We start from the raw sequence: 72,089 nt of genomic DNA, 5'->3' as shown, positions 1-72,089 counted from the left end.
GCTTACCGTATAAATATTTCTTGTTAAACTGTAATATTATAAAGTGCCTTTTTGTCTTTCAAGATTGTAATGTTGAAGTTTAGTTTCCAGTATGAAACATCAGTCATTTTGTTTTATTACCAGGTTCTGCAGCAGCAATTTTCATTTCCTACTCTGATGGTGCTACAGATTCCTTATTACGTGCTGACTTTCTCAAGACTGAAAATGTAACCGAGATGTTTTCAGATGTTGTATCGGGAAGAATAGCCAAAACACCAATCACAAATCTCTCAGAGCCTGTTAATTTCACCTTAAAACATAAAACGGTATATACACTGGTTTAATATTGCTTGCAGTGTGTGCTTGTTCTTTTATTTATTAGTTATTTTAGGTATTGCTATACATTTAATTTGTTACAGTTAGTACTATAATGTTCATTGTACTAATCATGATGGTAAACACTATAACTTGAAATATTGAATAATTATAGATTATTTGCTTCTTCACTGCACCCTCCTTAGAATAGATCATCACATAAATGATCAAGGTTTACATTTTACTAGCCAAGTCTTTCTGCACAGTCCTCCACACAGTTACTGCAAATACTTGTCAAATGGATTAATGAAAACAGTTCATTTTAATTGTATTGTAAGTTGTACCAAACTAAAACTTATATTTAATGTAATGTAAATTATTAAATTGACATTTTCTTTCACTGCACTACTTTTCTTTGTTAGTCAAAAGCAGCCAGTGGGCTGATGACCTGTGTCTACTGGAAAGTCACAGGAGATGAACAGTTTTGGTCTGTTGAAGGCTGCACAGCAACATTCTCCAACGCAACGTACACTGTGTGCAGCTGTACCCATCTCTCTACCTTTGCCCTGATAATGCAAACGGAGAGAGTGGTGCAGGTATTTCATTATTATTGATTTATTCTTCATTACACATTTAAAAACATGATTATTACTGAAGTTTCCCTTATGTTTCAGAATGATGACTTGCTGGACCAAATCAACAAAGTGCTTGTGATAATAGGTCTGTTTTTCTTCGCCTTGGCCATTATAACCTTTGTTTTCTGCCGCTGGAATCCAAAAATCAACAACACCGCTCGCCTCAACCTCTGTATCTGCCTCTTCCTGGCTCACCTTATCTTTTTGGTTGCGGTGTCTCACACAGAGAACAAGGTAACCACAGGTCTATTCATGCCTTATAGTTTTTGTGTTTATATTCTTATTTAAATAAACATTTTAAATGTTTTACATTAATCTGTCCAATGAACTCCATATTATGCACATCTTCCTAAAATATGAAACCTAACAGACTTATCTTAAAATTTTGAGTGAGAAAATATTGTACTGGTGTATTAATCATATTTGAATATCTTTGATGTCTGAGAAAAAAAACCTGGCCATCCCTCTTTTCTTATGTTTTATATAAATATTTAATTTGAATATAAACAGAAAATTGATTAACCCTGAAATGTACTTGGGCTATTTGCATGTTATCCTATATACGACTGTTACTGTAACATGGTTGTATTGGTACGCCTCCAAAAGTAACGTATCCGGGTATATGCCAGAAATTCCTCCACTGTAATAAATAGACCTAAATGGAATACACACATGACATGTTAAATGTAATGCAAAGAGCGGGCCTCACAACATGTTGGTTGATAATACCATCCTCCAGTGAAGAGTCGAAGAAATCAGGAGAGATATATATGTTTCCAATCAAAGGTTTTTATTACATGCTGCTGCAAGGAAGAGGTTCAAGAGGCGATCTCAAGAACAGTCTTAAAGAAGATACAAACTACAGGCACTTCTAAACAGATCAGACAGGAGAGAAAGATAACAGGCCCACATGTCTGTCCCGTGATGAGTGGAAGTTCGGTTTCTGTCTGACAACTCGTTAGAAAAACCCATATATGGTTAAACCGGGGAAAATTAAAGCATACGTAATGTTTAATATAAGGGAGGTTTGTACGATGTATCAAGCCCAAATTGCTGGAGAAAACTGTCTCTTATCAGACTCTGTCCCTCTGGGTATCAGGGTTGCACTATGGCACAGTACCATAGCATAGCAAGACTGCGAGACAGTGACCTTGTTTACACAGACAAACAGGGAGAGAAATGCAGTTCATCATCCAGGAACTGGAATACAGCTGTAATTTGCTTTGTTACAAACTGAACTGAAATACGTTTATCCTACACAGCTTGCAAACAAGCAATACCCTACTTGACATCATTAGAGATATGTTATATGTACTATTAGCAAAGAATAGATTACAGTTCTTTGCCAGGCTAATAGTAAATGCTCCAGCACTACTCCCTTAATCAGGTGACCATTAAACCTTGGAAGCATGTTGACATAATCTTGATTGAGAAGATTTGCCTTTAGGACAATTAGGATGTTCTATTCCATCCATTAGTTTCTAAAAGTGTTCAGGCCTCACCATCTCCACTAAGCCTGTGGTGTATATGTACACATTCCTTGCTGTGCAACTGTGAGGGGCAGAGGCTTGGACTACCCTGAAGAAACAATCACAAACTGGAGATGCTTTAACAGTGCTGCCTTGGACACATACTTAGCATCCAATGGTGCCATAAGGTCTCAAACCAGATCAGGTTTACAATAATCAGAGCCATGACGAAGATAGTAAGGCTTTGCAGAGTCTGTTGTATGCTAGAAAATCTCAAACCTAGGACTAGACCAAGTGTCAGAGAACTAAAACATTGGGATAATGTAATCATTGAGGACCTCAGTGCTTCTGCCATTGTATCAAGCTGGAAAAGCTTATCTGACCAGATCAAAGCAGTATAGAGGGAGAAGATGAGGAAGAAGAATGATAGATTGGCATCTGGGAGTAGAGCCTGGCAACATAAACATTGTTTGGAATCAGTACATTTTCAGGGTCTGGATAAATATCTTAACCATATCTCTGCTTTTTGAAAATGAAGGTGCAAGTCCCTTTTAATCAGCTAAACTATGATTTGAAGGGAAGGGAAGGAGCATTATGTATTAAGTAGTGTCTGCCTATTTCCAGGTGATTTGTTCAATCATAGCTGGGGTCCTGCACTATCTCTTCCTGTCCAGCTTTGTGTGGATGTTGTTGGAATCGATTCAATTGTTTTTGCTGGTGAGAAGTCTGACCAAAGTGAGGATCATCCATAGAGAAGGGCTCCGGCCTCTATACCTGCTGCTGATTGGGTACAGCATCCCTGTTGTTGTGGTGGGGGTGTCAGCAGGTCTGTTTCCCAGGGGATATGGAGATGACAAAATGTAAGTATGCACCTTTTGTTCACTCCTGAAGTGGCTCTGAAGTAATAATTTCCAATTCCAAATTAATACAAAATTATCGAAAATGATAATGAGTTTAATGTGGGTTTATTATCAGTAATAAGGTAATCACTCAAAAAAATAATCACACAGAAAAAAAAAACACGAAGATTGCCTAAACAATGGCCAGTAGCACTACTTAAAAAGAATTGTTGCTCTTCTTTCTTTCTGGCTTGCAAATGTCGTTCTGCCCAGTTCCCTCGAACACAGTGGCATTCTCAAGGTGCTCTTTCAACTCTCCTTCAAGGGAAGCAACAAAATCCACCAGCCACGGAACATCCCGGATTATCAGAGACATCATTCTCACCGTGGCCACGCAAAGCCAGCTCAAAGTGCCACAACATTTCACACAGTCTATTATTCTAGACAGTATGTGTCGATTTTCTGTCACCTCTTCATTGCGCCTTCTAATGCCAATGCTGTAGCCTTCATCTAGTTGTTCAGCAATGCTAAGCTTCCCAAAAAACCATAGCCTCATAGCATTGTGTAGATGACTGCAGCTACTTTCATGACGTTTGCATTTTTCTAAAAGATTTTTAATTCTGCTACCCCCGTCGTTGTCCGCAACGTTTCGGTGCCAGGACACTGAAAAAGCAAACACGGAAAACAATACAAGGCGTGACTTACTTCCCATCCAGCTAGCCAGCTGTTTCCCAAAGCAAGTAGAGTTAAAACCCAGAGTGTAAGCTCGTCCGCGAACACTTGATTGCTACTTTATCTGTACATTTTGCCGATCTGGTCCAAGCTCCTTTATCCTTCTCTTCTCTTCATTTGAACGCCTTATGAAAGGTTGTTGTTGTACAGATAAAACAGAATTTCCTTTCATTTTGGAGAAATGTTGCACCCACTTTACTTGTTGTTAGCTAATTGTCTTGCAGTTCCGGTCATGTCGACTAACACAGTGCTGAGCTGGAGAGAGAGGCTGCATTCACGACACGCATACGTTGCTGAATCTGCGCATACTTTTCGCATACTCTGCGACGAAACTGTCCAAGTTACCCGTCTGCATGAACCGGCCCGATTTTCCACCGGTTTTGGAACCGAACGCTAACGTCACTGGTGTGGGCGTTCCCAAGCACGGAGTAGAAGAGAAACACAGCAATAATAATCAGCACCGAGGCGACTGCGACTTTAAACCCTGTTTAACATCACAATCAAACTCATTGTAAAAAGCAAAACAAAAAACGCGAGATCACATGTAGACGAGCAGAAACGAAAATACAATTATACGAATATGCTAAGATAACTCAGCCTTTTATTTGTATTGATTTTTATTGATGCATTAAGGGATTTACACCGATTTGCTATTTCAGACACTTTTACTGTATTGAATAAAATACAAGTTAGAGTTAACATGCATTCGTCACCGCGCACACAGTTCACTTTTTCATTTATTTTGTGGCGTATTTTTAGTTTTATTCTTGATTAAAAAAAACAATCACTATAGGCTATCCTATTGATTATGGACGCGGCTGTTTTGGGGTATTTGCGGCGCAGTCGTGGCAGATCAATAACCTGTCGGACGATCCATGGTGATGTTAATGGTTTGATGGGAAATTGTGCTTATTAATGAAGTCTGGGATGATGGTCCCAAATCACTGTTGCATTGTCCCTGTTGCCAGACACGCAGCAATGCTACTTGTGTTGAAAGTCGCCCTGGATAAGAACGTCTGCTAACAAATACATAATAATAATAATAATAATAATAATAATAATAATAATAATAATAATAATCCATTGTCAGCACTGCTGGCGTGTGATCGCTCGCAAAGCGCATCACACAACTCTTACTGTGTATTTGATCTTCTCTTACTGTACAATATGTATGTTTTGTGTAATTCGCCCTGTGCTAAGAAAATGAATTTATTCATAAATTATTAATCATGCGCAAACCAACCGCTGGATTCAGCGTCACACCGGACCAGATAATGACCAGTTCTTAAAAAAAAAAAAACATTTCTGTCCAATCTATATCGTCGCATTAACTCTCATCATCATAATATCGCTCAGTCGTCTCTCATTGCTGCCATTTGACAATAACTAACTAGTTGTTGACCTGGTGAGACTACATTGTTACTGAAGTGTCTCTCTCTGACAGACCGCTGTTCGCTGCTGATTTCGCTAATTTTAAATCAAACCTCTCCTCACTGATCACGTCTCTGCTGGCATTTTGAACATGGCGGCTGAACTCCAGCAAATCACTTTTGGTGGAGACGCCTTTACCCGCCCCGGCTCCTGACGTCACTGGTTCTTAGGTTCCAGACCAGCAAGTTTTTGGTGCAAGAAAAAGCGGCTCCGTGCGGCACCGAGACAGGTCTTCTGCGGTGGAAAAGCGAAAAATGGTTCCAAATTAGGCACCGGCTCCTTGTCGGTGGAAAAGCGCTACCATTTGACCTGCGCCCCGCAACACGGAAGTGAATGAAATACAATGTTTATTTTCTTATTTTTTAATAAATGCTAACATGACTATCAGGCAAATAGTACGACTAAAGACTTTTATTTCATAATTATTTTGCAATATATATGTAACTTATGTTTAACATGTTTAAGTAGCCTTCTTCTCTGGATAACTTGGGGGGGGAACGCCCTGTATTGATCAGCCGCCACAGCACAGTACCAAGCTGTATCTGCGTACGTCAAGATTCTTATTCTATTAAATTAGCGTCTTCTCAGTCCAGCGTTTCAGGTTTCGTTCCCAAAGGCAGTGCTCATACTGTACAATGTATATTGAAAGCCATAGAGGTCAATCATGCAATCGCATGCCGTTTAGGGCTTCTAATGTTGTGCGTATAAGGACATAAGAAAGTTTACAAATGAGAGGAGGCCATTCGACCCATTGTGCTTGTTTGGTGTCCATTAATAACTAAGTGATCCAAGGATCCTATCCAGTCTATTTTTAAATGTTCCCAAATTTTCAGCTTCAACCACATCACTGGGGAGTTTGTTCCAGATTGTGACAACTCTCTGTGTGAGGAAGTGTCTCCTGTTTTCTGTCTTGAATGCCTTGATGCCCAATTTCCATTTGTGTCCCCAGGTCTGTGTGTCCCTGCAGCTCCTCTGGTTTGCTGTGGTCAACGCCTTTCATGATTTTAAACACTTGAATCAAGTCCCCATGTAATCTTCTCTGTTCCAGGGTGAAAAGGTTCAGTTCCCTCAGTCTCTCCGAGTAGGACATTCCCAGACCTGGAATAAATCTGGTTGCTCTCCTCTGAACTGCCTCAGAGCAACAATATCTTTCTTGAAGTGTGACCAGAACTGTATACAGTATTCCAGATGAAGTCCAACGAGCGCATTGTACAGTCTTAACATTACTTCCCTTGTTTTATATTCTACACTTTTGACAATATACCCTAACATTCTGATTGCCTTTTTATTGCTTCCCCACATTGTTTGGATGGAGAAAGTGAGGAGTCCACATAGACTCCTAGATCTTTCTCATGCGTTACTTCATCTAGTTCTATTCCTCCCACAGTGTAAATATAGTGGCCATGTTTGTTACCTGCATGTATTACCTTGCACTTGTCCACATTGAATTTCATCTGCCAGATGTCGGCCCACAACTGAATATTATCTAAGTCCCTTTGAACAACCTGTGCTGTCGAGATTGTACCTGCTGAGCCACCTATTTTAGTATCATCTGCAAATTTGACAAGTTTGCTAACTATCCCAGAGTCCAGATCATTATTATAGATTAGAAAAAGCAAAGGCCCCAGTACTGACCCCTGTGGAACTCCACTAACAACCTCACTCCAGTTAGAAGCAACTCCTGTAATCGACATCCTCTGTTTCCTATACAACAATCAGTTCATAATCCATCTACTTACATTACCCTGAATGCCTATGGCTTCCAATTTGAGGTGCAGTCTTTGGTGTTGAACCTTATCAAAAGCATTTTGAAAATCTAAGTATATCATATGCTTTCACATGATCTACAGCTGCAGTTGCCTGTTCAAAACATTCTAATTAATTAGTTAGGCATGGGGCCGGATTAAATCAAAACTTGGACCCACCCACTAATTGAAAACTACAGACTTGTTCATCATAGTGGTTACATTCATGATTAGAAGAAGGTGGCATCTTACTAAAAATGCAGCCGCAACTGAGTATAGTTCTTTAGTTTTGTATTAGCGGGTGAGTCAAAGTTTTGATTTAATCCCAGCCATGATCTGCCTCGTCTAAACCCATGTTGACTATCTCCAAGAAAGTATTCTGTCTATTTTGGCAATCCATTCACAGTGATTGAGTTTTAGTTGATAATTACTGTTCATTGTTTTTTATTATAGCGTTTCAGTGTATTATTATTTTCACATGAGTTCCAGTGTATTGCATATTATTTGTATTTGTGTTTCATTGTTTTGTGTATGTTTATACATTGTTTTTATCTCTTTACTGAACCTGTATGTGTAGCACACGGTAGCGTAAAGGGTTAATGAAAAACACTTTTTGGTTCATTTCTCTTTATTTCATTATTCATATATTTACATTGTAAAGCAATTCCAGGTGTTGAAATATTATTATCAGTATTTTCAAAATCTGGTACTTGGGAAGGGTTCTGGAGTTGAAGTGGTTAAAAACCTCTGCCTATCTTTTTCAGATGCTGGCTGAAAAATGATAAAGGCTTCAAATGGACGTTTTTGGGCCCCGTGTGTTGCATTCTTGCAGTATGTTGCTCTCTTTATCCTTTACAGAATATGCAAAATATATATATATTTTTTTCATTTAAGCAAAATAGTTAACCAATGAACAATCTTTATTGAACAAAGGAAAAACATATAGATAAAGATATAGAGCTCGGGAAAAAAATAAGAGACCACATCTCTACATGTATGGCAGCCTTTCCATTCCATTCTTATTGTTATTTGCAATTTAGCAGAAATGTTGATAGTAATTTATAGAATAAAACAAAATGTTCATTTTACTCAAACAGATACCTAGAAATAGTAAAACCAGAGAAACTGATAATTTTGCAGTGGTCTCTTAATTTTTTCCAGAACTGTATGTTTCAAATGAAGGGTGGGGGCAAGTACTAGTTGTAAACTGTAGTTTACAGTTGTAAAATTATCTATGCAGGTCAACGTACTTCTCTTTGGTGCAATTTTGTGGAATGTCCGATCTACTCTGGTTAACATGAAGAGTGATGTCTCCCAAGTGAAAGACACCAGGTAAGAGCTATATGAAAATCCTAAATCTACTGAGCTGATAAGGGTTGGGATTAAATCAAAACTTTGACCCACCTGCTAATCTAAAACTATTGAACTGTACTCAGTTGCGGCTTCATTTTTAATAAGATGCCACTTTCTTCTAATCATAAATGTAACCGCTATGATGTATGGGTTTGTAGTTTGCTATTAGTGGGTGGGTCAAAGTTTTGTTTTAATCCGGCCCAAGATTTCTCTTCAAAGTTGTTTTATTTGCAAGACCTGAAATCAAATCCTAAAATCTTGTATGTTAATATTTCCCTCACTATCATCACTCAACTCACTCTCAGAGATAGAGAAATATGAGTAATCTGCACATCAAACAAATGCCTCTCCACTATATTCACTATCTGTAATCATTACATTATGTAATTTCTAACAACATTTTGAAAAACTTTGCAAACTGTTGTCTCTTATGATGGTTCGTAATCTGTTTTTACGTAGTAATCATGCTGGTGGAAACTGAGATCACTCTCTGTATGGTGGAGTACTATCTATTTTAGCTAACTGATATTTCATGATTCAAAATATATTGATATGGATGTTTACTTTAGCTCCACATTGTGCTGAACAGCATGTGATATGTATAAATTATCCCACAATATTGTTAATAACAACCCTTTAAATAGAATGTCATCACACATTTGACACATTATAGCCATTATAGTAATATACAATGATGAAATATAGTATTCTGATTAGTATATGTGTATCTGAATGTTTGTTTGTATCTGTTGGTTTTTGAATGGCTTCTTTAATATACATTTATGTAGTTTCATTTGTTTTTACTGCCATTTAATTAGTGATAGAATTACCCAACTGTAACATTTATATCTAAAATGAAGCTAAGCATCAAACTAAGCCCTACTAAGAATGTAACCTGATAATTACATTTTCATTTTGTGAATACTACCCAGTATTTTATTAAAATAATTAGTTTTATCAATAACATTGTTCAGTGCATGTGTTTCAGTATATGGACCTGTGTTTCTTGTAATGTTTTTTTTTCACAAAAGAGCCTTTTGTTCTCTTTCAGGATAATTCTTTTCAAAGCTATTGTCCAGTTTGTCATATTGGGCTGTGGCTGGTTACTGGGCTTCTTCCCAGGTACCCCTCTGTTGTCATACCTGTTTATCGTGCTCAACTCACAGCAGGGGACTTTTATCTTCATTGTTCACTGTCTGCTCAACAAAGAGGTAAAGATCTTCCTGTATGACCTACAAACAATCTGTTGCGAGAGAGCAGAGATGAAAGACATAATCTTGTGTTATTAAACCCCATAATACACATCTTAACAAATCTCCAATATTAGATTATTTTGAGCATGGTGTCATGGAGCGATCAAATCCCCCATGTCAATGGAGTTCCTTTGGCTCATCGACTTTGTGGCTTGTTTGTATCTGTATGGATGAAGTTTCAGTTTTGTGCCTGAGAGGCTGGTTTGAATCTGAATTTGTTTTAATTATTTATATAGTGTGGTCTATTTAAGAAAACCCCCCACAACAAACTATTAATGGTATATAGATAATTAATACATAAAATTAGACACCAGAAGTCTCCAGGAAAAAGTTAAACTGTAGAATTTTGTTGTTAAGATTTTGTTAATGATTTTCACATTGTGCTAGTCTGTACTAAAAGTACGGTTCGATCTGTAAACCTCAAGGAGGTTATAATACACACACTTCAGCTAAACTAAACTAAGAGTTGGTTTTCCCTTTCCCTTATTAAATTACTCTTGTAAACTGTTTGACCTTGATTCATTAGAATAGATCAGACACACACACAAGTTCAAGAGATACAAACAACTGTTTATTATAAAGAAAAATGTACACTTGACTAGGGTAAATTACTGAAATAGTAGATAAATATGAAGTTAGAAAAATGGCATGATATAAGGGACTAAGGGATATAAGGGATTATACCAGTGACAATATCAGAGGAAGGTTGCTCTTAATTGTCAATATTGTTACTCCAATCCTAAATTCATATGTTTGTACTGGGTAGGTATTTATCGGTTTGTTTTATCATTGTATAATTTATCGGTTTGTTTGTTTTTAAAACAATAAATATTGAATGATATTTATCAAAATTCAAACACTGGTTGGCCATCCAAGTCAGACTTGATAAGAATGCAGTCAGGGACTCAAGGGAGGAGTTTGTCCGCAAAACAGGGAACTATGGTCTGGTGAATCCAAGTTCCTTTGATCTTTCGAGTACCAAGTTGAAAGAGGGTTGCGCAAATTAAATGATTTAATCACTTAGATATTCCACTGAAATTACTAATCTTCCCGGTGTACACAGTCTCTGGAGAAATGCAAAGACACTTCTTTGGACAAGATGAATGTTCTGTTGTGGAAGCGAGGACAAACAGTCTATAGTGCAGATTGAGTAACTTCTATGGGACTGAATTAATCAAATTCAGTTTGGTGGCTGAAAATGTTTATTGCAATGGTATTGCCTTATTTGATAGATTGCATCATTTTAATTAAGATAAGGATGGATCTATTGTCAGCTAAAAAGAGTGATCTTATTATTTCAGAACATGGCCGCACAGTTGCTGTGTGAATCTGTAAATAACTTATTGATTATTTACTTTACCTGCTGTAATGCCCCCAAAACTAACTGAACTGTATATAGTGCAAGTGTTATTTCTCTTTGTAACCTGGCAGATGAAATTAATTTCGCTCTCAATAGGTATAATGTAGGTAATGTAATTACTTATGTTGTTTCATTATTACACATCTGCATGTACAATTACACAACAGCATACATGGTTACATATTAACTACATTGTAGTTAATGGGTGTGTTTGGGGAAAATAAAACATCCAATTTCAAAAGCAAATGAATATGTTACAATAATAATAAGTTTAGTAGATCATAGTGTTTAGAAGTGCTTCACATATAACTTGTAATTCAGTGTTACCAATTTAAATCACTTAACCCAGTCACAGCACTGTTCAAATCCCAGGTGGTGCAGGTACTTCACTTAGATTGCTCCAGTAAAATGCCCAGCTGTATAAATGGGTACAAAATGTAAGTCACCCCGGATAAGAGTGTCTGCTAAATGACAAATAATGTAATAATGTAATGTAACCCTTTGTGCAGTGACAACTTACTGATACTCTGTTCTGTAATACCCTGGAAGTGAGGACCTATGTTATTTCCTTCACATTTAAGCTGTGATTAGAGCAATTAAAACTGTATATTTGTATATCCATCAGTCTTTCTGTGATATATGTAATTATATTCATTTTAATACTTTTTTGAATCTACTTCATGGACAGTGTTCAATTTATTTTCTAATTTGAATTACATTCACCTGTTTCATCAATACCACATCTGGATATTTGTTATTTTCATGAAAATAGAGCTATGTGAAACATTTAGTTATTTATTTCTACGTGGAGGAAACTACATCTACTCTGGAGAAAGAGTGGCAGTGTGTGTAAGAAGAAAAATTAACTATCTGTATTCATTTGTCCACCTTTGTTTCTGTCAAATTAGCAATACAAAAATAATAATAATAGTTTGTTTTGCTTGTGTTGTTTTGTTTCTGCAAGGATACATATAACTATGATGTATCCTTCTTGGGGAACAACTAAGTGCATACACACACAGGCAGAACAAAAAATCTAATTCCCATAGGCACAGTGGGTTGTTTTCACACATATATAATCAGCACATGGTTTCAAAAGGTGACAAAACATTCAGTCAATTGTTCTATGAAATCTACAAAAGAATTGCATCTAATTGTATTTGTCTGTTTTATAGGTGAGAGGAGAGTACATGAAATTGTTACCCTGCTGTTGTGGAAAAAGAAAGCCAGTCATTTCCAGAAAGCCCTCAATACCTACACTGAAGAGCTCTTCGGTAATATATTGCCTAAGGAAGATCAACAATAATGGATAATGCAACTCTGGTTATCTGAAAGAAAATAATTACCAAATGGGACATTGGGACATCTGTAATGGCTACACAATGGGAAGTGGTGAAAAAAACTCATAACAAAGCGATATTGCCTCTCTCAGGCAAGCCCACCACCTTGCCTGCTTTATCTATACAGTGCACAGACATACTTCCTCTTTTGCTGAAGCCTGAAGGCATGTGACGGACCGTGCAACTTTGGTAGTTATTTTCTCTTTCAGATAACCAATGTTGCGTATGCAACCTAACGTTATTTTTCTTATTGAAAATAACTGCCAAATGGGACTATGGGATTCAATGCAATCAAGCCATTGTGATGGCGAACTACTGACAGGGCTCACTGAACCATATCCAAGGCCTTTAGCCTATATGAATGCTTGGCCATCACTGGCACAAAAAATATTTAGCAGCAGGCACCCTCCAGGGGCCCCGGGTCTTCACCAGGAGCAAGGGCCACTGTAGACTAAGCTCTACCTGAGACAAGGAGTACAGAGCCAAAGGGACTGAAAACAGTCATCAGTAAAAAAAAGTCCAGGAGCAGGGCCCGTCACAGGGACCAAACTCAACTGGAGTACAGGGAAATTCAGGAGCTGGGAGACCAAAGGGCTACTTAGTATCAACTAAAATGAAACATACAACAAGGAGTAGGGGCCACTCAAGGCCCAAACTGGAGCTCAAAGTCATAAGGAGCAAGGAATGTGAGACACAACTGAATACAAATACATATAACCAGGAGCAGGGGTTGCCACATGAGTCCAACTCAACTGGTGATTATAACGTAAGCTTACAACCAGGAACAGGAACCATCCTGGGTCCAAGCTCACTGGAGATCATTAGGTCAGGTGGAGGGACCTCTGAAGAGTATCAAAACTCAACTGAAGTAAGACATATGACCAGGAGCAGGGCCTGCCTGGGACCTAAAATCAACTGCAAACTGCACAGTATTGAATAGTCGGATAGCACCAGGAGCAGGGACACAACAGGGCCCAGCTCAATTGGCAATGAGGGAGGCTAATAGGCCCTGAATTGACTGCACAGAAAGACACTACCAGGTTCAAGACCCAAGCTCACCTGGAGATCAACACATTCAGGAGCAAAATGTCACCAAGGGGCCCTGGGACTCAACTGAAAAACAATAACACCAGGAGCTATAGCTGCCATAGGCTGAGCTCAACTGGGAACAAACACAATCAGGAGCAGGGAGCCAGAAGGGGCCCTGAGACTGTATTGAAAAGAAAATGTATAACCAGGAGCAGGGGCCACCAAGGGGCCAAGATCAATTGAAGAACAATAAATAACATGACTAGGAGCAGGAACCACCTTGAGTCCAAGCTTAATGAAAGAAATGGGCTCCAGGTGACTCTCCATCAATGTGGATATGACAAGAGTAAATGAGCTTGGATGGAGATCTGCCAGCATCCAACAGCTCCTGTAAAAATGCTGCCAAGGGCAAGTTATAGCGTAGTTCACAATGAACAGACCCTCATGATGTGAAGAGTGCTATGCTTGCTTTTCAAACTGGTGCCAGATATGCTGCACCACCTGCAGGTCAAGGTGCCACTTGGGGGCTTGGGGATGCCATGTATGCACAGACAGGCCAACTGGCAGATACTTCCCATTGTGTATTGTTTCATAGTCCCGTTTGGGATGTATTTTTGACTTTTTTTTTTACAATTTTAACAGCTTTGGTTTCATTAAACAAAATTATTATTTCTCAGCAGCTTGATTCTCATAAACAACTTTATACCAGTAGACCCCTTACAACATTTTTTTGCTGTACATAATGATACATGCATGGTAAAATGTACATCATGGTAAAAAAAGACATCATGGTAAAAATGGTGAAACAGAGAGGTTTGGTAAAGCAAAGCCAAGGTATAATAAGTAAAGACAAAACACACAAATTCACAAAGGGATGAATAGCACTACACACAAGTAATATCAGAAAAGGAGATTCTAAAAGTTTGATACATCAGACTCACCGACATCATAAAAACATAACAAGGGACTTGAAAATGTCAGTAAAAATATTAAAGTTTGAGTTTATTGCAGGGTATATGTTAACAGGACAGGATGTTTGAGTCTTCCCTACATTTTCTAAATTATATATATATGGTGGGATGACCTCAGAGTTGGACTTTATTTTATAGACTGAGACTATGGAACTGGTGCACACACAATCGGGATGAAGTGAAAGGGAAGTATTCTTAATTATGTAGTGACTGTGCTGATCAAATTATAAGAGACATAAACCAAACAAAGGCCATGTCTTCTCAAGCCTATGTACACTTCTAAACAAGTCCCTTGGTGTAAACACAAATTATAATAAATGACAAACACCAGTCCCAAACCACACTCTATACCAAACATAAAGGGTTAATTTAATACACTTTCTTATGAGCAATTTTATCAGTGGGTCCTCACAGAAATCTATCTAATGGAAAAAGTGGGTATAAGATTTACATCATTCTGTTTTATTACAGAATCTATGGCAATCATAATAAAAATAAAACCTAAATTATCTTTTTTTTTTCTTTAGGATTAATAAACGGTCTGCTTCTGAAGATACACAGAACAAAAGTCAACAAGAAGAAGAATACATGGAAGCAGTGAAGTGAGGAAAACACCAATATGTGAGATGTAACCCTGAAACAATGTCCTGTAGATGTTCTTACAGAGGGAAGGTGGAAGGCATAGCTCTCTCATTAACACTGCCCTAGGGTTTATTCTCCTTTTGTCCCATTAATTCCAAATGTATTTTACTAATTATTACTATACATATATTATAATATTGTATTAAAATAAAATACAAAAAAAAAAAATCTGTTAGCTTTAGGATACATTTCTTAAGAATAAATATGAAAGTGCATTTTACGTATGTATTTACATACCTATGCTAATGTTTAGATCTCCTTTGCAGTATGTTACTTTACTATTGACTATTACTATCAATTCACTTCTAATACTGGATTCCTGAAATTGACCCAACTAACATTTAGTTTCTTCTTGATGTAAATTAAGTTATCTTTGCTGTACAACATGCACAATAAATTTTATGATTAACATTAAAAGAGTTGGTTTGAATATTTTCCATATTGATGCTTGCAATTATCAATGCCTTTCTTTAAATGTTTTTACCTTCTAAATAAATGTATTACTTATACTTTCAATTAGTTCACAGTACAGAAGGAACCAATTACTCCATTAATGATAAATAAAGCCATTTCAGATATGGCCCAGGACAACATGAAGAGGGTAATTAGAACATGTATTTCCCTCTGGAATATTTTCAGCATTTATTGCACATTTTTCTTCTTCAACATGCAATATTTTGCAATATAGTACTTATATTTCAATGTCGTAACGTAAAAACAAAATAATGGAAGCTATAAAATGTCAATGGGGAATAATATTTTTAAACACCTAAATTCCAGAGGATGTATTATGTAGATGCTTTGAATCTCATTAAACAAAACAGAAAGACTATCAATTGTATTCTGAGATTTAATGGCTTTGACTAATATTAAACACCAAGAAACCCTTTTCCCAATTAACCCACTTGACTGTACATGCCTAATGGCTCAATATGAAAAAATAAATAAAAGAAGACAATCTTTTGCTTCTATTTTATGGATGGAATGTCTCATGTAATAGTTGTTGTTCTTCAGTTCTGATACACATTTTTAAGATTAAACTATACTATACAAAATGCGTGATGGCTTTATACCATAATACACTGGTCTATTTTGAGTTGGTTTTGTTTATGAGTTGAAATCGCATTTGAATACAAATTTGGGAGCTCTAATTGTAGCCACCCATAATGATTATTTCACAATGTTATAATTTCACATAATTTTCCCCAATATTTGTTTGTCTGTTTTTCAATATGTCAAGTATGTATTTAGAAAAAACTAGGGAGTTGGATGTACTTTACAATACCTAATGTTTTTGTGTAATGATTACTTTATGTTCCCTAATTTTCCATAAAATGTAGTTTGTCCCAAGCTTGATCTCAAGCCCCAGGAGTTTTTTTTATACTGGATACATGTGCTCTTTGCAAGTATTCTATTTCAATTGTGTAACCGTGTTGCATAAAAGGTGATTTGAGATATTATTATTATTGTTGTTTCAAAGAGACTGTGGCTATCCTTTACATTCATGGATGCTGATGCTGGTTCTGAATCCAACTTCATCTGCATGGAGGAGTGCTATAACCAGGCACATATAAGAACCAGGGCATTTATTGAGTGAATCCTTGATGTGCTGGAGGCCAGGCTGGAGGAGTGTACTATGCACATCAGGCTAAGCATACTTTAGCTGCCGCTAGTTCTTTTTTTAAATGTTGCAAAGTTCACATAATGCCTCTCATGCAAAGATTTCTTTAAAAGTATTGAAATCAGCATTAACATAGTGAATAGGATTTTGCTTTATTTTATGACTCAGCACATCAAAGACACTAACTGCAGTATTTTTGCACTGTGACTTACCATTCGTAGTACATGTAGCCCATACTGTAGCCCATTGGTTTGTGATTATTGGCTGTAATATAATAATAATAATAATAATAATAATAATAATGATAATAATAAAAGTAATGTATGTAATATAATACAAAACATATATATATATATATATATATATATATATATATATATATATATATATGTACACACACACACACACAAACACGCACACGCACGCACGCACGCACACACACACACACACACACTAGTCAGAGAGAGGAAGGTCTTTGTATAATTTCCTACTACACCACAATACAAATAGCATTTACTGCCCTAGGTAATATAATAGGAACCTTAATGTGGTGGTTTATTTATTATACTTTATTCATGTTTTCCCCCAACACATCCCAAAATGCAGACCAGATGTTCCCAGAGAAGAGTTAAAGCATGTAACTTAATTTGACTCTGAAATGTTGTGAGCATTTGACTGAAAGTAAAGAAAACATTAAAGAACATTTACATGATCACTGTAAACATTTCTGTATTTCAAGCATAACTCTTTAGAATGCTTGTTCCCAGCCCTGTTTCAATCTGAGTAGCCGTACAAAACCCAACACATGTATAGGTGACTGGACAATGGTCAGGATGAGAATCAGAAATTTTTTGGTATTCCTGGGTAAGTGCTGTTTTTTTTATGTTGAAAGCTATGGCATGTTGTCTATTTGTATTGTTTTTTCCAATTGAGAGTAAAATGGTGCTACTGAAATTATTGCATGAATAGCATATGCAGCAGACACGAAAAACACTTGTTTTACTGAACATTGCTTTTTTGATTTAAATAAATGGCTTCATTCTGTTTCTACATAGCTTTTCCTTCAATACCAGGGGATTAAGATTTGTTGATTGTTTGCCTATTGGTAGGCTAGTATGTGTGTGTGTTATTGATGTAAATTTGAAACAAAATCAGTTTATGGAAAATGGGAACAATGCCATATCAGACAACATTTGGTGCAATTATTTATTTTTCACATCAACAGATGCGAAATATATATTTTGTAAGTTGCCCTAAATAAGGGCATCTGCTAATAAATACATAAATAATAATAATAATAATAATAATAATAATAATAATAATAATAATAATAATATACAAATTGTTTAATAATTTGTCTATGTATTTTTATTATATATTTATTTGATGTAAGACAGAATGTTTTGGTAAGTTGAAAAAGCATTACAACAACTTAAAATGAGAGGATGAGGGCTCAAGATGTTGTCATCATACAACATGTAATCTCAAAATATTTTGGGTAATTTCTTACCGACTATCACATGGAATTATAATTACAAAAACAAGCAAACTTCATCTTCATTTCAGAAATTGCATTATGTATTTCAAGAACAATAGCCACTTGCTCACTAATGTTGTAGAAAGTATGATACAGTTTAGTGTCTTGTATTCCTTTTCTGGCTGATGAACAAATTATGTGCAGTCAAAGTAATGTTTTTTCATAGTGAAAACTGAAGCATTTTTAGAATTAAAAATTAGAATCAATCTCATATGCAAACTACTGGGACAAAGTTACCTCTAGAGAATTTTCAGTTTGAACTGATTAATTAATATAATATTCAGTGAGATATTTTATGTGTTTTAAATTATCTGTAGGCTAGGGTTGTCCTGAAGGGTAAATTTTTAAGGTTCAAAGCTTCACTGATGCTAATTTGCATCATTTATCAATGACATCATATTAGCTACCAGGCACGTGCACAGGTAAGGCTCAACCCTTTCTCCCAAAGTGTCTAAGACTCCGTAAGACTCTCAAAGTGCCCTTTATCACGAGCACCTACCCCCTGGACCGCACTTCGGCAGCTTAACCCCCCCACCAAATTGTCACGTGGCGAACCTTTGAAGGATTAAAAAAAATTAACAAACCTTTGAATGTTGAACATTCGGAGCCAGCTGTACTGTAGGCTGAATTTATGTAGGAGGACTTTGGCTGGGATTAAATCAAAACTTTGACCCACCCGCTAATAGAAAACTACAGAATTGTGCTCAGTTGTGGCTTCTTTTTTAGTTAGATGCCACTTTCTCCTAATCAGAAATGTAACTGCTATAATGTACAGGTTTTTAGTTTGCTATTAGTGGGTGGGTCAAAGTTTTGATTTCATCTGGCCCTTAGTCAATTTGCTGACAACTGTAATATCAGAAGGTATCAGAATGCGAGATAATAAAACACAGCTTTCACACAGCCGCTACTACAACACTACACCACTGTACTCGCGCTTTCGTGTTTAGTTAGATGCTAGTCTCTTCTAATATTTAATGCAAATCCCATGATGTACAGTTGTGTAGTTTGCTATTAGCGGCTGTTTAAATTTGTAGCTCATTCCGCCCAACAATACAGTGGGAGTGGTTACATTTTCGCTGCATTAAATCAAGAAAATATCAGCGAGAAAACACCCAGACAATGCGCTCAGCTGCTCTAGTGTCACGCACTGCGGACTGTCTGAAGCCTGTGCGGTTGAGGCGCAGTGAGAGAAAGCCCGTCCGGCACAGGTGTGCGCAGGCGCAGCTCCGGGTTACGGTTACACCCCCGCTCTCACAAGTTTTGACCGTCACAACCCCCCACTCACAGTTTTTTTCCATCACCCCCCCCGTTGTATTTGGATACAGCGCACTGACACGGATTGAATGTGGATTTTGATGGATCATGTTGTAGCCGATGTGGGACAGTACAGTATTTCTACAGTCACGCATCTCTCTCTACAGGCTGCTCGGCGCTTCTCACTGACACTTGTAGGGGCTGGAAAACGGTGTTTCTACAGACGCGTAATGGGGGTGCAAACATTTAGGATTGGAAGAAAATATAATTCTAGAAATATATGAACAATCAATTATCTAGTAGCAGGTGGCCAACGTTATGCTTTTATCCTAGACACAGTAGCCTATATAACACGGAAATGATAATGATACACTACTGTACTGCTCTGCACCGTTACATTGACACACACACAATATAGAAAGAAGGTTGGAATGTTAATAGCAATTGCTACTAATTGCCACAAGAACCCGTAAAACTATTCACTGTAATGTTTCGTAGTTTTCGAAGGGGAGATATGGCCAACTTTAATATATAAATAAGTCTATATATAAAATTTACGCAACAGCATAATGAAACCTGTAATAATGTAGAATCAGTCAATCATTCATTACTAATCACAGATCACACACACATGACGCAATTGGATTGAATGCGCACCATATCGCCATCTATACAAGAGAAAGTGGACTATTATGACAATTAAAATTATAATGCCAGATATCGATGCCTGCGTCCTTCTCCTTGCCTGAAGGCGTCGAAGACGATGCCAGCCGTACACTTTCAGATCCATCTGAACTTTCTAGACCTTCTGATCACCTTTTAATAAGACGTTATCGGTTTGATAGACGCAGCATAGCGGTATTGTATCACCTGCTGAAGGATAAATTGAATTATTATATGCTATTCAGGCTCCTTTCAAACTACAGTAGGGGACGTTGTGGGAGCGCCAAGCCACTTATCAGCTGCGCTATCACAGCTGGCACTGTGGAAAATCAATGATGTAGATTGACATATACACTCACCTAAAGGATTATTAGGAACACCTGTTCAATTTCTCATTAATGCAATTATCAAATCAACCAATCACATGGCAGTTGCTTCAATGCATTTAGGGGTGTGGTCCTGGTCAAGACAATCTCCTGAACTCCAAACTGAATGTCTGAATGGGAAAGAAAGGTGATTTAAGCAATTTTGAGCGTGGCATGGTTGTTGGTGCCAGACGGGCCGGTCTGAGTATTTCACAATCTGCTCAGTTACTGGGATTTTCACGCACAACCATTTCTAGGGTTTACAAAGAATGGTGTGAAAAGGGAAAAACATCCAGTATGCGGCAGTCCTGTGGGCGAAAATGCCTTGTTGATGCTAGAGGTCAGAGGAGGATGGGCCGACTGATTCAAGCTGATAGAAGAGCAACTTTGACTGAAATAACCACTCGTTACAACCGAGGTATGCAGCAAAGCATTTGTGAAGCCACAACACGTACAACCTTGAGGCGGATGGGCTACAACAGCAGAAGACCCCACCGGGTACCACTCATCTCCACTACAAATAGGAAAAAGAGGCTACAATTTGCACAAGCTCACCAAAATTGGACAGTTGAAGACTGGAAAAATGTTGCCTGGTCTGATGAGTCTCGATTTCTGTTGAGACATTCAGATGGTGGAGTCAGAATTTGGCGTAAACAGAATGAGAACATGGATCCATCATGCCTTGTTACCACTGTGCAGGCTGGTGGTGGTGGTGTAATGGTGTGGGGGATGTTTTCTTGGCACACTTTAGGCCCCTTAGTGCCAATTGGGCATCGTTTAAATGCCACGGCCTACCTGAGCATTGTTTCTGACCATGTCCATCCCTTTATGACCACCATGTACCCATCCTCTGATGGCTACTTCCAGCAGGATAATGCACCATGTCACAAAGGTCGAATCATTTCAAATTGGTTTCTTGAACATGACAATGAGTTCACTGTACTAAACTGGCCCCCACAGTCACCAGATCTCAACCCAATAGAGCATCTTTGGGATGTGGTGGAACGGGAGCTTCGTGCCCTGGATGTGCATCCCACAAATCTCCATCAACTGCAAGATACTATCCTATCAATATGGGCCAACATTTCTAAAGAATGCTTTCAGCACCTTGTTGAATCAATGCCACGTAGAATTAAGGCAGTTCTGAAGGCGAAAGGGGGTCAAACACAGTATTAGTATGGTGTTCCTAATAATCCTTTAGGTGAGTGTATACAACTGACATATACACAATTATATTACAATGTCATATTACAAAGTGTACTGTAAAGAGTATTTATGTATGGATCAGTGGCGTAGCCAGGAAAATGAGGGCGAGGCATAATGAGGGATTCACGGCGGGGGTCTGGGGGTCCTCCACCAGAAAATGTAGAAAATTAAATACCTGAAATGAGCGATTCGGAGTCATTTCGGAGTCGAACAACTTATATCAATATCTCCATGAATATATATTGGCTTCACAACCACATATCACAATGGGACACATCCAGTTAACAATCACACATCAACCGACATTATGCAGGCAAACTAGGGGCCGAATTTAATCAAATATTTGACTCTAAAACAAAACTACAGAACTGGACTCATTTGCGGCTTCATTCTTCAGATCGTTTATTCTATTAATTAATGTAACCACTATGATGTTCATTTTGTAGTTATGTATTAGCCAGTGGGTCTGTTTTTATTGAATGCACCGCGCTACACATTATTTATTGGCAGACACCCCCATCCAGTAAGTCTTATAAAACAGCACAATACAAAGTGCACATGACAAGTAAACGCTGATGTAAAGTGTCCCTGAATAAGAGACTTGCATTGTTCTGGTATTCACATATAACCCAAGACATCAGCATTGATCCACCGGCTATAGATAACGCCTGGATAAGGTTGTCAGCGAAGACATAAAAAAATGACAATACACAGCTGTCATCAATGGCGGCTTTTGATTTTATTCTGCTACTCATATTTGTAGCCGCTACACAGTACAGGTGTGTAATTGTGTTTCAGCCGGTAGATTCATGCTTTCGATATACAGCGCGGAGCGGAAGATTTCTGTACCTTCATGAGCCACCGTGGGGCCGGATAAAATTAAAACTGTGACCCACCCGTAATAGCAAACTACACACCTGTACATCATAGCGGCTACATGTATGATTAGAAGAAAGTGGCATCTTACTGAAAATGAAGACGTAACTGAGTACAGTTCTGTAGTTTTTTATTATCAGGTGGGTCAAATCTTTGATTTAATCCGCCCCTTAATGCCACTGTCTCTCGCAGGGAGAAGTGGCGCTTCTGCCTCTGTTTGATCTTGAACAACAAGCGCCCTGATTGGCTGGTGGTTTCTCTCGCACTGCCCGCCCATCCCGGAAGCCACGCCAGAAACACATGTCTCCTCCCTGTTCGCAGCTCCTCACATTGTAGATTTAATTCAGCGAGGAGCTGAGCTGCGAGATTCCCTCCTGAGACTCTTCCGCGACTTTTCGCGCATACACTTTGCGCAGATTTTTGATTTAATTCTGTCCCAAATCTGTGTGCTTCTTTTAATCCTATGTGTACTCTTCACTCTTGTGTTGTTTGACAAGTGTTTGGTATCCCATGAAAGCTGAGACTCTCAGCTTTCTAACGAAGCATTTTTAGTCTGATGTGATAAATTTGACTTTTAAACCCCCACTGCATTTAGCCCCCCCTCCCCCATTCTGAATACTCAGATTCTTGGTCTGAGTAGGAATATAAAATCTCAGAAAATATTGATAATTATTATTTTGGAACTAGAAAGTCTATTGATCAGAACAAGACCTCCCATGTTTTGGTAGAAGCAACACACACCCATAGAGAGCTCATAATGTAAAGATGGAAAACTCTGTTTACAGTGTACTAATAGTATACACAACGATTTTACATAATTGGAGCTGAACTTCTCTGTATTAGATAGAACATCAAATAATATTTATTATTAACCATAGGTGGACTGTAGACACCCCCACCTCCCCTCCCCCCGGACCACACTTAGTCGGCAACGTGAACCGCACATTGCCAACACAAGCCCCCCTCAGACCGCCTTTCAAAAGCACCCAGAATCACACTCAGGCTACCCCCCACCCCCAGACCTCATTCTATTGGGACTCAGACTTCACCAGCTTTTGCCCCCTTGGGTAGAAGTCCAGGGCCCTTTCTTGGGCCCAGTCCACCCCTGCTATTAACAAGTCTATTTGCAAAGAAATCCAATCCAAACTGAGTAATCTGTGACCGTCTGAATGAGAAACACCCCCCCCTGGAGCAGAATGACGGTGTGCGACATGGAAGCTGTGAATCAGATGTGTTTGAGAATGAAACACACTGGTAGCCAAGAGAATAAGCTTTCAAATGATGTGTGCATGCTTAAGAGGGTGTAGTAACACAGTATATAGTCTGTAGTAACTGTGAAAATGTACATTATTTTTCAATTTTTTGTAACTTAAACTTTTTTTAATAACCTCTGCCAGTTTACCATTACCAGTGTACCATTTCAGGGTATTCACTTGGCTTAAATTTCAATAAAAACTGGAAGAATGGGGGTGTTCTAAAACTTTTGACTGGTAGTGTGAATACATACATGCATAGATAACATTAATCTTTTTTCCCTATCATAATTCAGTTGCTATGCATAGTTACAAATATTTATACATTCCCATGCAGACAATGATAGTGTCACGGTCTCTCAGGGAAAGGACCGCAGAGCTTAGGGAGTTAGGACCCAGGTGCAGTTCACGTAGAGTGGGCAGACAAGACAAAGGGGCTAGGCAAAGACGTGGTCGAGGAAACAAGCTATGGTCGTGGGATCAGGCAGACAGACTAGCAAAGGCAAGACGGAATCGAAACCAGAAAGACAGGCAATAATAATCCAGGAGACAAAGAGCCAGGAGACAAGGGAGCCAGGAGACGGCTTGGAAACGTAGCTAAAGCTGATGAGACTTCGCCCCGAGTGAGGGCAGTGAGGGGTTTAAGACAAGGAGCAGGAACAGGGAAGAAAGGTGCCAATGAAAACAGAGGACAGGAGCAGAAGTGCACAAGGGTGTTTAGGAATGTTAATTGGGTCATTGATAGGTGAAAAAAGAACAATACAGGAAAAGGAAAGACAGGGAGACAGTGGCCTCTAGTGGAGAGAGAGGGTATTGGCTTAAAACCCTGACAGATAGGTTGGGTATGCAGTGTAAAAGCCTCTTTTTGACGGAAGTTAAGAGATTCCAGTGCGACCCTGTGGCCTTTGAGTAATATTCTCTTTTTCAGATTATCAGGGTTGGATTCACAACCTGTCATTATCTATCATGTTGAGAATACTATCCAAAGAGGGAGGGGTTACTGTAAAACCAAGCCATTGTAATAAAATTGATAATTCTAGGGGAAAATGCAGACAAAAATATAAGCCTTAAATGAAATAACACAATATGCAAATGCCATCAACCACTCCGTAGTGCGCACTGTCAGTGTAATTTTAAATTCATTTTTAAAAGTACTTAACTTTGACTTAAGTTACAGTCCAATCAATATCAAAAAGTGTATACTACATTTTTATAGAAATGAGCAGGGAAACCACGCCATGCCATCCTGATGATCTAACTTGATCTAGAAATCAAAATGTAAAAGTTGAAAATGGCAATTTGAGTTAAAAGGGGAAGGAGAAAAATATTATTGTAGTTATTAGTTGAGTTGGTGGTTGTTAATACATTTGTCATTATTTATTATAATAGATACAGTGAGGGAAAAAGTATTTGATCCCCTGCTGATTTTGTACGTTTGCCCACTGACAAATAAATGATCAGTCTATAATTTTAATGGTAGGTGTATTTTAATAGTCAGAGACAGAATAACAACAAAAGAATCCAGAAAAACCTCTATATCTCTATAATCTTGAAAACAATTCTTCACAGAAAGTATACTACCTGATTATGTCTTTTTTTTATCTTTCTCTGAAGGTTGCTTGCTTTCCTTTACCAGTATTATTACAGTGAGTGGTAAGTTAAAAGTTTAAGTTTATATACTTGATTCTCTAAGTGTAAACATCAATAGAATCTGGTCAATACAAAGAACTGTTCTACAGAAAATAAGACACATTTTTAAGAGTAAGGAACTCACTGTTACACTTTTTTACAGCTGTTTATAGAATGAGAATATTGCAGAGTATAATTTAATTGGAACAATGAAATATACAGCTACAAAAGAATTAGGATTTATATGTATTTTGATATGCAATCGTTTGTCGCAACTCATTATAAATGCCTCTTTTTCCCAAATTATTTCCCACACTACCATAAAGCCCAAGACCCATGCTTCTCGTACATCAGCCTGAATCATTCATGGCGTAACACTGGGGTTTATAGAGGTTATGCCACATGTGATAATGAAAATAGCGGCCTGTGGCACCGCTTCATTGGATATGGTGGGGACGTCATGCCCACCAGCTGTGATGGTACATATCAATGTGGTACCAATTATCCAATCTGGATGAGTGGCAAGCATCCACCAATAAATACAACTTCAACTGGAGTAACTGTGTGCGGTCGCAGTGGTGGCCAGTGCTGTTACTGGGCATCAAAAATCGATGTGAAGAACTGCTTGGGTGGATACTATGTGTACCGTCTGGTGCATATTGGATGCTACTTATCCTATTGTGCCCGTGAGTATGACTCCTCACAATTATTTCATGTATTTGCAAATACAACTTTTACAACTATTGCTGGCACTGTGAAATACCTGAATACATTTGCAGTGCATTTGAATTTGTTTCAGATAAAGATCTTATTGCTGTAAGAACTGTAATAAAGGTTTTTATTCATTGCCTGTGTAAAAAGCTATGGGCCCAATTAAATAAAAAATGTTTGTATGCCACTATCACAAAAAGCTGAAAGAGGCTTCCCGAGGGGCTTGGTCATTAAAAGTGCAGGCTGAGCCCTATGAGCTGAGGTTCACTGGTTTGAATATAGCTCATTTCACTAGAGAATTGTGACTGGGAGTGCTCAGTGGCCATGCACAACTGGCTGAGTGTTGATATGTGTTGAGCAAGGAAACACGACATTGACATTGAGGCCAAAGCACTGACGTCGAGGCAAAAAAATGATTAATGCCAAGCACAGACAGTGACATAACAGCAGATGTAGAGTTGCACAGCAGACCTTGCACAGCAGACCTTTCAGCAGTCTTTAAGGAATCTAACAAATTCAGGGCTCCTAAAATGCAGTTAGAAAAACACTGCAAATAGGGGTGAGATACAGTAGCCTGCAACTGAGCCCTACCAACTCTACTACACTGACCAAACATTGTAGTTTCACACTGTAGCTGTGGGCTAAACTATATGTGTTGTTCAGTATAGGATGTAAGGGCAGCAGCCTTGAAAAGAATAAAGGTAGGACGGTGCAGCAAAGCCTCAGCAGCTGTCACTTCTCTGCAAAGAAAGCATTTAAGATAACTGTGGATAAAGAACAACACAAACAGTTTTCAATGCTCCCCATTTAGTGGGCAGAGAAGAGGATAGAGGAGAATCCAGAAGAAATACTCACCACTGTCCACAATGCTGCAGTAACCAGAATTCTGCAGAATTCTGTTGATTAACATAGTAGATACTTAACTACTTGTTAGCTACTTATAAGAACAGTGCAATTATGCAGTTGTTAACATGTACATAATGTGTAAAAATTATTAACGGTATATGTAAGTACACATTTTTCTGGTAAGGATGCCTTTGGAGCCTTCCTGGGCATCATAGCCATTGGTTAAGGCAATGTTGAGAGAAACTTAAATTGTCATTATATGTCCTTGATCTTAATTTTAACATTATATGCCTGGCTCCATAGGCATAGGGGACACATCCACCCCAATTTTGACAAAATTTGTGATCCCCTCCAATATTGACAGCGTCACCCCCCATATTGACAATGTCCCCCCAGTTCTGAAATGAAACCTTAGCCCCTGCTGAGCATGGCCCAACAAATGCATAATTGCACTGTTCTAATGAGTAATTAACATGTGGTTACTGAGTACCTACTATGTAATTAGGGAGATCTATTGAAAAATGTGTTACTGACGTTTCTTCTTTTCCTATTCATGAGGTAATGTGATTGGCTCACAGTGTTTTTCTTGCCTGCCCATTTTAGAAGTCTGGAAAAGCGACTCTTATCCTGCTCTAGATATTTTAGATTTAATGGGGCCCTTAATGACATGAGTCCTACAAGTCTGAAACAATGTATGAAAAAGCTGAACCACAAATGTTTTTCTAGGAGTTAGTGACAATTTTATCTATTCCACTTTGTTGTTGTTGTTGATTTGTTTTCTGAAGGTCATAGCAACTGCACCCCATATGCTTGTGGTCCACATACACAATGTGATAATAATACTGGCAGCTGCTTCTGTGATACTGGCTACAGAATCCCAGCTACACTTGTTTCAGAAACTAATTTTAATTTCTGTGAAGGTAAGAGATTTATTATTATTAGTATCCATCCATCTAATTTTAATAAACACTTCATCCTGGACAGGATGCCAGTCCATCGCAGAGCAGTACACACACAAACACACATTCATATAATGTAAAGTGGGCAATCAATCAAAGCATCATGCCTTTGGAATTTGCGAGGAAACCAGAGTACCCTGAGAAAAATCAAACAGACACATACAAACTCCACACAGGCAGACACCCAAGGCCAGTACAGCAGTTCGAAGGGGACCTTGATCAAAACCCCATTCTGGAGGACTAATTGAGCTCTTATGGAGAAGCCTTCTCACTCCCTTTGGAAACTGGGAGACCAAGAAGTGGGACCCAGGCCACTTACCATCAATTTGGAAATGGCTGCCAGACTTTGAGCATGGATGGGGTCTTGCCCACATCAAACAACTCTTGCAAGAGTGTGCAATATCACTTCCATGGGGCAGGTGAGAAGGCCATGTCCTCTTCTCAAACACCAGGTTTGGATGATCTGTCTGTGGTACATGCACTGCAAACTCATAGAGGGAGCTCTTACACACTGGATAGTCACCACCAAAGCAGCTGACAGCCTTAGTGCCTTGAGCCGATACTGCTCAGGGGCACAGCTGGTACAGAGCCAAAGCATCCTGCTCGCTTGAGACAGTAGATTCCTCCACAGGGGTATGTGCTAAGGTTCCCCGCAGAGCAACAGAATGAGGGCTGAGAACCAAGGTCTTCAGGAGGCGACCAACACATTGATGTGGAGAGCCTTGCGTGGCTGTAGATTGCTGATATTTTCCCTTTTTAAATCTGGGATTGTTTACTTGCATAATCTCCACTGCATATGAATTTCTTCTGCTGTTGGAAAGAAATACATTTTTCCCACAGTTGTGGACACAGCAAGACTTCATGTTGTCTACAAAAAGTATAATTATGATCAAGGAGTAAGACTGTGAAATGCTAATAATGCTAATAATGACTTAAATTGCTGCAGGGAAGGAAAATCTACCGTTTTTCTAGTTGTTTCACTATCCAGAAAGTTGACACAACATATCCTGAAACCCTGAAAAAGCATATCATAGTAGTTATCATAGTAAGTTTTAAATTGCAATATTTGAAAAGTTGCTTATATTACAGAATCAATCTGGAAGAGTGCTGTACATATTACATATACACTATAGCAGGGGTGGCCAACCCTGTTCCTGGAGATCCACAATCCTGCAGGTTTTCCAGGTCTCTCTAAAACACCAATCATTGGATATCTTGAACACAGGGACATTTTGCATAGTTAAGCTATACAATTGGTTCAATTAAGCAGTTAATGGCCTGGATAGAACACAAACCTGTAGACCCTCCAGGACCAGGGTTAGCCACCCCTGCACTTTAGCAACAAGTAAACATGCTTAGATCCATAATTTTAGGAACCGTGTACGTTCCCATTCTAAGATTCCTCTTGACTGAACTGAGTTAAGAGAGGGAATGCGGAAACTTTGGACTGTCGTTCTAGATTTTAAATTTCTGTTTCTCTCAGCTTCCTGCATAAACTATGCAAACTTTTCAATTAAGAAAAGTAGAAATCACCATATAATTTTAAATCTACACAGCATTACAAGAAAAAAAACATGCATTATCTGAACAAACAGTTATATTGCAGCAATCAAGCAAGGAAGCAATGGAAGTATTCACACAATGACACTGAGGGATCCATCACATAATTCAAATGTTTTCTTAGTTCTAGCTGAGTTATTTTGCATCTGCCCTATCAAAATACTGCAAATTCCTAGTTGTAAGCAACACTGAATATATCCAAATCCATGCATTCCTGCTATCCAAGGTTAATTTAAGATCAACCTATTTAATTTGAATGGGATTAGGCCTGGGGATATCCATTGTATTGCATTGTATTATTGAGTAATGTATTGTATTGTATGCAGAGATTGCTTCTGAGGGCCCTGTCAAGGTTTGATTGTGTCTCATAAAAGACACCAATCCTAACAACCATGTTAACACAGTAATGTATTGGATAGTGTTTAGTTGCAAAATCCTGATCCCCAGCAAAACAAACATATGATTTATAACAGTAAACTTAATTGTATGAAAAAGCAGTGAGTAGAAGCAATGGTTATTAATCAGATTTTCTGCAGAGATTGACGAATGTAAAGAAGACGCTACAATTTGCGGTACTAATGCCCAATGTACCAACAACCCAGGGAGTTACAACTGTTCCTGTAATACTGGATACCTCCCACCTCCTGGAGTCCCAATCACAAATAAAACACACCCATGTGCAGGTAAGACATTTTCTCTGAGATAGAATACCATAAAATCTATGAGATGGCATGAACCAGCTGTACTCTTTGCTGAATGATTGAGAGTAAAGTCAGTCTTAACCGGCTGAGAGGAAGGGGGAAGGAATACTGCATAGTGTAAATCAGCAGAAAGCTGCATCGCTATAATCAAAACTACAGTGCATCCGGAAAGTATTCACAGTGCTTCACTTTTTCCACATTTTGTTATGTTACAGCCTTATTCCAAAATGGATTAAATTAATTATTTTCCTCAAAATTCTACAAACCATACCCCATAATAACAATGTGAAAGAAGTTTGTTTGAAATCTTTGCAAATTTAATAAAAATAAAAAATGCACATAAGTATTCACAGCCTTTGCTCAATACTTTGTTGAAGCACCTTTGGCACCAATTACAGCCTCAAGTCTTTTTTAGTATGATGCTACAAGCTTGGCACACCTATTTTTGGGCAGTTTCTCCCATTCTTCTTTGCAGGACCTCTCAAGCTCCATCAGGTTGGATGGGGAGCGTCGGTGCACAGCCATTTTCAGATCTCTCCAGAGATGTTCAATCAGGTTCAAGTCTGGGCTCTGGCTGGGCCACTCAAGGACATTCACAGAGTTGTCCTGTAGCCACTCCTTTGTTATCTTGGCTGTGTGCTTAGGGTCGTTGTCCTGTTGGAAGATGAACCTTCGCCCCAGTCTGATGTCCAGAGCGCTCTGGAGCAGGTTTTCATCAAGGATGTCCTGACTAGTCTCCCAGTTCCTGCCGCTGAAAAACATCCCCACAGCATGAGGCTGCTACCACCATGCTTCACTGTAGGGATGGTATTGGCCAGGTGATGAGCAGTGCCTGATTTCCAGACATGACGCTTGCCATTCAGGCCAAAGAGTTCAATCTTTGTTTCATCAGACCAAAGAATTTTGTTTCTCGTGGTCTGAGAGTCCTTCAGGTGCCTTTTGGCAAACTCCAGGCGGGCTGTCATGTGCCTTTTTCTGAGGAGTGGCTTCCATCTGGCCACTCTACCATACAGGCCTGATTGGTGGAGTGCTGCAGAGATGTTTTTTCTTCTGGAAGGTTCTCCTCTCTCCACAGAGACACGCTGGAGCTTTGTCAGAGTGACCATCGGGTTCTTGGTCACCTCCCTGACTAAGGCCCTTCTCCCGCGATCGCTCAGTTTGGCTGGGCGGCCAGCTGAAGGAAGAGTCCTGGTGCTTCCAAACTTCTTCCATTTAGGGATGATGGAGGCCACTGTGCTCATTGGGACCTTCAATGCTGCAGAAATTTTTCTGTACACTTCCCCAGATCTGTGCCTCAATACAATCCTGTCTCGGAGGTCTACAGACAATTCCTTGGACTTCATGGCTTGGTTTGTGCTCTGACATGCACTATTAACTGTGGGACCTTATATAGACAGGTGTATGCCTTTCCAAATCATGTCCAATCAATTGAAATTACCACTGGTAGAAACATCTCAAAGTCAAAACAGGGTGCACCTGAGCTCAATTTTGAGTGTCATGGCAAAGGCTGTGAATACTTATGTACATGTGCTTTTTTGTTTTTTATTTTTAATACATTTGCAAAGATTTAAAACAAATTTCTTTCACGTTGTCATTATGGGATATTGTTTGTAGAATTCTGAGGAAAATAATGAATTTAATCCATTTTGGAATAAGGCTATAACATAACAAAATGTGGAAAAATTGAAGCGCTGTGAATACTTTCCGGATGCACTATATATATATATAAAACTACCTGAAAACCTAACAAAGGAAATAGTTATCTTTCACCTGGATTCAAACTCAGAACATCTAGCTTACAGTGCACTGCTTTAACCTTAACACCACCAGACATGTTAACTATTTGTGAAACAAGTAGTATACTACTTCAGCCAACTGTCCAGATTGGTTATTTATGATTGAGCTATTGGTGTTAGTATCACATAAATTGTATTTGTGTATATATATATATATATATATATATATGTATGTGTGTATATAGGCTATATATATATAAATGTAATGTTTGTATGTTCTATGGCTCTACAATAACTGAATGCACTCATGGTTACAAATGCTCATGTGGAGAACATATGATGGGGACGAACTGCTGTGGGGACGAATTGTTACAGGGGTGAATTATCACGAGGACCAATTATCAGTGGGACCAATTATCGTGGGGACCAATTATCGCGGGGACCAATTATCACTGGGGCCCATTGTCGGGGATGAATTGTCGCGGGACGAACTGAGGTGCTCCCGTTTTTATTGAATGCACCGCGCTACACATATTATTATTATTATTATTATTATTATTATTATTATTATTATTATTTGTTTATTTATTTATTTATTTATTGGCAGACACCCTCATCCAGGTTGTCTTATAAAAAGCAATACAAAGTGCAAAGTGCACATTACAAGTAAACGCTGATTTAAAGCGTCCCTGAATAAGAGATTTGCATTGTTCTGGTATTCACATATAACCCAAGATATCAGCATTGATTCACCGGCTATAGATAACACCTGGATAAGGCTGTCAGCGAAAACATAATAAAATGAAAATACACAGCTGTCATCAATGGTGGCTATTGTTTTTATTTTTTTTATTTTTCTTCTACTCATATTTGTAATCACTACAAAGTACAGGTTTGTAATTGTGTTTCAGCGGGTAGATTAATGCTTTCGATTTACAGTGTGTAATGTAAGATTTCTGTACCTTCATGAGCCATCGTTGAGCCGAATTAAATCAAAACTATGACCCACCCGCTAATAGCAAACTACAAACCTGTTCATCATAGCGGTTACATTTATGATTAGAAGAAAGTGGCTGAAAATGCAGCCGCAACTGAGTACAGTTCTGTAGTTTTTTATTAGCAGGTGGGTCAAAGTTTTTATTTAATCCGGCCCTTAATGCCGCTGTCTCTCGCAGGGGGAAGTGGCGCTTCCGCCTCTGTTTGATCTTGAACAACAAGCGCCCTGATTGGCTGGCGGTTTCTATCGCGCAAAATACTGTAATTTATGAACATTAGTCTAGTGCTGAATTTTTGTTTAGTCACATTTTACTCAACTAAAATTAGAAGACATTTATTTTTAGTTATCGTTTTTTCACAGTATTTCGTCTCATTATCGTCATAGTTTTCGTCACTGAAAATAGGTCATTGATGAATATTTTTTTTCATAGTTTTCATTGACGAAATTAACACTGCTGTGCAATAACATTAATGATAACATGCTCAGGATAATTAGTTTCTTCAGCATTTGGTTTAATTTCTTATTTGTCAACACCAAAATATAACAAACTACCAGCTCACACAATACAAAATTTGCACAAACTTGCATTTTATTTGTTCATCACAAAAACAAGAACGCTTGTTTATCATGAGTGCGTAAGTCCCGTAATGAGCCATTTCTGGGAGACACTAGAATTGATTCTTTTGAGTATGAATGCAAATAAACACAGAAAACAGAGCGGAAGACCAAACAATGAATAATGTATAAAGGGAATAAACTGTGGGAAATAACTGACATGCCACAAAAGTTTTCATCTGGAACATCCGGTTATATCCAGGGAAAGGGGAAATAATAATAATTATAATAATTTATATATATAGTGGCTATAGGAAGTATTCAACCCCCTTGGACTGGTTCACATTTTGTTCTGTCACAAACTGAAATTGTGATGCATTTGAATGGGATTTGTTTCCCTTTCTTTTATACCATCCACTCCACATTTTCAATGTTGAAAAAAGGGGGGGGGGAGAAAACAAATCAATTGAAAAAAACAACTGAAAAGTCTAAATATTCCTTTCAAGATCACCTACAGAAATTAATACAAATAAAACTGAGCACAATGATTATGCATGATGAAATGGTGTTAATTGGGTTATTAATTGATTCCCTGCAGATATCGATGAATGTGAAGATTTCCCATTAATCTGTGGTGCAAATGCAATATGTACAAACTCTCCAGGGAGTTACAGTTGCTCCTGTAATACTGGATTCATCCCTCCCACCGGGATCAAAATGACAAACACTACAAACCCATGTGAAGGTAGGGATGAAGAAACTAGTTTGTTTTCATTCATCAGTACATATCAGTAATCAGATTGTTTACATGAATTTTGAGAGTTTTCCAAAAGTAAATAAGATTTTGAAAAGTCATGTAATATATATTTTTTAATTGTACCTGAATATTCAGATATGTGATTGGTATTAGAATCAGTTAAGTATAAATGCAATGTATTAAATATGGAACTGATATGCTACTGTTTCTTTTTATACCACTCCATGTGGAACTGACAACTTGTTTGTCTCAGCAGTATGATTTCCATACTGGCAAATACAGATTAAGGACACTGCAAACTTTGCAACTGCATGAAGAAACAAAGTGCTCTGGGGACACCCATTAACCACTAGTTCTGTCTTGGACTTCTGCTGGGTTTCACATCTTGCATCAGGCTTATGTTTGGGGATCATTGATCAATAATAATGTTAACTTATTACATGCTCAAATGTACAGAATTCTTCTATTATTTCTGAGCTCAAATTTTGAAGTATATAAAGTTAATTGAAACAGGAAGAACATTGAAAAAATAAAGGATAACAACTAAACCTCTAATTTCCTTGTTCATAAGCAGCTTTTGTTTATTATTGTGAGAAGTTGTTGTTGATAGTATTTGTTCATTTGAAACTATGTTTATTTTTGTGATTTGTTTAGTTTAATACAAAATGTTCAGTTAACTAAACTTATTTATCAATAATATTTTTTCAGATTTTGTTGAAACCTAAAAAACAACAACTAAAGATTCCAGCTGATTGAACAGAGCTTAGTACAAACACTGTGTAAAATCTTGATGACCAATCATTGATGATTTAAAATGTATTTGAATGTAATTATATTTATAGTTATTAAAGTATATGCTCATTAAGTAGTAAGAAGGCAGACTTCAAAGGTGGCATTGGCAATGAACTTTACACAATACACTTTTTCCATATTTACCTGAAGAATTTAAGTTTATAGTCAAAGCTAAGAAACCCCAATTCAAATGAAGTAAATCCCTTGTGTGTGACGATCTTATTTTTTTTTTTCTCCAGACGTTGATGAGTGTATAGTTGTGGGGCTTTGTGGTCCGAATGCACAATGTATTAATTTGGTTGGCAGCTACAACTGTTCCTGTGATAGTGGATACCGCCCACCACCTGGAGTGACACTAACGAATAAACAATATCCCTGCGTAGGTAAGTATCTGTAATTGATAAATTATCTTCCATTTCTTGTAAAGTTATTTTTGGTGTGCTTTAATTGCATCATTACCTAAATCTATCTTTCTAAATATATTGTAATTTTGTTCAGATAGCACAAATATTAATTCTTCTTGTACTCTAGTATTTACTGTTGTGTTGGAAGAGGCTGTGTTGTGCTGCCTTAAATTAGATTTTGAAGGGATTGGTCTCCTTCAACTTCCCAGCCAAAACTGGGAACTGCTTTTCTAAACAGGATCTTTGATAGAGGATAAGTATATGTGGTGGGAAGGAAAGAATGGAAATTATATAATGGACATTTCTCATAATAGACATTGGGCCAGATTAAACTTTGACCCATGCGCTATTAGAAAACTACAGAACTGTACTCAGTTGCAGCTTCATTTTGAGTAAGATGCCACTTTCTTCTAATCATAAATGTAACGGCTGTGATGTACAGGTTTGTGGCTTGCTATTAGTGGGTGGGTCAAAGTTTTGATTGTATCTGGCCCAATGTCTAGTCACTAAGTATGTAAAGATCACATCTTCTTTCTGTGGATATACCAGACCAAACTATAATATGACCTTAATCTATTACTTTGATATTACCTCATGCTTATCCAGGACACAATGAAGATGTTTAGCCCTTTAACACATGTTTCCTGTATCTACCACATACATACACATATACATATACAGCTCTGGAAAAAGTTAAGAGACCACTTATCATTGACTTCTGAACTTGGAGTGGTCTCTTAATTTTTTCCAGAGCTGTATATGTAAGATGGGGCAAAGTTCAGAATACAATTTTATATTGTCAAATCTCTCTTTTTTAAAATATAGTTTCATAAATTGAATTAGATTTCGATCTATAGTGATATCTATACCAAATGTTGTCAATGTTATGAAATACACTCACCTAAAGGATTATTAGGAACACCTGTTCAATTTCTCATTAATGCAATTATCTAACCAACCAATCACATGGCAGTTGCTTCAATGCATTTAGGGGTGTGGTCCTGGTCAAGACAATCTCCTGAACTCCAAACTGAATGTCTGAATGGGAAAGAAAGGTGATTTAAGCAATTTTGAGCATGGCATGGTTGTTGGTGCCAGACGGGCCGGACTGAGTATTTCACAATCTGCTCAGTTACTGGGATTTTCACGCACAACCATTTCTAGGGTTTACAAAGAATGGTGTGAAAAGGGAAAAACATCCAGTATGCGGCAGTCCTGTGGGCGAAAATGCCTTGTTGATGCTAGAGGTCAGAGGAGAATGGGCCGACTGATTCAAGCTGATAGAAGAGCAACTTTGACTGAAATAACCACTCGTTACAACCGAGGTATGCAGCAAAGCATTTGTGAAGCCACAACACGTACAACCTTGAGGCGGATGGGCTACAACAGCAGAAGACCCCACCGGGTACCACTCATCTCCACTACAAATAGGAAAAAGAGGCTACAATTTGCACAAGCTCACCAAAATTGGACAGTTGAAGACTGGAAAAATGTTGCCTGGTCTGATGAGTCTCGATTTCTGTTGAGACATTCAGATGGTAGAGTCAGAATTTGGCGTAAACAGAATGAGAACATGGATCCATCATGCCTTGTTACCACTGTGCAGGCTGGTGGTGGTGGTGTAATGGTGTGGGGGATGTTTTCTTGGCACACTTTAGGCCCCTTAGTGCCAATTGGGCACCGTTTAAATGCCACGGCCTACCTGAGCATTGTTTCTGACCATGTCCATCCCTTTATGACCACCATGTACCCATCCTCTGATGGCTACTTCCAGCAGGATAATGCACCATGTCACAAAGGTCGAATCATTTCAAATTGGTTTCTTGAACATGACAATGAGTTCACTGTACTAAACTGGCTCCCCACAGTCACCAGATCTCAACCCAATAAAGCATCTTTGGGATGTGGTGGAATGGGAGCTTCGTGCCCTGGATGTGCATCCCACAAATCTCCATCAACTGCAAGATGCTATCCTATCAATATGGGCCAACATTTCTAAAGAATGCTTTCTGCACCTTGTTGAATCAATGCCACGTAGAATTAAGGCAGTTCTGAAGGCGAAAGGGGGTCAAACACAGTATTAGTATGGTGTTCCTAATAATCCTTTAGGTGAGTGTATTTTCTTTATGATTTTGACTTGCTTGCCAAATTTGCCCCAATTGTTTCTTATAACTTGGCCTATCGATTAGATTTCTCCTCTTTAGATGGCTGGGCCCTCTTTGGAACTTGGTGGGGAGTTCTCTAGTTTGGTTGTGGTATATGAGCCTGCTTAAACTATGTAATATGTCAGACTTTCCTGAAAGTGTTAACAATAACTTCAATTTAACACGATTTTGTAGAGATCAATGAATGTGTGGAAATCCCTGTACTCTGTGGTCCAAATGCAAAATGTATCAATGTCCCTGGAAGCTACAACTGCTCCTGTGCTCCTGGATTCAGTCCTCCAGCTGGGGTCACACTGACAAGTAATTCAACCCCGTGTGCAGGTAAGAAAATACATTACATTTCAAATGTTTTCATTGCATTGCTTACCATGCTTATATAATTAATGTTATTGTAATTTCTGAATTGTATATCATGGAATTGCATTTCTTCAACTCAATAAAAAATAATTCATAAGGTCATGTATTATAAGTAAGGTAAAGTAAGAATGGAAGATTCTTGTAATTTCTTACATGTATGAAGCTGCTATAAGTAAAATGAACCTGCTCCAAGATCTCCCCATTTCTATTAATGAAGTTTGTGAATTATACAGTTATTCTTTTAATTACATTTATTTCTTTCTTTCTTAGAAGATGCCCCGATTGTTGTCTTAAAAATCCATATATCACAAAACATCATTACCGGATGCAGTGTGGTCAGAGCAAGCATATTTACCAATCAGTACCAGTGCAAAAATGAAATATAATACAAATAGAAAATAAGGAGCTATAGAAGGGAGCATCAAGATTTAGAAATTGCATTAACATTTAAATACCATACTGTCCAGATGTATTAGTTGGACAGAAACATACATGCCACTTGTTAGATTCAAAAGCTTTGTGCATGTTTAAATTAAGGCAAAGACATATATGAGATTCCTCACAATTGTATAGAGCATATTGACATTGTAGCAGGTAATTCAGGAACTATTACTGACTAAACAGTTTATTAAAGAAATAAATGCAAAAAAAAGAAAAATGATTGAACTTTTACACATAACTATTTCATGTTACTCATGTTCATTCTTATTGTTTCACTGAATTCTCCACAGACATCGATGACTGCCAGCAAGTTCCTCCTATCTGTGGTCCAAACTCAATTTGTAGCAACATAGTTGGGAGTTACAACTGCACTTGTGAAACTGGATATAAAACCAAAAGCAGTATAAATCAGTGCCAAGGTAACTTTTGAAAAGGAGAAGCAAGTTAAATAAATAGATGTTAAATTATCTATATTTGTCATGTATTTCTGACATACACTCACCTAAAGGATTATTAGGAACACCTGTTCAATTTCTCATTAATGCAATTATCAAATCAACCAATCACATGGCAGTTGCTTCAATGCATTTAGGGGTGTGGTCCTGGTCAAGACAATCTCCTGAACTCCAAACTGAATGTCTGAATGGGAAAGAAAGGTGATTTAAGCAATTTTGAGAGTGGCATGGTTGTTGGTGCCAGACGGGCCGGTCTGAGTATTTCACAATCTGCTCAGTTACTGGGATTTTCACGCACAACCATTTCTAGGGTTTACAAAGAATGGTGTGAAAAGGGAAAAACATCCAGTATGCGGCAGTCCTGTGGGCAAAAATGCCTTGTTGATGCTAGAGGTCAGAGGAGAATGGGCCGACTGATTCAAGCTGATAGAAGAGCAACTTTGACTGAAATAACCACTCGTTACAACTGAGGTATGCAGCAAAGCATTTGTGAAGCCACAACACGTACAACCTTGAGGCGGATGGGCTACAACAGCAGAAGACCCCACCGGGTACCACTCATCTCCACTACAAATAGGAAAAAGAGGCTACAATTTGCACAAGCTCACCAAAATTGGACAGCTGAAGACTGGAAAAATGTTGCCTGGTCTGATGAGTCTCGATTTCTGTTGAGACATTCAGATGGTAGAGTCAGAATTTGGCGTAAACAGAATGAGAACATGGATCCATCATGCCTTGTTACCACTGTGCAGGCTGGTGGTGGTGGTGTAATGGTGTGGGGGATGTTTTCTTGGCACACTTTAGGCCCCTTAGTGCCAATTGGGCATCGTTTAAATGCCACGGCCTACCTGAGCATTGTTTCTGACCATGTCCATCCCTTTATGACCACCATGTACCCATCCTCTGATGGCTACTTCCAGCAGGATAATGCACCATGTCACAAAGGTCGAATCATTTCAAATTGGTTTCTTGAACATGACAATGAGTTCACTGTACTAAACTGGCCCCCACAGTCACCAGATCTCAACCCAATAGAGCATCTTTGGGATGTGGTGGAACGGGAGCTTCGTGCCCTGGATGTGCATCCCACAAATCTCCATCAACTGCAAGATGCTATCCTATCAATGTGGGCCAACATTTCTAAAGAATGCTTTCAGCACCTTGTTGAATCAATGCCACGTAGAATTAAGACAGTTCTGAAGGCGAAAGGGGGTCAAACACAGTATTAGTATGGTGTTCCTAATAATCTTTTAGGTGAGTGTATATTGGACAGTTGAAATGAGTCCCTAATTTGTATACTACAGCAAATGCCAGTGGATTTAGCATGCATGTAGTCCTTCTATGGTTTTCCATGGTTTGTATTGTGGTTTACTATATTTCTCCATGCTTTTCCATTCATTCACTTTGCTTTTCTATAATTTGATTGTGTCATGGTACAACAATAGACATGTATAAAGGCTTGTATTTGTGAGATTATATAATAATAATAATAATAATAATTCATATTTTGTCAACAATACTCAATCTGTTGGATTCAAACTTGGTGAAACATTCAAATACATTGCTGACTTCAAAATACAAGTCTCTTAAATCATGAAAGTCAATTCCTAGGAAACATTGCCATAATATTATAATGGTTTGGTGTTAGTAATATATTAAATAAAATTGATAATTTGAACAACCATGCTGAAGAAACCCTCTTAAATTGACAAAAACGGCAGCGCAGGAGTTGTGTTGCAAATGGTAAAGAAGTCTTTTAATCAGGCCGGCCTGGAAGAAAACTAGAGTGAACTCATGCTCAAACAGCATTCTTACAGATCTTTTCCGGGTTTTACATTTTTTACAGTAGTAAACAAAAGGTGAATAATGTCCAATCAGCCGAGGGCAGTGTCTCGGATGTGCATGTGGATGAGCTCAGCCCTCGCTTCTCTACTTCCTCTTCCTCCTTTGGAGTGTAGGGTTACCAGGCACCAGGGGTGATGTCACCGCTTCCTCCGCAAAGCATTCTGGGATGCACGAAGGACTGTGTGGGAGAGAGTGGTTCGACGTGTTTTGCACGTAGAACCAGACAAAGAGAAAAGTCGCTGTGCAGGGGGAGGGAAGAGTTGTTCCACGTGTTTTACATGTGGAACCAGAAAAGTGGGTGGGCAGGGGGAGAGAGACAGACAGACAGAACTATACATTTTACATATTCCATTCAAGGAAATATATATACATATTCATATACATTTGAATATTTATGCTGAGCTGATATGTCATTAATTGTATTTAAATTTGACAAGACCTCAGGTCTTTCACATGCTAAATGATGATTAGAGATATCTGCAAATCATTTAGAGACATCTTCCAATGACTTCCTGTTCATTTAGAGATATCTGCAAATGATTTAGAGATATCGTCAAATGACTTCCTGTATGTAGCCCAAGATTTTCACTTCCTGTTAACTTGTTCATTATATGTAACTGATTAAGGAAACAGGAAGTGATAATCTCAGCCAAAATACAGGAAGTCATTTGAAGATATCTCTAAATGATTTGCAGATATCTCTAAATGAACAGGATGTTATTTGAAGATATCTCTAAATGATTTGCAGATATCTTTAAATGATTTAGAGATATATTCAAATCATTTAGAGATATCTGCAAATCATTTAGAGATATCTTTACATATTTGAAGATATCTTTAAATGCATTTAGAAATATCTCTAAATGATAATTTGGCTTGCCATAATATGGCATAAGATACATACTGTAAAACTTTCAATACTCGCTGCATCTCAAATAGCAGCCGGTTTCGCCAGGTTGATTTGCATAATCATGTAAACAAAAGTCGGTCTCAACACCGGGTTACGCATCTTTCTTGTTTTCAGTAAATATGTATACCGTATATTAATTACAAAAACAACATCACGTGTGTTTTAACTATATATATATATATATATATATATGTGTGTGTGTGTGTGTGTGTGTGTGTGTGTATTTGCATTGCTGTTAATTGTAGTGATTGAACTGTCAAATTAAGTATATTGTTGATGGTTTGGTTTAAAGTGTATTCCACAGTTTTCAAAATGCTTTTTGTTTATTTAGTGAGAGTTCACAGTATATCGAATTATAGACTGCTAACAGAATAACCGGTATCTTGTTTTCAATCCAGTGTATAGTTCACCATACATTGATGTGACTTGTTTGTATCTTTGGACAGCAAATTATTAAAAAAAAATATATATATATATAAAAAAGCCTGGGCTATTAACCTACGTCTACAATGAAGCAATATTTCCTGGCTCTTCTTACCCTGCATTAATCTTTTTATTTATGAATGTTTAATACAATCACCGGTCTCCAACTGACGACAGGTCTTCTTGCAGTTATTTGGAATAGATGCCAGGGGTGCTTAATTGAGGTTTTATGTCATTTTTTTTTTTAATATGAGTTATAACTCATAGTATATTGTCAATGATGGCAATTCTTACTACGTCGTAGTCTTTCTTGAAATTAGTTGTACTCTTTTAAGACACTTTGGATTCAATGCATAGAAACAAAACCTGCATGATGGCAGATTTAAAGGTGTCAAGTAAAGAAATTAAACTGTTGTAATAAACATTTATACTTTATATTTATACTTTTATAAGATTCTTGCTATGACATCCATAATAATCATTAACTTTATTCTCTGCAGACATTGATGAGTGTGCAGTCAACTCTAAAGTCTGTGGTCCACATGCCAACTGTACCAATACTAATGGGAGTTACAGCTGCATTTGTCTTCATGGGTACAGCACCCCTCCAGGAGTCACACTAGCCAGTCTTTCACAACCTTGTGAAGGTATGATGACAATTTCTTGGAAGGAACATAATCCTCATATTGGAAATGTTATCAGGATTGCATGTATTTTAGACAGGGTGTTTCCCCTGTGTTCAAGTGTTTCTGAGGTCCCACCTCCCCACTGAGGTGGTGTGCTTGTGTGTGGTGTGCGTACTGGTGCACTATAGCTGCCGTCGCATCATTCAGGTGGGTGCTATACATTGGTGGTTGTGGAGATGGGACCTCCTAGCATGTAAAGCACTTTGGGTGTCTAGATAATGCACTATAGAAGTGTAGTGATTATTTTTATAATCATTAAAGGTAATTTCCCAACACCCTCTGGGGATTTGTTTTCAAACTGAAAGATAACCAATGTTTTGTTTCATTCTTCAGCGATAAACGTGTTTTCTTTTTTCTAAGGTTTCATGTAGTTTCAATTGTTGCACATTATTGTGATTTATCTTCCTTTGTAAATGTGTGTGTGAATTTTTTTTTTAATGGTAAAAGGTATTTGCATATTTGTAATGACACTAGATGTGATTCTCTGCAGATATAAATGAATGTACAACTTTGCCCTTTGTTTGTGGGCCAAACACAGACTGCACCAACAGCAATGGGAGCTATAATTGCTCCTGCTGGAAAGGGTATAAGGCACCAAATAGAATAATACAGATCAATAATGAAAACCAATGCCAAGGTAAGATAAATTATTGTTTTGTTGTTGTTATTCTTGTTGCTAGTTTGTGTTTCTTTGCTGTTGGTATATTTAGTGTTGCTTTTATTAAAGTGAAAGAACAACCAAACATCCATAATTTAATAAGATAAGAAATACTCAGGATATCGTTATTTTATTCAGTTGATTGACTTGACTTTCGTTAGCACCCTCGCCTTTGGCTGGGGACGCATCACTCCCGTTACAGTAATCTATCAAACATAAGAGCCCACATCGACAGGCTCAATTGCTTAAATGGAGTATGATGATTTCCATGCAATTAACAGCCTATCTGGGGATGAGTATTCGAATAATTTGTCCTTCATGCATTTTTCATTTTAAATTAATTTAACTTGTTTGAATTTTGTCTGGAGTTTATTTTGATATTTGTCTGCCTGTCTGATATTATGCTTATGATTTTTTTTAATGTAGTAAATATTGTATTTTTTCAATGTGAGAATAACAGTTAATGTAGGCTATGAGATACTGTGTACCCAAGCCATCGTGAGGGAAATCATCGACAAGGCCCAAGAAGCTACATCTGTAAAGATGTAAGGCCACAACTGGGAACAGAACAGAACAAATGTTATAAATGGGAGAACAGGTTCACCAGGGACCCCTGTTCATCACCATCATGTAGATCTATAAGGCAGCACTGATGAGTAGTGGTTAGGGCTCTGGACAACCCAAAGGTTGTGGGTTCAAATCCCAGGTAGTGCAGTGCTGTTGTACAAGGTGCTGCACTTAGGTTGCTCCAGTAAAATACCCAGCTGTGTAAATGGGTACAAATGTAAGTTGCCCTGGATAAGACTGTCTGCTAAATGACAAATAATGTAATGTAAAGAAAATCTCAAGCAAGGACCACACAGGTCATGTTCAATTCAATTGAAAGAAGGAATTGAATTGAAAGAAAATAACAGGAGTGAGCAATCTGGTGATAATGGTGACATTCTGTTTTTCCCCAAAATTCACATCACCTAAGATATATACTACAACAACTGAATAGTTGGAACATGGAACAAATAAAAAAATAACATACTAAATGGTAAAAGTCTATAGTGATTTTCAAGATCTGAAAGGAAAATACAAAGTAAATTTATAACAGTAAATTGTTGATTATATATTTGTTGTTTTTTGTTTGATTTACACAATGTTATTTATACATACAGTATACATAATGGTCTGTGATAGTAATCAAGTTTTAATACTATAAGATCGAAATCAATGATTTGTTTTCTTTCTTTTTTTAGATATTGATGAATGTTCCAAAAATGCTTCGCTCTGTGGATTAAATGCAGAGTGTTTCAACAAAGGTGGAGGATTTGACTGTGCATGTAAACAGGATTATCTTCCCTCCCCTGGACTTGATTGGGAATTTGGAAAAACAAAGTGTAAATACATTCAATTGTGTTGAATTTAATGTTCTCCTATACTGAATGCAATATAATAATTGAAGACATAACGTAGCAATGCAGGAACATTCCTTTCTCATAGTTTTTTCTTCCACAGGTGTGAAGCCAAACTGCCCAGATGTAAGTCAATCAAGAAGAAAGAACTAATTATAGTGATGAAGTTGTGGGTGTTGCACTTTTGCACTTACTGAGAGAAGTTGTTTTTTCAGATCATTAAATTTGTGTGGCGTCTTATTAAGTGTCATGGTGTAATCTGCCACAGCTGTTTTAAACCCATGTGCTTGTGGATGTTTCAAACATGGGGTTTAAGTGACATCACCCAAAAACAAAAAAAAAACATTGACAAATAATTTATTGCATTTTTTTGTTTTTGTATTATTTATTTTTTACAGAATGCTCTAAAGGAGCTATGTCTTTCCAATATTGTTCTGGAAAAAATGAAAGCAAATCCAAACATGGTTCTACCAGAAATGGTTAGTAAGGCTTTTTCTGTATAGAAACATACAATTGAAATACAGTTGAAACATTATGTAAATTCAATAAAACATGTTTTAGTTTAACTGGTCTTCAAGCTTTGCTTTCATCCTGATTGAGCTTTTCATACAGAGCTCCATCACTTGCATGTTTATACTTATTTATATTATAAATATAGTACTATGGTACTGCAGTACAGTAGTGTGAATGGAATTAATTATAAATAATAATGGTTAATTAGAAATTTTTCAAGGCTGGCACAGCGGTGTGTTGGTTAGCACTGCTGTCTCACAGCTCCTGAGTCCTGGGTTGGGGTGTCCCGGCTTGGGGTGCCTGTCTGTATTGAGTTTGCATGTTCTCTGTGTGGGTTTTCTCTGGGTACTCCAGTTTCCTCCCACCATCCAAAGATGTGCAGGTTAGGTTAATTGGTTTTGATAAATTACCCTGCCTGTATGTGTGTGTTGCCCAGCAATAGACAGGCATCCTATCCTGGGTGTATTCCTGCCTTGTGCCTTATGCCTGCTGGGATCAGCTCCAGCTTCCCTTTCACCCTCACCAGGATAAGCAATTTCATAGATAATTAATAGGTTGTTATGTGTAATGTTGTTTGTTTTCTATCTCTATTGCCTTTTAAAAATAGCATTTGTATTATCAATCCTCCAGATTATATAGAGTCAACATTGGCACATCATCAATATATTATGTAATGTTCTCTCTACCTGCTTCTCTATGCACTGTGAATAAGGCTTTCAAATCTTAGTATTGCTATGACATGCAGGAGGTACATTCAAATGTATTGAAAAAGTCTAGTACTGACAACAGTATGTTTCTTATTTCTCTCCCACAGACTGTGAAAAATTATTTAGCCATGGCTATTAAAGGCACTACACAGCTGGCAAGTCAAGATGCAACACAGCTGTCCAAGGCATTTGATTCTTATGTGAAATCCGCCCAATTACTCGTATCCACCTTGGTTGAGCCAACAAAAACTGAGTCATATAAAACAATAAAAACAGAAGAATTAGGTATGTGTTGCTGAATTATCAATTTCAACCCATTATCATTGGTTACATCTTAGAGATGATACACTTGTTGACTAGCTGTCATCTAAGGCAAGTTGTAAATCTGTAATGGAGGACAAAATTGTCATCCTCAACGGCTGGGCATGTAGATAGGTTGAACTTAGTTTTTCAGTGTAATCAATTGCATCAAATTTCCAGCTGAATGCAATATACGTTGCAGGTATTTGGGAAACAGCAATTGAGATTAAGTGAAAAATAGACCTTTTACATAATAATAATAATAATAATAATAATAATAATAATAATAATAATAATAATAATATAGACACCCTTATCCAGGGCAACTTACAATTGTTAAAATATATCAGATTACATTGTTGTTGTTGTTATTATGTACCAAGATTGTCAACTCACTGTATTTAAGACTCCACATTCAGCCTATCCCCATCTGGTACTGACTATTCTTGCTTATTCACACAAAGATTTTGTTAAGACAGTTCTTGAAACACTGTAACACACCCATTTTATTCCTCTTTCAGAAGTTAGCTTGACAGCCATTGGACCTGACACAAACTTGACCACAATCCCTATTCTGGAAGCTAAAGCAAATGTTATGGAAATCAATCTGCTAAGCATTGCCAAGCACAATAATGGTAAGATAAGAAGAATTGAGAGGCATTATAATAAACTTTAGCAATTTCCTAAATAATACAGAAATAAAATAAATACATTGATAAATAGAGAAAAAATAAGAGGAAAACAAGTAAAATGAAAGTCTCATTGGTTCTAAAGGTGGTTCATGGTGTTTGGGTGGGGAGATTACATACAGACTTTTCAATTATAAACTACATCAAATTCATTCAGTAGTTCATACTGGTGGAGTATTCCCAGTAAGAATGAGTGGATGAAGATTCAATGTAATCATTTAATTAGAACATATATATGTTAGGTTAGTCTTGACAGTTGCCTCACTGTAACAATAACTGTATATCACAGTGCATCAAGAGAGACTCCCTCCAATTTACTTTAAGACTCCCTATTTAATCTCTCAGTTTTTACAGGAATGCTTTATTGAAATGGTATATGATGAGGTTGGTAGAAGAATGAAAAAGATTATGCAACTAAAAAAATATATTTTCTGAAATAATTTGAACTGATGGGGCAAAGACAGAAAACAAAACTATGATAAAATATCTAAAGCAGGGGTATAATCTCCCTGGATTAGGAGATCTATTAGGCAATCCTGGAGGTTTAATTGGGAATTTAAAGGAGAGATCTGGAAAACATGTTAATGCTACTAATTCAACATACAAGTGGTCTGATTAATGAGTACAGTTGGAGACCTCTAGTTAAATTTGACCAAGAAGACATGAGAAGTCTGAGAAAAGTCATAGTCAGATATGTCAGTTATGTACAGTTGGTTAGCACATGACATAAACAAGTATTACACAATAATGGTTCTGTCAAGATCAGTAGTATTGAAGCGTACAGTATAAATATTTATTGTTAAACTGTAATATTATTAAGTGCCTTTTTGTGTTTCAAGATTGTAATGTTGAAGTTTAGTTTCCGGTATGAAACATAAATCATTTTGTTTTATTACCAGGTTCTGCAGCAGCAATTTTCATTTCCTACTCTGATGGTGCTACAGATTCCTTATTACGTGCTGACTTTCTCAAGACTGAAAATGTAACCGAGATGTTTTCAGATGTTGTATCGGGAAGAATAGCCAAAACACCAATCACAAATCTCTCAGAGCCTGTTAATTTCACCTTAAAACATAAAATGGTATATACAAGGGTTTAATATTACTTGCAGTGTTTTTGTTTGTTTGATCTATTAGTTACAGGGGTCCTTTCTTAGTATGTGGATAAATAGGTTATCCTTCTAAATTTCAGGATAACCGTATGCAATGCAGATCATTTGATCAAATTTGCAGTGGGAATTTTATAATCTGTTTGGAAATTGTAATGTATTATTCTTTGTAGATAATACACTAGTTTTGGTTATTGCAGTGCATTTATTCAGTAACCCCCCCACACACTTTATGCCCATCATTTAATTTAATTAAATCCCCTTTGAGTTTTTGATGATAAGTGTTGTTGTGGGAATAGAGTATTATAGAGCTGTCTGTGAGAGGGATATTTTCCTTTCAAAAATAAGTTTGTTGAACGAAAGGCATCAGGAATCAGCCTGTCAATAGAAATAAATAATCATATACAATTTAACACTATATGGTTGAAACCTTGATGTTCAAGTGTAGACATAACAACTAAATATCAATGTTCACACTCACAGCCAGCTTCTTATCCAACAATTCCTTTTCCTTCTCCACCTTCCTCATCTTTAAGGAACTGTAATTCATGGTGTAAGCAAGATCAGCCTAGAAATAATATAGATGGCTAAATGAGTAATATATAATTCTATATGGTAGGCCTATATAGAGCTCTATGTAATATCTGCATAAGTCTGGGATAAATTATATTGAACACCACTGCATTTTAGGGCCATTAACATTGATGCAATAAAAATAAATGAAAATAAACTAAACTAAACCATTTAACTTATTTGAAATTGTTTGTCAGGCTTCTTCCCTAACTTTTGCATACACCGAAATATTGGCTTTATTCAATATAATGTTCTTTGCCTCCACATACACTTCCATAATAAGCACTGAAATAGGCAGCATGCACTTTAGCCTTCGCGAAATCATAGTTTCAGCACCACTGAACATCCTTTCATATCCAAATGGGAACATGCACTTATATTTGATCAGTGAAGTCTGGTTTAAGCTAATGAGCTAATTAAATCTGAGATAAGTGTCAGAAGAACCGAAAATTCCGGATATGAGTTACCGTGTTAGCTTAAGCCGGGATAAGTCCATTTAGCCTGGATTTGTTAAACCACGTACAAAGAACGGACCCACAGTTTTGTTACAGTTATTGATTTTTTTATTCTAGTTATATTTATTGTTATTGGTTTAAGGTGTTATAGTTGAAGTTGTGAATTTTATTTTTACTATAGACCTTATTACACTATTTTATAATTATACATTTGCTATTTTTACAGTCAACGGAGTGATGAATGTTTTTGAGATCTGGAAAAGTACAAATAAGTTGGGTAATGCAGGGTTTTCACCAGTAGTTGTTTATTTGCTATGTCACTGCACTCTATTTAGAATAGAAAATCACAGAAATTATCAAGGTTTACCATTTACTTATCAAACCTTCCTCACACTTCACTGCTTGTCAAATGTAATAATGAAAACAATCAATTTCAATTGTAATGTAATTCATCTTTCAATTGAGAAATGGTTCTCAAAGGGGGTATGGAACATTACCTCTTAACCAGGAAGCAGCTGAAACCTTATATCACAGCTGCTGATTGGTGCCTGTGTGCTATGGCCCTCCCCCTTACACAGCTCAACCTCAGTATACACAGGCTGCACTTTTCCATGTTTGCCTTTTCACAGCACAGGAGAATCGTACCTCTGAGATGTTGTCTGTTCTGACATTCAAGGTCCACTGAGCATAATTTGTAGCATTTTTACTGCTGGTCCCCCATCCACAGAAAATAATTCCCAACTTTGTGACGGCGCTCTGCAGAGTGTAGGCAGTGTCAGGGGGATGGTCAGGCACATCACAGCACACAGATGCATATTGGCAGCTTTGCTATAATGTTTCAACTCCTTCCTGATTCAGAGGTAATGTCCTATACTGCTTTTGGGAAATAGTTTTGACTTCAGCTAAAATACTGTTAACAAAGATTTTTGCTTTTGATATTGTTGATATTGTTATCTTTACTCAAACTTTGCATCAAACAATTTGGATACATTTTAGATTCCAATGAACAATAACTCAAACTGTGCTTTGAACTGCCTGACTGACATGTCATCTATTGATCATCTGTTTACTTTTCTTTGTTAGTCCAAAGCAGATAATGGTCTGATGACCTGTGTCTACTGGAAAATATCAGATGAAGAACAGTTTTGGTCTGTTGAAGGCTGCACAGCAACATTCTCCAACACAACGTACACTGTGTGCAGCTGTACCCATCTCTCCACCTTTGCCTTAATAATGCAAACGGAGAGAGTGGTCCAGGTATTTCAATATTATTGATTTATTCTTTATTATTCATTTAAAAACCTGATTATTACTGAAGTTTCCCATTGGTTTCAGAATGATGACTTGCTGGACCAAATCAACAAAGTGCTTGTGATAATAGGTCTGTTTTTCTTCGCCTTGGCCATTATAACCTTTGTTTTCTGCCGCTGGAATCCAAAAATCAACAACACCGCTCGCCTCAACCTCTGTATCTGCCTCTTCCTGGCTCACCTTATCTTTCTGGTTGCGGTGTCTCACACAGAGAACAAGGTAACGGAAGGTCTATATTCATGCCTTGGGCCAAAGTCTTTATGTTATTGCAGTGTTTATGTTATTTTTTTAATGTCAATGTATTTTAAATCCATATGTGTCCAATAAACTCAATATTATGCTAATTCACCTGAAATCTGAAACCTAATAATAATAAGTTACTCTTGATCTCTACCTTTTCCAGGTGATTTGTTCAATCATAGCTGGGGTCCTGCACTATCTGTTCCTGTCTGCCTTTGTGTGGATGTTTCTGGAGTCGATTCAGCTATTTCTGCTGGTGAGAAGTCTGACCAAAGTGAGGATCATCCATAGAGAAGGGCTCCGGCCTCTATACCTGCTGCTGATTGGGTACAGCATCCCTGTTGTTGTGGTGGGGGTGTCAGCAGGTCGGTTTCCTGAGGGATATGGAGGTGACAAAGCGTAAGTGTGCTCTATTGTATTTTGTTCACTCCTGAAGTGACTCTGAAATCATAACAGTTAGCCTTGAATAGCCAGGAATAGATCAAGATTTGTGCCATGCACAAAGTTATGAGTTATTTTAACTCTGTCATGCCTCTCATTTTCTCTTTCAGATGCTGGCTAAAAAATGAAAAAGGCTACAAATGGATGTTTTTGGGACCTGTGTGTTGCATTCTTGCAGTATGTTGCATTTTTTATCCTATACAGCAGGGGTGGCTAACCCTGGTCCTGGATAGCTGCAGGGTCTGCAGGGTTTTGTTCTATCCAGATCCTTAACTGCTTCAAGCTAGGGTGTGTAATCCAGAGAGGCTACCTGTTAGAATGGAGGGTGATCAGTGCCAAAATTAAGATGAACTTGATTATGAACATGAAGATGATTATGAAGATGATTATGAACATGAAGATGATTATGAAGATGAACATATAGATGATTATGAACATGAAGATGAACATGTAGATGATTATGAAGATGATTATTAACATGATTATGAAGATAATCATGAAGAAGATTATGAACGTGAACATGAAGATGATTATGAAGATGAGTATGTGCACCAGATAGGACAATAAGCGCACTGGATACCGCCCACCGCTCTGATTAACAGGTCTGACTTCCGACCACTTTCTATGGTAACATTGTAAAAGTGGAGAGTCTGCATCTGGATTTTTTAGGTCCGAATTATGATGTATGGATGATGTTTTTTAGGTATGTATGTATTTATTCATCTATTTATTTGTTTATGTATTTTAACATTTATTTATTAATTCATTAGTTTCAACATGTATATATTTATATCCCGTTTGTCTCTTTGCTATTTACATTTCTCAGAGCGCTTCTACATTTCGTAGCGTCTCTTGTATTTCTTTTTTTTCAATGTGACAAAACATTAAACTCTGTCAATCAGAGCTAGTGGGCGGTATCTAGTGTGCTAATTGTCCTATCCAGTTCTCATAATCATCTTCATAGTCATCTTCATGTTCACGTTAATAATCCTCTTCATGTTCATCTTCATAATCATCTTCATAATCATGTTAATAATCATCATGTTCATAATCATCTTCATGTTCCTCTTCATGTTCATCTTCATAATCATGTTCATGTTCATAATCATCTTCATGTTCATCTTAATATTGGCACTGATCACCCTCCATAGTTAGCAAGCTTGTTTTGAAAGCATAGAGCCCGCGCTCGCGTCAGAGGCATCTCCAAAGCCACGCCCCCTCTATCACACATGCGCACACACACAGAGCAGAGTCTCAGCACCAGGAGGAGAGACGTGTGGGTGGAATTGATTGCAACGCTTTCAGATTACTGGATGTCTCATTCACATCCACAATCAAAGACATTACAATAATAACCAACGAAAACAACTTATTTACGGTTATTATATTTTTTTAAATAGTAGCTGTGGCTAAAACCACTCAAAGAGGGAACAAACGTTTGATGGCAGAGATCTTGTATTTTCGCTCGCTGTTTAGTCATCCTTATTGTTGGTTTGAAACTCTTGCTCTGGGGTGAGAAAGTTATGAAGCCCTCATTTTTTTAATAAACCATATTATATGAGTTATAAGGAACTAGGAGTTCAACCAAGAGACAGTTTTCGGTCAATGCTTATCTTGAGGGGAAATTGTGTTCAGTACAATAAAACAGACTAATTCCACAGTGTGACCTTCTTTGGACCCTTTTTTTTTACATTTGAGAATGAATAGTGGATCCCAGTCAGGGTTTCAGCGGCCACTACGTCACAGCTTTGAATGTATCAGTTTACTCATTGTGTGTTCTTCTGCACCATGAACTAAACACATTTCTTATAACTGTCTGAAAGACATGTCCTAAAAACTACTGATTTAAGATTTAAAGGCAAAAGCAAAGTAAAGATAGAAAAGATCAAGGTCCACTGTTGCAGAAACTGTGATTAGTTTTGCTGCTCAGAATTAATTCCTGGTTTGAAATCAAATCAATGGCTTACATGATTGGTAATTAAATTGAATTAGTCCAAACACAAAATATGATACTTTAGCTTACCTTCCACCTTAACACTACTGCAAACTCAAGGCTGAGAAGGTGAATAAGTACTTGTCCTTCCATAGAAATCTATGGCGTTTCAGACATATTGGCTGCTCCACCCAAATGTTATATTTATTGCACGGATGAAATGCTGTAAATTAAACATCAATAAATAAATGTGTTAAATAAGCTAAAATGAACAATAACTATTGAAAAAGAAGAGTGGCACTAATCTGGATGGTTTAAGTGCCAATGTACATTTCTGAAACTATCTCTGCAGGTCAACTTTCTTCTCTTTGGTGCAATTATGTGGTGTATCCGATCTACTCTGATTAACATGAAGAGTGATGTCTCCCAAGTGAAAGACACTAGGTAAGAGCTTCTTGATTTCTGTTTAAAATAGTTTTAATTTGCCAGACCAGACATTAAATCCTGTGCAAAAATCTTATTTGAATGAAACCTGAAAATGTTAATTAAAACCCATTTGTTAGTATACTTCAGGGTTCTCACTTCATAATATTTGTTTAATAGGTTTGGCAATAAAAGCATTTCACTTCTAGTTTAAAGTAACAAATGCACAGATATTTGACAAATATTGGGTAAATACATGTTGGCTTGTCTGTAATCTTGCAATTACATACAATTGTAATTGTCTTGTAATCGTGTCATGTGCTTAAATTGTTCTATCCACTTAATTCAGACTTCAGTGTATCATAGACCAGTGTGAAATAAGGTCGTTGACAAATTCTGTACCTTCATTTTTCCTCATTGACTTTTATCTTGGATATGCATAAACGTGGAACATTGTCAAATACTATATCCAAATTACCATAATCACGTTCTATCATCATTGACATAGAAATGTATGTCAAATAGACCGAAAGCACACACTTCACTCCCCCCTCCCTCTTTCTTTTATAATACACAAGAACAACACAAGACAGATACAGTTTTTTGCATAGATATATTGATTTTCTTAAAATAATAAAACCCACAACACACATACACAAAGCATGGCCACTGAGTTGATAAAATATTTATTTATACAAACACAATATAATAATTACTTATATTGATTCCTTTAGAATATTATTACTGAAAAGCATAGTGTAATACTAACAGTAGTATGTATTTTTCACTGCACTGTTTTTCTTTTATTTCTAAACAGCAACAACAAAAACTTTTATCTGAATGTCCTCCACATTATCCAGGTTAATGTCTAAGACTGACAAGATTGATTCACTTTGTAAACTCAGCTACATTCTCTGCCAAGTTTCCCTTTGTGTACTTCCATGTTTACTTTGGTATTAAATGCTGATAGCTTTAAATTATACCTACATTCACTTCCAGGTAAATCTGAATGGCTCCTGTATATGGGGAAGTGTTGATGCAATACTGATTATGGTAGCGCCCAGCGGCATGTTAAAGGGGTGAAAGGTGATGATGATTCAGGGGGCACTGAGAGGGAGAAGGCCCTAGAGAGGGCCCTGCACATCATATCGATGGGGGCCATGCAGGTTTTCTTTCATGGGGCCCAGAAATCCTGGACATCTGGAATTTAGAGGGTTAAACAACTTTGTACCATTTTCACAAAAGAGCCTTCTGTTGTCTTTCAGGATAATTATTTTCAAAGCTGTTGTCCAGTTTGTCATATTGGGCTGTGGCTGGATCCTAGGCTTCTTCCCAGGTACCCCTCTGTTATCTTACCTGTTTATCGTGCTCAACTCACAGCAGGGGACTTTTATCTTCATTGTTCACTGCCTGCTCAATAAAGAGGTATGGATCTTCCTGTATAACCTGCACATATTGTATTATCAATCCCCATAATACAGACGTACTCAAATTTGTTGGTACCCTTAAAGCTCATTGAAATAATGCTTCATTCCTCCTGAAAAGTGATGAAAAAAGCTATTGCATCATGTATACTTGCATGCCTTTGGTATGTCATAGAATAAAGCAAAGAAGCTGTAAAAAGAGATGAATTATTGCTCATTCTACAAAGATATTCTAAAATGGCCTGGACACATTTGTTGGTAACCTTTAGAAAATATAATAATTAATTGGATTATAGTGATATTCCAAACAAAATAAATGTTTAACAAAAACAAAATATTAATAACAAACATCTGTTCATTCAAACATGAAAAGTAGAAAATTGTAAAGATGTCTGTGGCAATTAGGGTTGCCAGCCGGACAGTATTTTAGCGGACTGTCAAGTATTTGTACACTACATGGCCAACATTATGTGCACATCCCTTCTAATTAGTGTATTTGGCATGTGGGAGACTCTGAGACCAAGTAGAGGAAGATTCTTTTTGGCCTCAACAAGGCTAAGTGCGACATTTGGTGCAAGCCTAACACCGCACATCATCCTGAAAACACCATGAGACCTGGGACTTGGGACCTGGGATTAATCTTCCAGCAGGACAATAACCCCAAACATACAGCCAAAGCCACACTGGAGTGTCTTAAAAATGAAAACGTCAGTGTCCTGGAGTGGCCAGTCAAAGCCCAGACCTCAATCCAATTGAGAATATGTGGAAAGAGTTGAACATTGCTGTTCACCAAAGATCCCCTTCCAATTTGATGGAGCTTGAGCAATTTTGCAAAGACGAATGGGCAAACATTGCTGTGTCCAAGCTGGTAGAAACTTATACATGTAGACTCGTGGCTGTAATTGCTGCCAAAGCTGCCTCTACCAAAAATTGACTGAAGGTGTGATTACTTATGCATTCAATTATTTTCTGTTTTGTATTTGTAATTAATTTTGAACAAAATGCAGATCATATTTTTCACTCTGACATTATGGAAATTTTCGATGTTGATCAGTGGCAAAACCTCCTGATTAAATCCATTCTGATTCATGCTGTAACACAATGACATGTGGAAAAGTCCAAGAGGGCTAAATACTGTGAGAGCCACTGTAAAATCAAGCCACACAGCAACTCTTTGACAAGCATTGGCAGTAGAATGAACTTTACTGAGAGCTCAATGACTTTCAACATGGCACCGTCATAGGATGCCACCTTTACAACAAGTCAGTTTCTGCCCTGCTAGAGCTGCCCTGGTGAGCTGTAAGTGCTGTTATTGTTAAGAGGAAACATCTAGGAGCAACAACAGGTCAGCTGCAAAGTGGTCGGCCACACAAGCTCACAGAACGGGACTGTTGAGTGCTGAAGTACGTAGCACATAAAAATAGTCTTTCGTTGGTTGCAACAATCACTTCTGAGTGCCTCTGGAAGCAACATCAGCAGAACTGTTTGGTCGGGAGCTTAATGAAATTGGTTTCCATGGCCGAGCATCTGCAAAAGCCTAAGATCTTAATGCACAATGCCAAGTGTCCGCTGGAGTGGTGTTAAGCTCGCCACCATTTGACCTGGGAGCAGTGGAAGTGCGATCTCTGGAGTGATGAATCATGCTTCACCATCTGGCAGTCCAACGGAGGAATCTGGGTTTGGTGGATGCCAGGAGAATGCTACCTGCATGAATGGATAGACCAACTGTAAAGTTTGGAGGAGGAATAATGGTCTCAGGGCTCGGGCCCCCTAGTCCCACTGAAGGGAAATCTTAACGCTGCAGCCTACAATGACATTCTAGGTGAATTTGCACCTCCAATGTTTCGGGAAGGCCCTTTCCTGTTTCACCATGACAACCCGTGCACAAAGTAAGGTCCATACAGAAATAGTTTGTCAAATAACTTGACTGGCCTGCACAGAGCCCTGACCTCAACCCCATCCCACCTTTGGGATGAATGGAAAAGCCAACTGTGAACTGTGGCCTGATCGCCCAACATCAGTGCCTGACCTCACTAATCCTCTTGTGGCTGAAATCCCCTCAACAATGTTACAACATCTAGTGGAAAGCCATCCCAGAAGAGTGGAGGCTGTTATTGCATCAAAGGGGGGACCAACTCCGTATTAATGCCCATGATTTTGGAATGAGATGTTTGACGAGCAGGTGTCCACATACGTTTGGCCTTTGGAATATGTCCGGTTATTTTAAGTACTGTAATGAATTGAATATGTAATTATCAGTGTACAATTTGCCCTCAACACGCCCCCATCGTTGTCTAATTGCCAGCACCCCCTCTAGGTTGACATTTCTCAAACCCCCCCCACCAGGGGTCCAGTATTTTCATATCTCAAAAGTGGCAAACAAGGTGCAGGGGGCATGACTCCTGCATGTGACCTTAACTCCCTGGCAACCGACTTTTGGACAAACTAGTCAGGACATTTCAGATAACAGATTTTAACATGAGGATAATTTAAGCAGATGAAAAATTTCAGAAAAGGCAGGGTTGAAGGTTTGTTTGGGGAGTCACACAAAACATCCTCACTTTGGGAACTCCTGCTCTAGGTGATCAGCTAACATCCTGCAGACTAGCTAAAATTAACTCCACTACCTGCACAGTCATGCTGTCAAAATGTGCAGTTGTCTTCTCTGTAACTTTCAAAGGGACAGGCTCCACACTCACACAAACACATCACATCAAACAATTGAACATCTCCTCTAACAAAACTCTGGCCATCTGACTGCCATGCCTTCAGTTTGCGGACAAGTTCCTGATACCTGTCATTCATCTCAAGAACATGCTCCTTTCCTTGACAAAACTCTCAAAAGAGGCTCTGTCACAATTTTACAAATTAATCCAAATGCCCTACATCCTGCCAAGTACTGTCTAACATTTAGATCAGCAAAAACAGCTCCACCAATTTGTTTTCATGCTGAATTTCTCTACTGAATTCCAGCAGATCAGATAAAAAACCCAGCTGCATTGAAAAATCTAATATTGATTGTTACCTTTGAATGGTACCAGTGGCACAAATTCAGATTCATCCTTGCCTAAGGGAAATGTCTTGAATTGCCCTGGTTTTCCACTTTTTTCACAGCCTATTTCCTGCACTGCCTTGCATACAGTTCTGATCAATCTAACTGTCCCACTGCCTCCTACTGTTTTGTGTACCCAGTGTAAGCACTAATTTGCGCTACTTTGTCTCCACTCCACCACTTTGGTAGGCCAAACCATCAACTAAATGAAATCCACAGAAAAGCTAATTTATAAGTCTTAAGTTTAGCCTCATCAGCCTCACTGTGCTGTCTTCCATGATCTCTGAAAGAATATCTGATCTGTACTGAGACAAAATGTCATTGATTTTTTTTTGTCAGGCACAGCTCTGTCCCACACAAGATTTGTAATTGTTGTTATAATTTCACACACAAAAATGTACATTCAAGTCACACCCCCCACTTCTGACTATGTCCTGAACCATTTCTCTGACAGTATCAAATTTACATTGAGCAGAGCCTGATGTCTGTTCCCCCGAGTCCAAAATGCATCATTGTTCCATCCTTAAAAAATACTTGACCTATTTTTGTTATCCCATCTGTGCAGAGTCCAGTCATTTTCTGTAAGAAATCTGATCTTTCTATCTATGTACCACCCAGTTAAAAAAAAAACTACTCTAACAACCTGAGATGCCTTATACATGCTAACTCCCATATTAGCAACTAAGTCCATATACACTTAATCTGTATATCTATTTTCAATGTATGTTTCAGTCTTGTTCTCTAAGAACTTGTCCAACGCTCCCTTCACTTCGTCATACTCACCCTGCCAGAACAGCACCTCTTCATTTAACTCTCTAAGCTTGTCTGCCACACTTTTTCTTTTATAGTAAATAAGTTTCATGGTCTCTTTTATTATATAATCAATTTTTCTCTGTTGCTTTTATAGGTGAGAGGAGAGTATAGGAAATTGTACCCCTGCCTTCATGGAAAAAAAGAGCCAGTCATTTCCAGAAAGCCCACAATACCTACAGTGAAGAGCTCTTCGGTAATATACAACCAAAGGAAGATACAAAAATACTGGATAAGATACCTGTGTGTTTTCACCTTGCAATTTCAGTAACCACGTTTCCATTAAACAAAGCAAACAGGCTTTGTTTCTCATCCATAGCATGAATCCCATAAACAAATTTAATCCCCTTTCAAGGCATAATTAGTCAAAATACAAATTTATATAAGGATGAATAGCTCTTCACATGAATAATATCAAAAAATCTGAGTGGAGTTTAGGGGGTTTGATAATGTCAGGAAAAAAAAAGTTGGTTTCTTGCGGTAGTATCTGTAAGTTAAGTTTTTAACAGCATTATTTTTAGATGTTTCAGATAATGAATGTTTAATTCATCCATTAATTTTCTAGCATACAAATAATAACAAAAAATCTGGAGTGCTGTCTCCTTGATGTTGTCTGATTGGCTAATTATCAGACATGATAATATGTTGATACATTCTTAGGAGAGAGAGGTTATGTTTTTAAGTGTAAGTTCTTATGGATTTGTATTTGAGTTGCCTTTGTATGTTAGTGTCTTCCTGTTTCCATTGTCATTGTACCTCTTTTGTTTGTAGTTTGACTCTGTGCCTTTGCCATGTTCTTATATTAATGGACAATTGTGCTGGTTATTTTGTTTTATACTAAAGCAGTGTTCTTTTCTTTTCAGATGGATAGATTGCCGGCTTCTAAAAATATGCAGAATAGAAGTCTACAAGAAGAAAAATAAATGGAGACAGTGATGTGAGGAAAACATCTATGACTATGTGTGATGTAACCCTGAAACAGTTTCCTGAAGATTAAAACAATGTTTTTTTCTTACAGAGGGAATGTGGGAGGCATAGATCCCTCGTTAACAATTCCTTAGTATTTATTTTTCATTTGCCACATTATTATAATATATTTGACTTTGGCCATTTAAGCACAATTCTAAATTTATTTTCAAATGGAAAAAAAGGGTTTTAATCTACTAAATGTTTTTTTACCCACTTTATGTTTTTCTAAATAGTACTTTACATGTACAGTAACATTTGAATGTACCTAAAAAAAAAAACTGAAAGGTGCATTTTAAGTTTATACTTGTATACATATATACATGCATATATATATATATATATATATATATATATATAGAGAGAGAGAGAGAGAGAGAGAGAGAGAGAGAGAGAGAGAGAGAGAGAGATAGATAGATGTGTAGAGCTCCTTTGGATACGCCACTATTTTTTTCTATGTAGCTTTAAGCTTGCTACATTCTTAAAACCAATTAACCTCTGCTAATACTGGATTCCTGAACTTTATCCAAATAACTTTAATTTCCTTGTTTTCACCAAATAAGTTATGTAGTGTAAATGTGCAATAAACCTTGTCATTCAGTGCCACTAAAATAGTTGGTTTGATAATTTTCCATAGTGATGTTCATTATCAATGCCTTTCCTTAAATGTTTACCCTCTATTGAATATAATATCCATACTATCAATTAGTTCAGAAGGAACTAATTACCCCATTAATGAAAAATAAAGCTATTTCAAATGTGATCCAATATTTGAAAGCTGAGTCCTAAACATTTAAGAGGAGAATGTAACCTTTACAAAAAAAACGTGTAACTTTTGATCTATATTAAACAAAACACCAATATACTCTTTTGCATTGACATCCCCATTAACCCACCTAAAAATAGATGTTTTATGTAACAATTGTTTTTCTTCTGTTCTGTTACAAGTTTGTGGGAAAAAGTAAAACTATAGTTATAAAAATACAAAATATATGGTGGCTAATGCCTTTCACTTTTTACTTCACTGTAGAAGTAATTTTCTTTCTCAAATGGAGTCAGAGTCCGATGTCTTGATTATTACCAAGGTTTTTGAAAAGCCAATGAGTAATGCCATCTGCTTGTTTCTTTGAGTATTGTTCAAACTCTGTGTCAGGAGGCTGGTCTTCTGGAGCAGCGGTTTAAAAATGAAGGAAGAAAGGAGACCAATTTTGATTCCAATGTTTTGTCATTTTTGTTTATTGACAACAGTTTTCAAATAGGGATTGAAAAGAAACATCTTCTCAAAATCGTTAAAAGACCCAGCAAGCCTCATCATAGTCTTTTCGTTTAACCTGTTGAAAACACTAGGGGACAGATATTCATAGGGTTTGCGTACCACAAAGAGGCGCAAATTACTATCGCACAAAAATGTACATTATGTGTCATATTCAAAACCCTGTTTTGTACAGCAACCCTTTAATTGTATGCAAGGCGCAATATGGGGGGAATGCTATATTTGTACCTGTGCGCAGTGCAAAATAACACATTAAAAAGAATGGCATTAACTCCGTGCACAGCACTATTTCAGCAGACAGTGACATTCCAGCGCAGTCAACAATGGGAAGTGTGGGGACAAGTTCCTAACAGTCTTAGTAATAGTTAGTAGCATGCAGCATGTCCATGGACATTTGGACAGTAATGCTGCACCGTACACTGGCAACAGCAACCCCAACATAGGCAAAGATATGCTGCAGGGTGTACTGGTCACAATTCGCCCCCTCATACATTCTCCACATGAGATAATGTAACCATGAGTGAATTTACTTATCATAGAGCCATAGAACATACATATATACTACCGGTCAAAAGTTGTATTAACATTTTTTAATTGAAATTTAAGCAGTCCAGTGAATAACCTGAAATGGTACAAAGGTAAGCGGTAAAATGCCAGAGGTTAAAAAAAAAGTTTAGGTTTCCAAAAACTGAAAAATAATGTACATTTCAGAGTTATATACTGTGTTACTACTGTGTGTTTGGCAGTGTTACGCACAGCTCCTGTGCATAGAAGTTACACTGTATTCCTAAAATACACATATAGTTTGAAAGCTTATTCTCTTGGCTACCAGCCCGCTTCATTCTCAAACACATCCGATTTACAGTTTCCATGTCACCCGCCGTCATTCAGAGCCCGGGGGTTAAACGCACAGTCTGCTCTGGGTGGGGGAGGTCTCATTCAGACGATCACAGATCACTCAGTTTCGATTGGATTTCTTTGCAAATCGGCTTGTTTTGTTCAGAATAACCTAACAATGAATCTAGTGTATATTTGATGTTCTATTAAGCACAGAGAAGTTCAGATCCAATGATGTAAAAGTGTTGTGTATTAGTACACTGTAAACAGAGTTTTCTATCTTGACATTTTGAGCTTTCTACAGGTGTGTGTTGCGTCTACCAAAACATGGGTGGTTTTGTTTTGATCAATAGACTTTCTGGTTCCAAAATAATAATTATCAATATTTTCTGAGATTTTATATTCCTACTCAGACCAAGTATCCCCCCACTTGGGCTTGGGGCATAAATGCACATATACACATATACACACGCATTTGTTCTTATTTCATATTTTTCCTAATTTATAAATGTATTTGTGACTAATTCGGTAACACTTTATTTTAAGTGTCCATTATAAACAATCTATTAACATGTTATTAATTGTTATATGAGTATTATTACAAATTATAAATATATTATTCAACATTTTTATTTAAACTTGTTTGCTATAATATCTTATATTTAATAAATATACTTAATAAAAGGTACTATAGCATGACATTTCCACTCCGACATCTATCTATTATCATAATCTGCCATGCCATTTATTAGCTGCTATTAAACATCTTATAATGCTACTTAATTACATATACTATAAGAAGACTGCATTATATGTTATAGCTCTACCTATAAGGTAAGCTTATAAGTACTATTTATAAATCAATTTTACTGATGTATCTCTGAATTGTGATGTTTTTGCTCTAAGTCTATTCTATGTTATAGTATATCATTGTGTTCTATTTATATGTTTCACATTACATTGCCAGATATTCTGACGCATTACAAAATAAAATAAATAGGGTCAGCAACTTTTGTCTTCACTTTTTATATCCTGCAAAAAATGCAACTGGGACAAAAACATAACATACCCCAGTGAATAGATGATGTCCATACCTTCCATCCAGACCTGTGGATACTTGATAACCATGTGAATTCAATTGTTATTGAATTGCGTAGTTTCTTCTACATCCTACAACACAGTGTTTTGAGAGGTAATACATAACCCAGGTATGTCACCATCATAATTGAACAAAAGACACCCATTACAACTCCTATTGCTTGTTCGTAGTCATCAAAACATGTTTTACATTATTGGATCTTTATCACATCCTGCATCTTTTTACTATGCAGGGTGTGGTGGATACACTGCACAGCTAAACCTTCTCTGGCCCATGCCATTAAAAAACATACCCTACTTGAAAACTCAATTCTGGAACCCACTAGCTCTTCAAAGGGAATGCCTGGTGCCAACTGGCAATAACCTGCTTTCATTTATAATAGTAAACACAAATTTAAACTCTACCACCATTATATAGACCTATGCCTAAAATACCAGACGTTTACATTTAAAATAACTGTTGATAAGCTGTTGTTGATCATTTATACTGTCATGGTTCCCAAGCACTTACCCTCTATCCCCGCTAGAGGCCGCCATTTCCCTGCCTTTTCTATAACTTCTCCCTGCTCTCAGCTTTCAATTATCCTATTAACATTCCATAAGAACCTTGTGCACTGTTGTTATCACCCTCTGCTCCCATTCACCCTGCACCTCCCAACCTAGTTTACTGTTCCTTTTATAATCCCCTCACTTCCCTCAGTCTGGGTGAAGTTTTGTCAGCCCTGCCTGCAATTCTTAGCCTTGTCTCTCTTTGCCTTGTCTCTCTTAGCCTTGTCTCTCTGACCACGACTGTCTCTCCCTTGCTTGCTCTGTTTTCCTAATCCTAATCCTTGCCTGTGACCTCGACTACGTCTGCGCCTAGCCCTTAATTGCCCTGATCCACCACCTCTACTAGCACTGCAATTGGGTCCCCTGTTTCCGTGCCCCGCGGTTCGTGACACCGTGACATATATATAATTTTGCACATTTTTAATCTATAACAGCATTGTAAGCATAGACCCTCCTAAATCAAAATATGCTATAAATAAATGAATGTAACAAGTAATAAGCTGTTCCTTAACCATTTATAAATCGTTTTGCAACCCCTAATCAAAAGTGGTGCACAATTTCAATGTATAAGAGCATTATTGATATATATCTCAAAGTGTCTCATAATTAAGTTGATAATAAAGCTATAGTGCTGCTGTTGTCAATCATTTATTAAACATTTTGCAACCCCTAAGCTAAAGTGGTGAAAACAGGCCATATTTCAACATTTTAACAAAGAAGGACATGTAAAAAGATTAATAAGTGTTTTATTATTTTTAGGGGAATAAGATGTACCAACCTGACTAAGACATATTAGTCAGAGAGAAATAACAATACTAAATGAATGTAAATACATACATACAATAAACCTCATGTCTAAATTAGGTTAAACAGTGGTTAAGATTAAGGTATCACTGACAAAGATTAAATGTGAAACTATTACAAATATATATAAATAAGGTTGATAATTGTATTAACTTCTTTCAGTAACTGTATCTTTCAGCCCCAGTATCTCTATAGGACAACTTCTGGATTTACTCCTAAAAGAAAATGACAATTAATGCATCACTGACACAGTAATCAGCCTAATTCAATTTCAGCATGCATCATATTGCTAAATTGTTATCATATTTCACAAACACACATACACACACAGTGTACAGATACAGTGCTGTGCAAAAGACTAACAGCAGTGCATTTCCGTATAATAATAAATTATATACCCCTCTGATCACAAAAGGGAAAAAACATTAGCTTTAAACATTTACATTTCAGTTAGTACCTTTCAGATACAGCTCTGTATAGCGTGTGTGTGTGCATGCATATATATATACACTCACCTAAAGGATTATTAGGAACACCATACTAATACTGTGTTTGACCCCCTTTCGCCTTCAGAACTGCCTTAATTCTACGTGGCATTGATTCAACAAGGTGCTGAAAGCATTCTTTAGAAATGTTGGCCCATATTGATAGGATAGCATCTTGCAGTTGATGGAGATTTGTGGGATGCAAATCCAGGGCACGAAGCTCCCGTTCCACCACATCCCAAAGATGCTCTATTGGGTTGAGATCTGGTGACTGTGGGGGCCAGTTTAGTACAGTGAACTCATTGTCATGTTCAAGAAACCAATTTGAAATGATTCGACCTTTGTGACATGGTGCATTATCCTGCTGGAAGTAGCCATCAGAGGATGGGTACATGGTGGTCATAAAGGGATGGACATGGTCAGAAACAATGCTCAGGTAGGCCGTGGCATTTAAACGATGCCCAATTGGCACTAAGGGGCCTAAAGTGTGCCAAGAAAACATCCCCCACACCATTACACCACCACCACCAGCCTGCATAGTGGTAACAAGGCATGATGGATCCATGTTCTCATTCTGTTTACGCCAAATTCTGACTCTACCATCTGAATGTCTCAACAGAAATCGAGACTCATCAGACCAGGCAACATTTTTCCAGTCTTCAACTGTCCAATTTTGGTGAGCTTGTGCAAATTGTAGCCTCTTTTTCCTATTTGTAGTGGAGATGAGTGGTACCCGGTGGGGTCTTCTGCTGTTGTAGCCCATCCGCCTCAAGGTTGTACGTGTTGTGGCTTCACAAATGCTTTGCTGCATACCTCGGTTGTAACGAGTGGTTATTTCAGTCAAAGTTGCTCTTCTATCAGCTTGAATCAGTCGGCCCATTCTCCTCTGACCTCTAGCATCAACAAGGCATTTTCGCCCACAGGACTGCCACATACTGGATGTTTTTCCCTTTTCACACCATTCTTTGTAAACCCTAGAAATGGTTGTGCGTGAAAATCCCAGTAACTGAGCAGATTGTGAAATACTCAGACCGGCCCGTCTGGCACCAACAACCATGCCACGCTCAAAATTGCTTAAATCACCTTTCTTGCCCATTCAGACATTCAGTTTGGAGTTCAGGAGATTGTCTTGACCAGGACCACACCCCTAAATACATTGAAGCAACTGCCATGTGATTGGTTGGTTAGATAATTGCATTAATGAGAAATTGAACAGGTGTTCCTAATAATCCTTTAGGTGAGTGTATATATGACACCACATACACATTGATCAAAAGTGAAGAATTTTTTATTTTTTTTGTAGGTTAGACAGAGAAGGGAAAGAAATGTAATGACTATATGTTGATGCTTTCATCTTCGCCAGAAAAGGACTGTTGCTTCTATTTCTAGTGCTTTCGCAAAAGTCCCTCTCTTCCTGGCCTGCTCTGCTCTGGCCCAACTGACGCATGACAGGACACTTTTGCTGAAGTTTGCATCATGTCGGTTGTCCTCCTTGCTCATGGGCTGCTGCTGCACCTTTATCTGCTCATGGTGCGCATCCAGCTCTGCTACCTTGTGGACCTGGTCGATTGTCTTAGGACCCTGGTCACCATTCCTGGGCACCCAGTTATCCTGAGGAAGGGGAGAAAGAGTCAGTGACCATTGTAGAGAGAGAGAACGAGAGGCACACAGGGATTGGGGGTGTGGGAAGCTGAAAACAAGGAAGACCAGACCACACTATTCCATTAGTAGAAGCCTCCCCTAATGATTTCTCTTACTGCCAGAAGGCCCGTACAACAGGCCGCGGGGGGGAGCTGGCCACCATCTACCGCACAGACCTGCGCCTGTCTACTAAGCCATTAGACAGCTTCACATCTTTTGAAATTCACCAGGTAGAATTTAGGCTTAATCCACCTCTTCAGCTTATAGCTATTTATAGGCCACCAGGCCCCTATTCCTTTTTTATGACCGAATTTAGCAATCTCTTATCTGACTTAGCCATACATTATGATAAACTCATTATTTTGGGGGACTTTAACATACATATTGACATTAAAGACGACCCCCTCACTGTTAGTTTCTTGTCCCTATTGGAGTCTGTAGGCTTCACTCAGCATGTGTCTGGACCCACACATCGTCACAATCACACACTAGATCTAGTTATTACCCATGGGGTACAGATTCACAACCTAATAATATCACCCCAAAACCAGACGATTTTCCGACCACTGCCTTATTACATTTGAGCTGCCTGGAGTAGAATTATACACACAGGAGAGGAATATAGAAACTCGCTGCCTAAATCCCAGTGCTATTCATAAATTCACTACCCTGTTGCCAAATGCTAGCTTTATCAAAACAGTATCTGCAGATGAATTATTAAATAATTTCAACAATACATTAAGCACTGTTTAGATACAGTAGCCCCATTAAGGACACGACAAATTAAACCAAAAAAACACTCACCATGGTTTGACGAACACACTCGCTCACTTAAAACAGAATGCCGTAGATGTGAGTGTAAATGGAGAGAAACAAAACTAGAGGTCTTCCACATGGCATGGAATGACAGTATGATAAGATACAAGCAGGCCCTGTCCTCTGCTAGGTCTGCCTACTACTCCAATTTAATAGAGACGCATAAGAATAACCTGCGTTTTCTTTTTAATACAATAGCGACACTTACTAAGCAGCAGGTAAAGCCTTCAGAAGTTATCCCCCCCAATTTCACCTGTAGTGACTTCATCGATCATTTCAATAGCAAAGTTAACAGTATTAGAAAACAGATAGAACAGGAAACGTACACAGATACTATAGCCGACACATGCAGTCCTTCACAGCCCTGCCTACCTTGGACTCGTTTAACGTAGTAAATCACCAGGAATTGGTCTCCTTAATTACTAAAATGAAAACAACAACCTGCACACTAGACCCTATACCCACTAAACTGCTAAAACAATCTCTGCCATTAATTATTCACAGAATACACAATATTATTAATGTGTCTTTATCCTCAGGATCTGTTCCTGATTCATTTAAAATAGCTGTAATTAAACCACTTCTTAAGAAACCCAGTGCCGACCCCAACCAACTTAAACACTATCGACCTATCTCAAACCTTCCCTTCCTTTCTAAGAGAAAGAGAAAGTAGTTGCAAACCAACTGCAAGCTTTTTTAACCAATAATAATCTTTATGAAAAAGTTCAATCAGGCTTCCGTTCTGGCCATAGTACAGAAAAGGCCCTGTTAAAAGTATTGAATTACGTGTTTCAGTCCTCCGATGTAGGGCACGCCAGTGTTATTATTTTATTAGACTTAAGTGCGGCTTTTGACACAATCAACCACAAAATCTTGTTACACCGCTTAGAAAACTGTATTGGCCTATCTCGCAATGTGCTTTCATGGTTTAAAACATATCTGTCAAACAGACTCCAATATGTACAGATTAACGAGAACCACTCAAATTTAACTGAGGTTAAGTACGGAATCCCACAGGGCTCAGTCCTCGGACCTATACTTTTTTCATTATACATGCTCCCTTTAGGTTATATTTTATTCGACGACATAACATTAACTTTCACAGTTACGCAGATGACACACAATTATATCTGTCAGTAAATCCTAACAACACCATAGACCTAGAAAAACTAATGTGCTGTCTGTCTGAGATTAAAACATGGATGACAAAACATTTTCTTATGCTTAATTCTGACAAAACAGAAGTCATAATTTTAGGAGACAAAAATCGAACTGTTCATCATGCACTAACAAAACTGAGTAATGATAACTTTAATTTCCCCCCTAAGGAGATGGCACGAAACCTGGGTGTCATCTGTGATCATAATCTATCTTTTGAATCACACATTCAGAATGTGTCGAGATCTTCCTTCCTCCAGCTTAGAAACATTGCTAGACTAAGACAATTCCTCTCATTACATGACACTGAGAAATTGATATATGCATTTGTTACATCTAGATTCTGTCAGGCAGCACAAACAGAGCTATTTCTGCACTTCAGTTAGTCCAAAATGCTGCTGCAAGAATCCTAACAAAAACAAAAAAACATGAACACATCACTCCAGTACTGGCTTCTCTTCACTGGCTGCCTGTGCACTACAGGATAGACTTTAAAGTGCTCATATTAACATTTAAAGCACTAAAGGGACTGGCACCTCCCTACCTAAAAGATCTCCTTATCGAATACACTCCAGGTTGGCCATTGAGATCACAGGAAGCTGGTTACTTAGCACTCCCTAAAATACACAAGAAAAGCGCAGGTGGTAGAGCATTCTGTTATAGGGCCCCGAAGCTGTGGAACGATCTTCCAGCCAATGTAAGAGATGCCCCCTCTGTCTTAGCCTTTAAATCACGGCTGAAGACTCATCTGTTTAGTCTCTGTTTTTCTAGCCCATAGTGCCGCCGGTGTGCCATGGACATGCAATTACACAACTGTCTTTGGAAATGTCCTGCACTGCATGACCAGTTGTCTTCCAGCAACAGCCTCCTCTGAGGGTCCAACGAGGCACCTCGTCCCCCACCATAGAAGTCTGATGAGGCACAACCCATCCCAGAAGCACCTCACTACGGAGGGTCAACGGGGCATTCACACCCAAGGTTTGACGAGCCATCGCAACCCAAAGCCTGTTGATGGTCCAAACCCTCTACCCCAGAAGGCCAGCGAGAGGCCTCCTCCAGAGGGAAGACCACAGCCAGCAGCATCAATAAAGAACTTTCTGATCTCCTTGCTGCTGTAATAACTATACTGCCTGGAGGGGAGGCAACCATTAGGCCTAGGCCCTAAGCCGTGGTCCCCCAGAGATTCATTTTCTCCTACATGCCATCCATAGGAGTTTTTTGTTTTTTCTCTCCTCCGTGCCTAAATGGTTTATTTACTTTATTCTAGATCATGTAAAATGTTTACAGGTCTATATTTGATTTTCTTGTATTTATGTTTTTTATTTTGCTATACGTTTGTTGTATGTTTACCAGTCTGTAAAGCGCTCTGTGGCTACCCTGTGAAGGGTGCTATACAAATAAAAATTGATTGATTGATTGATTGATTGATTGATTGATTTCTATTCTCCCAACACTCATGACTTACTCTTCTCAGGTCCAAGACGTCCTGCAGCAAGAAGCGGATTCGAGAGGAGGTCTTCCTCTCTTTGATGATCTGTTCCATCTGGCTACCCATCTGGCTTCCATCAGGTACAGAAGTAACTTTATACCACCGAGTGAAGCAGCATTCCTTCAAGAAGGCTTCTGCAGATGCTCAGAAACACTTATTCAGACCACTGTCTAGAGCCCCATCACGTTGCTGGATATTTAGCCAGGGCTCAGTCTGGCACGTTGGTCGGACCTGCCTTACCTTGGCTGTCTGTGGGGTCAGCTTGTTCAGGATACCGTTCACCCTGCGGAACAGCTCCTGTTGAAGGGAAAGGGGGGAGGAGGGAAGGAAGGAAAAAGAGTCAGTTCTGCAAATCTTGGCCAAGTCCGTGTTTTTATTTGTTCTGGAGAGGTGGGTGCATGTGAGTGTATTCAGCCCCTCACTTCCTCTTCTCCATCAGTAGAGGTCAGTGGCCCAGACACCATGGCACTAAAAACAGATCATCACTGGGGCTCCAAGTTTACCCACAATCCCCTTTACTACACTAGCAAATTATTATTCCCACCCCTCAAACAAGAACCGTGTCCTCTGCTCCTACATACCTGGGTCTTAATGACCTCTGGGTCATCACCCACTGTGGGAGCCTGCTTAATTGTAGGCTTCCATGCCTTCTCGGCCTTGTTGAGCTGAATCTCATCAGTGAATGACACGTTGATGATTCACGGCTCCTTCCTCTCGCCCTGCCGGGAGCACCGGGCACCATCTGCTGAGGGCTGGGAGGGCAAAGAGCCTGGGCCATGTCCCCCCATGGGCTGTTTCCCAAGGTTGGCAAGAGAGGGGGTAAGGTCAGGGACAGAGTTCATCCCTGTCAGCTGACTGGGGTTCAGGCGATGCACAGAGGTATTTATGGCCTGGAGAGAGAGGAGGGATGGAGAAAGGGTCAGACCAAAGTTGCTATTCCTTCAAACCTTAAAACCTTCTGGGAACCTGCTGTGGTGGACAGGTAACACACATACAGTATTCTGAATAACAATCACAATTAGACAGCAGTTGACAAAAAACATGCAACATTTCACATAAAGTACAAATGAGACAAATGCCCAATATCAACATTAAACAGATCCATCAGAACAATGCAGGTAATCGACTAAATCAGATTTATTTATATACAAAAACAAGAAAATAAAACTCTAGGGTCTTCTAAACAAGCAAGGCTGCATACCTTAGCCAGGACCAAATCGCTAATGTGGAGTTTCTGCAGCCTGTCACAGATGAACTGTAAGTCCAGCAGGAACTGCCGCTCATTCTCGTTCTTGTCAGGGGTATATTTCCACCTACAACATAATTTTAATGAAACAACATTTCCACAGAAGTCTTGGTTGTGCCGAGGATTACGAAATAATGAAAGCAATACACTTTAGATGTTGGCTCAAAATCTGTTGTTGAGTTTAAATGACCCAGGTTTATTTTTTACTCAACAGATATCAGAAAACATTCATAGCTTAGACAAAAATTGAAAATATTACAAAAAGAAAACACAAAAGTTATATGCCTATACACCACAGTCATTATATTCATTATTTTGTCTCATGCAGTAAAACAGTAACATTTCAGCATATACCATATCCATTTCCCTTTCATTTGGTATTTCATATCCTCTCATACAGTAATCAATAAACGAGAATAATGGTTCAATTTGTAGCTACACAACCACACTTAGGAGCAATTAACACAATCGTGTACTGGTGAAAAAAAATATTCACATTGTGTGCAGACTTTAAATGTACTGTCATTTAAAAACACGTAGTCTATACACACCCTGCTGCAATGAAAAGAAAACGATAGATTAATGAAACGGCCTACCTGAAAGTTGCAGAGTCTTCAAGACCAAAAGGCTCTCGATAAAACTGAAATTACTCGCAGGTAAAATCAATCGACTGTACGGCTCCGTCTCCATACACACTATCAGCTCTAATTAGGCGAAATCCACAGAGCAACACAATCGAATTCCAGCGACTGTTACATACGCGATCACAACAACTGACGTCATACCGAACACATATCAGAAAAACATAAAACAGTTTACAAACGAGAGGCCACTAGATCATCAGCTCGTTTGGTGTCCATTAATAACTAAGTGATGCAAAGATCCTACCCAGT

General features: G+C 38.0%; 2 protein-coding genes and 1 non-coding gene across 3 annotated transcripts in view; 2 read left to right on the top strand and 1 right to left on the bottom strand.

The window, feature by feature from the left end:
* LOC136753810 (adhesion G protein-coupled receptor E1-like) overlaps positions 1-15,198 on the top strand; it is a 20,445-nt gene extending 5,247 nt beyond the window's left edge. Inside the window, exons 4-10 of the mRNA XM_066710198.1 lie at positions 969-1,163; positions 3,023-3,258; positions 7,910-7,976; positions 8,386-8,477; positions 9,550-9,709; positions 12,287-12,385; positions 14,979-15,198. Of these exons, the coding sequence (XP_066566295.1) occupies positions 969-1,163; positions 3,023-3,258; positions 7,910-7,976; positions 8,386-8,477; positions 9,550-9,709; positions 12,287-12,385; positions 14,979-14,984 (855 nt within the window). The 3' untranslated portion in view covers positions 14,985-15,198. The remainder of the gene's footprint in view (positions 1-968; positions 1,164-3,022; positions 3,259-7,909; positions 7,977-8,385; positions 8,478-9,549; positions 9,710-12,286; positions 12,386-14,978) is intronic.
* A 5,030-nt stretch (positions 15,199-20,228) lies between these two features.
* On the top strand, positions 20,229-63,268 carry LOC136753809 (putative adhesion G protein-coupled receptor E4P). The gene is made up of 11 exons (XM_066710197.1): positions 20,229-20,277; positions 37,855-38,001; positions 38,769-38,897; positions 42,856-42,944; positions 50,284-50,445; positions 50,521-50,730; positions 50,915-51,150; positions 51,303-51,369; positions 53,478-53,569; positions 54,814-54,973; positions 63,242-63,268. The coding sequence occupies exons 1-11, from the start codon at positions 20,229-20,231 to the stop codon at positions 63,266-63,268; spliced, it is 1,368 nt and encodes a 455-aa protein (XP_066566294.1).
* A 7,096-nt stretch (positions 63,269-70,364) lies between these two features.
* LOC136754172 (small nucleolar RNA SNORD66) lies at positions 70,365-70,441 on the bottom strand. Its single transcript, XR_010817551.1, has one exon. It is a non-coding gene; the product is annotated as a small nucleolar RNA SNORD66 (small nucleolar RNA).
* Positions 70,442-72,089: the final 1,648 nt, after the last annotated feature.

The sequence above is a fragment of the Amia ocellicauda genome, chromosome 7, assembly GCF_036373705.1.
Source record: "Amia ocellicauda isolate fAmiCal2 chromosome 7, fAmiCal2.hap1, whole genome shotgun sequence".
In the NCBI taxonomy this organism is placed as follows: Eukaryota; Metazoa; Chordata; class Actinopteri; order Amiiformes; family Amiidae; genus Amia; species Amia ocellicauda.
This window is presented reverse-complemented; position numbering and strand designations above follow the sequence as displayed.

Excerpts from the sequence above, each read along its gene's own strand:
- LOC136753809 (XM_066710197.1), top strand. The coding sequence starts at position 20,229 with ATGCCTGCGTCCTTCTCCTTGCCTGAAGGCGTCGAAGACGATGCCAGC. Across the intron at positions 50,446-50,520 it reads CCTTAATAATGCAAACGGAG|TCCCATTGGTTTCAGAATGA; the intron begins AGAGTGGTCCAG and ends ATTACTGAAGTT. Across the intron at positions 54,974-63,241 it reads ACTGCCTGCTCAATAAAGAG|GGTGTGGTGGATACACTGCA; the intron begins GTATGGATCTTC and ends TTTACTATGCAG.